The sequence below is a fragment of the Saccopteryx bilineata genome, chromosome 1 (genome assembly GCF_036850765.1).
Source record: "Saccopteryx bilineata isolate mSacBil1 chromosome 1, mSacBil1_pri_phased_curated, whole genome shotgun sequence".
NCBI lineage: Eukaryota > Metazoa > Chordata > Mammalia > Chiroptera > Emballonuridae > Saccopteryx > Saccopteryx bilineata.
Genome location: NC_089490.1, coordinates 287,938,632 through 288,010,720, shown reverse-complemented (window position 1 = coordinate 288,010,720; position 72,089 = coordinate 287,938,632).

The following is a 72,089-nucleotide window of genomic DNA, read 5'->3' as shown; positions in this document are numbered from 1 at the left end:
GTAGAGGTGAGTCAGAGGGAGAGAACAGATGACTAGGACACCTGCATATGTTCTTATATTATAACCATTAAGAACTTAATAAAATGCTTATCATTTCCCTCCTTACATTCATTTTTAAATCCTTTTAAATAAGCAAGTAACAGCATCTAAAAAAAACTAGATTAGGTCGGTCGTGTAAGAGAAAGTGGCATTCAAACCGTGGGCCCAGCAATTTACTGAGAAACTCATGCCAGCTAATTCAACCTTTCATCTGAAGATTAAATGCTACCAGTGCTTTTTCCCGCACCTGTGGCAGATGGTCAGTGGAGGAGAAATTGTCCCAGTCAGCTCATCTCCGTCTTTAAATCCCCACATACAAGTCACAGATGGCCGTGGGAGGGCCGCTCTGTACAGTGAGGGTTCTTAAAGCAGACCTCGGTCCACCTGAGACGTGCTGTGAAAGATCAGCCTGCCTTGTTTCTAAATGAGCCGAAATCAGAACCGTGCCTTGGGGTAAGAACATTGGAAAGAACACTATACACGCTAAAACCGTATATTTTTGGAGCAAAGAGTTACATGCACACCGTACATTTAAATCTCTACTCCAACACGTGTAAAAATCATGAGTAAGAAAGAAAAAGTCTAATTTCTTCAATATCCTCCACTTCATTTTGAATCTAGTAGCAAGGAATCTTATAGATAAAAAAAGGAAATAATAGCTTTAGAATACTACCCACCCTCAAATGCCTTTATGATTAATTAGAGCTGACGTAGGATGGAACTTCCCTGTAAGCATGTTTGATTCTATCTGTTAACAATTACTAGAGTCGCCTATCAACATTTAAAAGTCATGACCATCCATCTACAAATTTATTTTGCTTTCTTGCCTTAAAAAAAAAAAAAATAGTACAGAGCATTCTATATTAACCAGCAGGGTTGGCTGGCCTTGACCCCAATGGAGATGTGTGCTTGCTTGAGTTTGTCAGGATGCCAGACCTCCCTGTTGACAGACACCTGGGCCGCATCACTCATGCATGTCTCCCGCCTGTTCGCTAGTTCAGTACATTATGAACACTTTTGCTTAAACTGTAATATGCATCAGCTCGCCTGAATGGCTCTTTGAAACAGATTGTTCAACCCCATCCCCAGCATATCTGATTGAATAATGCCTTGGGGCTCAAAATGTGTATTTCTAAAAAGTATCTAGGTGATGCTGAGGATGGTAGTATTGCAAATAGGCTTGGCAAACTATATTCCTCTGGAACTGAATTGAATCCACCTGTATGCTCTTTGTTCAATATCATGGTCTATGAGGCACAGGGGAAGAGGAGCTCCCTCAAGTGCCTTTGTCTCTATTAGTGAGTTCATTAATTTGCTGGGTTGGCATAAAAAATACCAGAGAGAGAGTGACTTAAACAGAGACATTTATTGTTTCTCACACCATTAGAGACAGAAGTTGAAGAACAAGGTGCCGGTAGGGCAGGGTTTTTCTGAGGCCTCTGTCCTTTGCCTGCAATGGCTGCCCTCTTGTTGCCCTTCACATGTTCTTTCCTGTATGTGCACTTCTCTGATGTCCCTCTCTTCTTTTTTTTAAATTTTTATTTATTTTAATTTATTGTGATTACATGGATTCAAGTGTCCCACTGAATATAACACCCTCACCCCCCCACCCCATGTCCCTATTTACACTCCCTTTTCCCCCTCCCCCTTACTCCCTCTACCCATCCCTCTGGGATTTGCTGTCCTGATATCTGTATCTATGTGTTATGTATATACAATTTCATTAATCCCTTTACCTTCTCTGATTCTATCCCCTCTTCCCCTTCTCTCAACAGCTGCCCCTCTGCTCCCTATGACCCACTTCTGCTTCTATTCCATTCCTCCATTCATTTTGTTCATTAGATTCCACATATAAGTGAGATCATATGATAATTGTCTTTCTCTGCCAGTCTTATTTCACTTAGCATAATAATCTCCAGGTCTATCCATGCTGTTTCAAAAGGTAAAATTTCCTTCTTTTTCACAGCTATGTAGTATTCCATTGTGTATATGTACCTTTGCTGTTTAATCCATCTATCCACTGATGAACACTTGTGCTGTTTTCAGGTCTTGGCTATTGTAATCAATGCTGCAATAAACATAGGATGCATATTTTCTTTTGAATCAGTGATTTGGTATTCTTAGGATGTATTCTTTTTTTTTTTTTAATTTTTTTTAAAATTTTTATTTATTTATTCATTTTACAGAGGAGAGGGAGGATAGAGAGAGAGAGAGGAGAGACAGAGAGAGAGAAGAGGGGGAGGAATTGGAAGCATCAACTCCCATATGTGCCTTGACCAGGCAAGCCCAGGGTTTTGAACCGGTGACCTCAGCATTTCCAGGTCGACGCTTTATCCACTGTGCCACCACAGGTCAGGCTTAGGATGTATTCTTAAAAGTGGGATAGCTGGGTCAAAAGGCAATTCCATTTTTAATTTTTTGAGGAAACTCCCTACTGTTCTCCACAGTGACTGCACAAGTATGTATTCCCACCAACAATGCAAGAGGATTCCCTAGGATCTTCTCTTTTTATAAGACCACCAGTCAAACTGAAATTAGGTCCTACCCAAATAGCCTCATTTTAACAATCAACTATTTGAAAACCTTATTTCTAAATATGGTTGCTGTTTTAGGGTTCTCCAGAGTAACAGAATCAATTATATATAAAGTTACTTATTTATAGAAAGCTTATTATGAAGAATTGGCTCATAATATGATAGAGTCTGAGAAATACAAAAATCTGCCACCCCCAAACTTAACCAAGTAAAGTTGACAATTTAATTCCTTTTGAGTCTGAAGGCACAAGAAACTGGATCACTGATGTTCTGATATTCCTGGGCAAGAGACAATGGGTGTCCCAGGTTTAGCATGGGGCAAATTCACCCTTCCTCCTCCTGTTTGTTCTATTCAGGCCCTCAACAGATTGGATGGTGCCCATGTGTTTAGGTGATGGTGGTCTTCTTTACTCTGCCTACTATTCAATTGTTAATCTCTTCTTAAAACACCCTCACTGGCACACTCAGAACTAATGTTTTACCAGAAATAATGTTTGGGGCATCCCTTAGCCTAGTCTAATGAATACATAAAATTAACCATTGCAATCACATTTTGAGGTACCTGATGTTGGGATTTCAACATATGAATTTTGGAAAGATGCAATTCAGTGCATAACCATGAAGTAAAACAAATCTCAGGAAGTAGACACTCAAAACTATAAAAACTGACTTTTAATACAACTTTAGGTTTGCTCAGCCACATCCTCTGAAGAACTGGAAATTCTTTCTAGACATTTCTCTAACATTTGAAAAACATTATCACAAGCTAGCAGTAGTTGTTGCTGAATCCTGCTGTTAGACTCCCTCTTAGGGAATTCTTCCTCTCTTTTCTAAGTTTCTGGAACCATTTCTATTTACATGGCTTACTAGTGGGTTTTAGATGGGCCCAGGTGCTCCTAATTAGACAGTTGTCTAAAATTCCATTAAGACTAAAAAGAAGGATACATTCCAATATCCATATGTTTCTACCATTAATTTTTGGCGAATATTTTTAAAAACTTAAAATATTTTAACATGCATTTCTCTCTCTTCCTTCTTCTCTGCTTCTCTTTTTTCTCTTTCCTCCCCTCTCTCTCCTTTTCTATCTCTTTCACTTGTATAATTATTCTATTATGTTCTTATGCAAATTTTTTTTAAATTAATTTTTAGAGAGGAGAGAGAATGAGAGAGAGAGAGAGAGAAGGGGGAGGGAGGAGCAGGAAGCATCAACTCCCATATGTGCCTTGACCAGGCAAGCCCAGGATTTTGAACTGGCGACCTCAGCGTTTCCATGTCGATGCTTTATCCACTGAGCCACAACAGGTCAGGTCTTATGCAAATTCTTATAACAGTTTCAATATCAACAAAGTATTAAATAATTTATTCAGGAAAAAATTGTAATTATTTTTTCTCATTTTTAGTTTCAAAACATATGATGAATATATGTATTTTGTCAAAATACTATTTAATACCAAAGGTACACCACATGCAAATACATATGCATTTGCATTTCTACAAAGACATTTTTATAGGTTTATATTAATGTCAGAGTCAGTAGTTATATTGTCACGGTTCAGACACGACAAGTCTATTACAGGCTCTTCGAATGGGAAAAGGTATGAAATTGAAATAAATGTTAAACAGGGACTTAAAGATATATATATACAGATGGGTTCAGAAGGACGCCACAGCAAACAGTCTCTACTGTTCCTGAGCCATAAGATGCCTGCTCCCAGAAATACATCCACTTTTATTCATAGAAAAAATGTGGTCCATCAGCAATTCAGTTACGTTTCCAAGGCAACTCAAAGACAACCCCCACCATACCATCCAAAACTACTTTACACTAATAAGAAACTAGCTTCCAGCCTCCTCCTGAGAACATGGGTGAGACAAATGAGAATCAGGTGTAGCTCTTTGTTAACTAGGCAAATGAGGTGGGGTTTGGGCCCAGCACCTCTGTCCAGATTGCAAAAATACCCTGTTTATTTATTTGGTCTCCAACACTATATAATAATTATTTTAGGGATTTTTAAGGAGAATTTGTTGTAAGCTGGCAATAAATATAAAACAAAGAGTATATATAGAAGCCACTTTTAAAATACAATAAATGTAAAAAAGACTAATGCATTAAATTTTACAACTTAAAAAAATACCCATGTAAATTGTAATAAAACAGTGCATCAAAAAATAAGAAAATATAACCAGTATTTAATAAAGTCTACATATTAATTTTGAAATATGGTACCAAAAGATAAGCCAGTAAGAATTCATGAGAAAAATATAACTGATTAAAAATATGATACTATTATAATGTTTGCTAGTAGTAAATGAAAAAAAAAAGAAATGGATTCATCTATGAAATTAGTAATTAGATTAAAAAGAATATCAATGCTAGTGAGTTGAACAATGCAACTCTTAGCATGGAGTGTAAATTATTAATATTTGGCAAAAGTAGTTTGGAAAAATATATTAAAAATATTAAACAATAGACATACCCTTTAATTAAATTTATAGAAATATATTTTAAATATATTCAAAAATTTTCAGCATATATTTATAATTTTATTGCAGAATGAGATTTAGATATGATATTAAAATGAACAAATTATATAATGCTTAGAAAATGATAGAAACATATAGATAGCCATTTTCTTAAATTTGGACAAGAAATGTAAAAAACTGGAAAAGCAAACATACAGTGTTGTAAATTATATTAAACTGCATGATATGCTTAGAAAATAAGCCTGAATGGAAACACAGATGAAGGTTAACAATAGCTGTTTTTTTTATCTCTAAAATTCTTATAATTATCATAAGAAAATAAGCATGACGGAATTTATAAGTAACAGAAGCTTTCCTTCTCCTTTAGATTTTTGCTCTGTAGTCCAATAAATATGTTCTGTGGAAATACAGACTTACCAATGGTATACCTTAGTAAGACTGTAGAAGGTTCTTGTTTTCTAGTTTACTGTTTTCCTTTATCGATAACAGAAAGAACTTACTGATAAAGAATCACTTACCTTAAGTTTCTGTGAGATACTATAAAGTTGGCATTTGTGGCATCCTTTTGTTGTTTAATTTTCAATGTGTGCCACTTTTGTTTCTTTACCTGAACTTTACACTTTGAAAGCTGAGATGAATTGCTCCAAAATAAACAGAATTAAATAGGAAAAACCAGGAATTGACTCAGTTCTCACCAATTACATCATCTATTACTTGTTCCCCACATTTATTTTTATTTTGCATTTTCTGTGGTATTTGCCATAGGATTGGGTTCAAATTTCATAAGCAAACCTGTTTCGTTCATGCTTATCAAGTTGTGAGGGTGATTGGACCTCAGAAGAAATCACCATTTCAGACTCAGCTTTCATCTTGAGACTGGAAACAATTGTATTGAAGATTATTATTGTTTTCTTGTGTACATAAAAGAAAATGAAGTGATAGCTTTCTTAAGAGAAGCTTTAGAGGAATTATAAAATGTGAGACAGGGAAATACTGACTTCTAATTGAACTCTAGGCTAATATAGACATGAGACTTTGTATTTCAATCAAATATTAATTAAAGGAAGCATATGCTTAAGTGTGAAATTGAATCATTTAGATAATAAATACTCAATACTTTAAAAATACATTTAAATTGTTGCAAACTAGAGAATTTGCTGATGATTTTAATAAATCAAAATATGAAGGCTATGTAATGTCAGGGTAGGTATGGGTGACTGGAAAAAAATATTCCTCATGTAGAACAATTCTGCAAATATAAATCAGATGTTAGGAATGATGTTTTTATATATATTCTCTTTTAAAGAACTCTTCAAAGTGGTTCCTATTATTTCATCTCATGGAAAGAAACTAAATTTCAGTGAGGTTAAAAGGCTTTCAAAATTCACAGAACAACTAGGTTTTAGATTGAGGAATTCAAATACCCTTCTGACACAAAACCATAATATGAAGATTGAAACTTAGTATCTAAATCATCTGAGTTTGTGACTGAAGTAGTAAAATATAGCTATAAGATATATTAAATTCTTAAATAACAGTGGCAGTGGAGAAAAAGAGAATAGAATATTACATCTGACATCAAATGAAGTGATACTTAACCATCCAGGAAAATGTTTTTCACACCAGAAATTTTTGTTTTAGAATATGGAACCATCATCTATTTTGCTCAATCCAAACAGAAATTTAAACACACAAACAAGAAAATTCTAAGACTTTTTTTACTCCTCTAATTAATAACTACTCCCACACTCTATTAGAAAATCTTTAATATTATCTTTTCAGAATATAACTTTCTCTCATTATAAGGTTCAAAAGATTTCCTTGACAAAGTTTTGAATGATTAAATTTTGAATAGTAAAGACTTAGGTTCTATTATATTACTTTAATTAAAATCAATGATAATGCAATGTCAACTCATCCAAAGGTCCCAAATGATTTTGCCAAAAAAACACACTACAATATCCATATAGCCATTATTTTGCACACAGGAAAACATCACAATTGTTGGAATCTGTGCACCCCCAAATTTAGTCTTCAGTATTAACCTCGTCCATTGCATTTTTTTTTCTGTCAAATTTGTAATTGCAGGCTTTTCCATGGCTCTTAGACTTACATATTTTCATCACTACTTTTTGCAAGCTTAAAAAAGATTTTAACATTTTCTTTATTGTAGGAAAAATTACAGCTTTAATGAATAACATATTTTAAGAGCCAGGCATGAGATGGAATGGACCATGGCAATGGAAAGAACCATTGCACTATGTATTCAGAGAAAGCTACATATTAAATCCTCAAAATGTGGACAGACATTTTGATGACCATAGATCGGGTGGCTTATACAACAAAAATTATTTTTCCACAGTCCTGGGAGCTGGAAGTCTGAGGCCAGGTTGCCAGTATGGTGGGTTTCTCACGAAAGCCCCCTTTCTGGCTTCTTGTTTACCACCTCCTCACTATGTCCACACACGGCCTTTCTTTGTGCATGTAGAGGAAGAGAGTATTGGTGTCTTCCCATTTTTATAAAGAAACCAGTGCTATTGGATTAAGGCATCATTCTTATGACCTCATTTAACTTTATTTTCAGAAACACCCTATCTGTAAAAATATGGTCACATTGAGTTTTCAACATAAATTTTGTGGGACACAAACATTTAGTCTGTAACATTTGCCAAAATTCATCTTCTTTCTTTGTGCAGAATACATTGATTCCATCCCAACTGTCTAAAAAGTTCAATTTATTCCAACATCATCTCTACCAGCTGAAGTCTCATCTACATAACATCTAAATCAAATACAAGGGAGACACAAGTTATGGTTCACCCTGAAGCAAAATTATTCTCCTGTAAAGTCAAAGAAGTTATAAGCTTCTAAATACAATGGTGGGAGAGGAAGCAAGACATACCCATATCAATAGGGAGAAACTAGGAAGAAGAAATAAGTGACATATTTCTAACTATTCCAAAAAATAGTAAGGCGAATTTCATTAGATTTTCTGGCTGGATAATAATCCCTTTTGGTTTGATGATTTGGCCTTCTGGACAAACTGGATTGACAATGTCACCTTTGCAGTTCAGCAGGGTGTCCCTGTCCCATCAGTGCTACAAGGACCCTGACCATGCTGGTACCTGCAAGATTAACATGCTTTGTCTCTGAAGCACTAGGCATAACCATCCAGGAATGATCCTGAAAGGAAGAAACAGCCCCACCTCTTGACACAGAAAGAAATAGCCTTGGCCCTGCGGTTGGGGTAGAAATAACAGTCCTGGTGATTCCTGAATCACCCTTAGGGTTGAGATTTCAACATACAAATTTTGGAGGAAACACAAATATTTCATTCAGAACATTCTGCAAATTAAAATTCACTATAGCATATTTTCAGTAACAATTGTAAATATGTGATTATGTGATTAATATTATATAAAATATGTTAAAGGAAAAATTTAGAGAATTAGAGATCAGAATATCTAGGATTTTTGTACATCTCTCAATTTCCATCTGTCATCTGGACTAGTGCAATATTCTCCAAACTGTTCTGTGTAATACCTAAATTTATCAATGATTTCCCATGTAACTTAAAAAGATATTGTAAATACTTCACATATAATATACTCAATATGATCTAGCTAGCTCTCAGCTGCTGGTTTCTGTAGTCCCATTTTCTGCTTGCCTGCAAAGCCTTTTTTCTATTTGATGTATTCATTTAGCCACAAATTGACTCTGTAACTTTGTCCTGGAAAGTTCTTTTGCTCTCACTGGAAGCACCATGTCTTCACTCTATATGTCTGAACATATTTTTGCAATTAGTTCTTGACCACCACAATGGGCCCCCTCTCACCTACTCACCCACAAAAGAGTATTCACCAATCCATCCCCCTGTTCATTTCTCTTTGCAATTTTATGTGATTCTTTCTCTCCTAGATTAATGTGAATATATGTACATCTGTTTTACTCACTGCTTTATTTTTAGTATTTATCACAGAAAGGTTGGCACATAATATATAATTAATAAATATTTGATACATTAACTGAAAAAAAGACTAAATTGATTAAATGTTTAAAAGGTAGGTTTTATAGCATTTGGTTGTTAATTCTAAGTAGTGGTGAGAAAACATCTTTAACGAAAAAGATTTTGCTCCAAGTGAATATGGCCATTAGAAGAATTGATGAGAAAACAGGCTAAAATTTAAAAATTTTGTTGGGAAACCTTAGGGTTCGGTTTGGAGAAGAAAATGGGGAATGGTATTCTAATAAATGTATGAAAGGACACATAATTACCAGCTTTTCACAAATATTATGTATAAATTACGTACACTTATTCTATATCACTATGGAATTAAGCAGGTTAAATCTATTATGCCATCTCATAATGTCATCCCTATTATTGTTTTTTTTTTTTTGGTTTTATCTAGATAAAAGAAAATGAGACACATAGTGGTAATGGTAAAGTAACTTTCCCTGGGTCCTGAGTCTTAAAAGGGTAGAACTTTCTCAATGTTGAGACCCTCTGACAACAACTAGTTACTGATACAATAAAAATTGATAGTCAGTACTCACAAATGTAAATCCAAGATTTACATTACCAAATCAAATAAATGAGAGAAGTCTCTTTTCACACCTAAACTCGGGCAGGGGACTGAATATGAGGAAGAAACTTGGTTTTGTTTTGTTTTGCCTTGAAAATGCCACCACTTAAGAAGTCTATATGTATATTCAAAACAGATTGCAAAAATTCAATTTAAAGAATCTTTTTTTTTTACTCTTAATCATTAACTCAAACTATTATTGCCATTGGCAAAGCAAGAATAAAAACATCACTTTACCCTACACAGGTTCTGAACTAATTGTCAGCCAACAGAAGGAGGAGTAGAAGGAGGCTAAAATGGCTAACTGTACACAATTAGAACTGCACAACTGGAAGATGAGAACCTAAAAACACTTCCTAAGCCTGAAAGCCAGGATTAGGCAGATTTACCAACCAATCCTTTTTATGTACCATTTATTCCCCAAAATTAAAAGATGGAGCTCAAATAATTACACATAGTTGTGAGGGTTTTTTTTTCTCTAAAATATATCAATCAGATAAGTCACTGTCCCCTCTTAGGAACAGAAGAGGCAAGGGGTATAATCAGAGAAAACTCCCTTTCAGCTAGACACTATATCCATCACTTCTGTGATATTTCTGACATTTTGCCTATCGTTTTTGTCTACTAGGAACAGAATACCCACCTAGAAATGTGTTCATCATTGAGATTAATGATTACCATATATCACTAAATAAATATTCTAGAGGCAAGTAGTTACAGAATACTCAATTTAATAGTTCAACAAGGGAGGGATTTAAACCTAAATTGCCATGCTTCACTTGGTTTGCCTCATTGTTCTTACAGAGCTCCCACTACTCCATGTTTTTATATGACAACATCTCTTATCTAAAAGATGAAGTGATCTTCCTTTTCTGTTTCTCTACTTTTACTTTATTGTTAGGATATTCTTTCTCAGAAGCCTCACATCAGGTGTCTTTTGATGTCTCAGTGGCCAGAATTTGATCATATTTTCAACCTTAAAGTTATAACAGATAAAGAAGAGAAGAATTACCAACAACTGACTGAAAACCATCATATCCCCTGAAATTGTTGGAGGAAACCATTATTCCTGAACTCATTGTTGTCCTTTGTGTGTCTAAAAAGGGAGAAAAATAAGTTATTTTGGCAATGAAGGCAGAGATGAAATAATGTTTATCAAATTGTGTTTTCCTCCATTTTTTTCTTTATTTACCTTCTTATAATAGTCAAGTGTTTGAAATAAATGTAACATTATAAATTTATGGATATAGCAAGATTCTAAAGCCTGCCAGCATTTCATAATTAATTTAAAAATTAATATAATTCAACTTTAAGTTATACTGAATTATTCCAACACAAATGAAAACTGAAACATTATGAAAATCAATTTAACCAACTAATCAAACAGAATCTTTTAGAAAAGTAATATTGTCAAATGATTAACCTCTTTGATAGTTTTATCCTTTATAAACTTAGTTTTCCTTTCTTTTTCAGGCAATCATAAAATGAACATCTAACATATAGTACAAGCTTCTTTGAAATGTATCAAAATAAAAATATATCTATGGTTTTACATTTTCTACATAAGCAACTAAAGAACGTTTTCATATTATTATAGCAAAATGAGGCACAACTTAGTTATAAATGAACACAGCATGTTATGACTGAATATAATATTTGACTAGTGAACACTATAGTAGTTGCCTTCAACCTTCAAAAGTAAAATTTAAAAATAGTCACCTTTTAATTTAAAATGGGCTTTTGCAGAATGTATTTAATTAAATTGGTATGCTTTAAACAGAATGTTGCAAATGTTCAGAGTACCATGTGGTTATGTGGTTACCACAGTTCTGTTGTTCTTAATTACCCATCTGAAGGCCAAATGAATCAGTAGTCCAATGGGAGAAATTATCACATTTACAGAAGAACATGACTCTCAGATTGGAGTTTTCAGCAAGCCTCATTTGCTATTACAAAGTCAGTGACAGAGCTATTCAATACAAATGAGAATTGGATGATGCAAAATAAGCTAAATGTCATCAGCTTGGGGATGGAGATAATATGATAGAGAGTCACAATTTTTCAGAAGTTTATTTTAGCAAATTTCTGAATACATACAATGTAGAACTTGAGATAAAAATAAAAACAATTTCATTCTGAGAGACTTATGAAAACTGAAATTCCTGGTGCTATGGATTGTAAGATATATATCATTTCATTAAGGCACAAGGAAGACAGGGAAGTTCAGAAGTGCTGCCAACTGTAGATTGTTATTTTTATTGTCTGGCTATATTGAATATAGATATTGAAAGTATTTTCTGTCTGAAGCAGCTGTAAAAATACAGTCCACTATCCCAAATGTCTAGCTGAATACACTCTCTGTGACAATTGTCATATGAGCATGCAGTAAGAACTCAAAGAGAAATACAGGCTTTTTCTTTGAAAAAGTTTTGAATGTTTTTTATTGAATTTATTGAGGGGGCATTGGTTTACACAATTATATAGGTTTCAGGTTTACAATTCAATAATACATCATCTGTACTTGTATTTTATATTCCACACCCCAAGTTGTCTCCTTTCATAGTCAGTTATCCACCTTATTTCTTCTTCTACATCTCTTAACCCCCTTTCCTCCTGGTAATTACTAAACTACTGTTTGTGTCTCTAATTTTTGTTTTTGTTTGCTTAGTCCTTTCAATGTTTTCACCCAGCTCTGCCACTCACCCTTACACTCTGATCGCTGTCAGTCTGTTCTCTATGAGTCAGTTTCTATTTTGTTTGTTAGTTTTGTTCATCAGATTCCACGTAGAAGTGAAATCATATGGTATTTGTCTTTGTCTGACTGACTAATTTCACTTAACATAATACTCTCCAGTCCCATTCCTGCAGTCACAAAAGATAAAATTTTCTTCTTTTCCATGGTCAAGTAATATTCCACTGAGTAAATGTACCACAGCTTTTATATCCACCCATCTACTGATTGGCACTGGGATGTTTCCAAATTTTGGTTATTGTAAATATTGTAATAAATATAGAGGTGCATATAATATCTTCAATTAGTGTTTTGAGTCTCTTCTGATATATTTCCAAAAGTATTATCACTAAGCAATAAGGCAGTTCCATTTTTAATTTTTTGCAGTAACTCTGTACTGCTTTCTTCTGTGGCTGTACCAGTTTGAATTCTCACCAACAGTGCATGAGAGTTCCCTTTTCCCCACATCATTGCTAACACTTGCCATTTGTTGATTTATTGGTGATAACCATTCTAACAGTTTTAAGATGATATCTTACTGTGGTTTTTGTTTTCATTTCTCTGATGATTAGCCACTGAGCATCTTTTCATATGTCTGTTGGTTATCTCTATGTCTTCTTTAGACAAATGTCTATTCAGGTTCTTTGCTCACTTTTTAACTGAATTGTTTTTTGTTTCTTTTGGGGATTTTTTTTTTTTGGTTAGTTAGTTGGTTTTTATAGATTTTGGAAATTCATCCCTTAACAGATATATCAGTGAATATATTTTTTCTTTCATGGGTTGTCTTTATATTTTGTTGATGGTTTCTTTTGCTGTGCAAAATCTTCTTAGTTTGATAAAGAAAGGTAACATAAAAAGGGAAAAGATAGTCTATTCAATAAATGGTATTGGAAAATTGGAAGAACACTTGCAAAAACTGAAATGAGACTACCTTTCTTACACCATACACAAGAATAAACTCAAAATGGATTAAAGACTTAAATGTTAGACTTGAAACCATAAAAAATCCTAGTGGAAAAGGTAAGTAGTAACCCTCAGACATTTCTCATAGCAATATTTTTTTTGCCGCATTGCCTTGGGCAAGGGAAACAAAATAAAAAATGGGAGTATGTCAAATTTCTTTTAAAACTTACACTTTACAACTAATCAGAAGTAATGACTCTTAGCAACTGTTTGGGTAGAATTATAAAGATTAGAAATATAATTGATTCATTGAAACTTTGGATGTCTAAGACCTTCTCATGAGTCAGTATACTAAATTTCTAATTATGAACAGTGATGATTCTTTTTCAGAGACAGCACTAATTCATTTTATTAAAGCAAATAAAAAGACCAAATACAGGTATATGACTCATGTTTAAAATAGATGTTGTTGTTGTTTTTTGTCTGTAGAGCAGATGAACTTTTTAAAGTAGCCATGAGTAGCAAATGCTGTTTGATTAAACTTATGAGAAAACCACAGGTAATATCCAGATGTCAGTTATTCTCGATGGAATAGATAAGTCCCCTTATAAAGCCAAGAAAAAAAGGCCAAACTCAAATACACATTTTATGCTCCCCACGACTACCACCAAGACAAGAACAAACAAGAAAAAGAAATTCATATGTGTGTGTGTGTGTGTGAATATATATGTATATGAGCATACATATTGTTTAGTGTCAGTCTCAGCTTAAAAATAATGATACTACTGGCTAAGAGTGCCTGGACACTCACTGGACTGCTTACTAACTTTGTTGAACCCCTACTGACATTTCCTTGACCTGAGCCAATGGTGTGTATGGAACAGCCATTGTGGTCCTTATTATGATGGAAAGATGCAGTTCAGCAACATCAGAGACACATAGCAAGGATGAAGGAAAAGAGAGAGAGACAGAGAGAAAGAGAGAGATCCCTATGGTTTCCTGGATTCACTCTATATTGGCAAATTTAAAATATGAATGGGACTTAAAGACTTAAAGTTTGGAAAGGAAAAAGTAAGGACCACTTAAAGGTCAGTTTTCTAAGTTACCCAAGCCTTTCTAACAGAAGGATTCCATGGGGTAGAGAGGCTTCTTATCTATTTGTTTAGCTAGTAACTGGCAATATGTTTATTTGAGATGTATATAGAAGCAAACAATGTGAAAAGCAGACTGAGTTTTTAAAATTCAATTAAATATTTATGTAATATAGAGCCTGAACTTTTGTAAAACCTACTTAACTTATATTTTTCCTTCTCCTCATCCTTAAGTTTCCTTCTCCTTTTCTTTTTAATTACACTAAAATAAAATTGTTATATAAAATTTTATTGTGATGACTACTTTCTTAGTACAGACCTAGACAATTAAGTTTTGATTGGCAATCATTATTTCCCAAATGCTTTATGTTTCCAATAGTTGCACAACTCACTCAACCTTAATGATACACTCATAATTTCTATAAAAAATGCATTTGAGGGAGCTGGGGCTTGCAGTTTGATGTGTAAGCACAGCTCCAACTGCAGGGGTGGAGCAAAAGCCGGAAATCAGGTGGAGACCTGCGGCTAAGCAAAGGTGCTCACTCTTGCCTAGGGTGCCAAGGCTTGTGGCCTGGGGAACAGCATGAAGCCCCACTTGCAGGGGCAAGGCAAAAGCTGAGGCCAGCTGAGGCTTGTAGACCCAGGCACATGAACACAGCCCCTCCAGTGAAGCAGAGGCAGAAACAGCAGCAACACCCACAGCAGTCTGCTGCTGGCAATGTCCATACCCGAATGTCTGAGGCAGTGGAAGAGGGGGTGATGGGCCTGAACACAAAGACCACACCCATTTGACTTCAGTGGCCTCATCCTTCTTAAACACAGACAAAATGGGAAGGTAGAGAAATGCAACCTCAGGAATCAAGAGAAATCCCCAGAAAGGGACTTAACAAATTAAGAGATGCAGAGTTTAAAATATGATTGTAAGGATATTCAAAAATTTTAGAACAGCAATAGTGGTCATAAGAAACATATAAAGAGATAGCAAGTATAAAAAAGGTATTGAAATAATAAAAAAGAATCAGTTAGAAATTACAAATACAATATCAGAAATGAAGACCACAATAGAAGGCATTAAAAGCAGGATAAATGAAGCTAAGGATCGAATTAGAAAGTTAGAGGACAAGATAAATGAAAGCATGGAAACAGAACAGCAAAAAGAAAAGAGACTCAAAAAATTTGAGTACACTCTAAGAGATCTCTGTGACAACATGAAGAAAATAACATCGGCATCAAAGGGGTTCCTGAAGAAGAGAAAGAACAAGGGATAGAGACTTTGTTCAATCAAATCATAGCTGAAAACATTGCTAAATTGATGCAGAAAAAGTCACACAAGTTCAAGAAGCACAGAGAACTCCATTAAAGAGAAACCCAAAGAAATTTACACCAGGACAAATCATAATTAAACTACCAAAGCTAAAATATAAAGAGAAAATATTAAAAGCTGCTAGAGAATAAAAGGCTATCACTTACAAAGGAGCTTCCATTAGGATGACATCTGACTTCTCAACAGAAACACTTGAGGCCAGAATGAAATGGCAAGAAACATTCAAAGTAATGCAGAACAAAAACCTACAACCAAGGCTACTTTATCCAGCAAGGCTATCATTTAAAATTAAAGGAAAGTCTGACCTGTGGTGGCTCAGTGGATCAAGCATCGACCTGGAATGCTGAGGTTGCTGGTTCAAAACCCTGGGCTTGCCTGGTCAAGGCACATATGGGAGTTGATGCTTCCTGCTCCTCCCCTCTTTTCTCTCTCTCTCTTCTCTAAACTGAATAAATAAATAAAAAAAAATAAAGGAGAAATAAAAAGCTTGCCAGACCAAAAAAAAAAATAGAAATTCATTACAACCAAACCAATGCTGCAGGAAATGCTAAGGGGCCTGTTGTAAACAGATCAAAGGGGAAAAAGAATATACCAAAAGAGGAATACAGCTTTAAAGAATAAAATGGCAATACACAACTACATATCAATAATAACCTTAAATGTAAATGGATTAAATGATCCAATCAAAAGACATAGGGTAGCTGCACGCATAAGAAGACATGACCCATACATATATTGTCTACAAGAGACATACCTTAAAACAAAAGATGCACTTGACTGAAGGTAAAAGGATGGAAAAAAATATTTCATGCAAATGGAAATGAAAGAAAAGCTGGGGTAGCAATACTTATATCTCACAAAATTGATTTCAAAACAAAAACTATAGTAAAAGATAAAGAAGGTCACTACATAATGATAAAGCAACCCAATAGGAAGCTATAACCATTATAAATATCTACACACCTAATATAGGAGCACCTAAATATATAAAGCAGACTTTGATGGATATAAATGGTGAGATCAATAGCAATACTATAATATTAGGAGATTTCAGTACCCCACTAACATCACTAGATAGATCCTCAAGAAAAAAAATTAACAAAGAAACAGCAGACTTAAAGACACACCAGATAAACTCAATTTAATAGATGTCTTCAGAACTTTTCACCCAAAACAGCAGAATATACATTCTTTTCAAGTGTTCATGGTACATTCTCTAGGACAGACCACATGTTAGGGCACAAGAGTGGTCTCAACAAATTTAAGAAGATTGAAATCATATCAAGCATTTTCTCTGATCATAATGGCATAAAACTAGAAATCTACCACAACAGAAAAACTGAAAAATACTCAAACACTTGGAAACTGAATAGCATGTCATTAAATAATGAATGGGTTTACAATGAGATCAAAGAAGAAATTAAAAAAATTTCCTAGAAAGGAATGATAATGAGCATAAAATAACTCAAAATTTATGGGACACAGCAAAAGCAGTACAGAGAGGGAAGTTCATAGCATTACAGGCAAACCTTGAGAAGCTAGAAAAAGCTCAAATAAACAACTTAACACTGCACTTAAAAGAGCTAGAAAAAGAACAGCAAGTAAAGCCCAGAGGTAGTAGAAGAAAGGAAATAATAAAGATCACAGCAGAAATAAACGACATAGAGGCTAAAAAAACAACACAGGGGATCAATTAAACCAGCAGCTGGCTCTTTAAAAAAGGTAAACAAGATTGATGAACCTTTAACTAGACTCACTATGCAAAAAAGAGAGAGGACTCAAATAAATAAAATTAGAAATGAGAGTCGAGAAATAACAACTGACACAACAGAAATACAAAATATTGTAAGAAAATACTATGAAGAACTGTATGCCAAAAAATTAGACAACCTAGATGAAATGGACAAATTCCTTGAAACAAATTCCTATTATATTTTTAGAATATAATATTCTAAAAATCAATCTGGAAGAATCAGGAAATGTAAACAGACCAATTACAATAAATGAGATCAAAACAGTTATCAAAAACTCCCAACAAACAAAAGTCCAGGACCCGATGGTTTCACAAGTGAATTCTACCAAATATTCAAATAAGAACTAATTCTTATCCTTCTCTAGCTATTTCACAAAATTCAAGAGGAAGAAAAACTTCTAAGCTCCTTTTATGAGGCATGCATAAATCTGATTCCAAAACCAGGAAAAGACAACATACACACAAAAAATTATAGGTCAATATCCCTGATGAATCTAGATGCTAAAATCCTCAACAAAATATTAGCCAACCATATCTAGCAATATATGAAAAAAAATCATATACCATGATCAAGTGGGATTTATTCTGAGGAGGCAAGAACAATACAATATTCACAAATCAATCAATGTGATTCATCACATAAAAAAAGGAAGGAGAAAAACCACATGATAATTTCAATAGATGCAGAAAAAGTATTTGATAAAATCCAGCACCTTTTCATGATCAAAACTTTCAGCAAAGTGGGAATACAGGGAACATATCTCAACATGATAAAGGCCGTCTATGACAAACCCACAGCCAACATCATACTCAATGGGCAAAAATTAAAAGAAAACCCCTTAAGATCAGGAACAAGGCAGAGATGCCCCCTTTCACCACTCTTATTCAACATAGTCCTGGAAGTCCTAGCCACAGAAATCAGACAAGAAGAAGAAAGAAGAGGCATCCAAATTGGAAAAGAAGAAGTAAAACTATCATTATCTGCAGATGATATGATATTGTATACAGAAAACACTAAAGTCTCAGTCAAAAAAATACTTGACCTGATAAATGAATTCAGCAAGGTGGCAGGATATAAAATTAATACACAGAAATCAGAGGCATTTTTATACACCAACAATGAACTGTCAGAAAGAGAAATTAAGGAAACTATCCCCTTCACTATTGTAACCAAAAAAGTAATGTATCTCGGAGTAAATTTAACCAAGGAGACTAAAGACTTGTACTCGGAAAATTACAAAGCATTGATAAAGGTAATCAAGGAAGATACAAACAAGTAGAAGCATATACTATGCTCATAGTTTGGAAGAATAAACATCATTAAAATGTCTATATTACCCAAAGCAATTAATAAATTCAATGTAAAACCAATTAAAATACCAATGACATACTTCAAAGATATAGACCACATATTCCAAAAATTTATATGGAACCAAAAAAGAACACGAATAGCCTCAGCAATCCTGAAAAGGAAGAATGAAGTGGGAGGTATCACACTTCCTGATATCAAGTTATACTACAAGGCCATTGCACTCAAAACAGTTTAGTACTGACATAAGACAGGCAGATAGATCAATGGAACAGAACAGAGAACCCAGAAATAAACCCACAGCTTTATGGACAACTGATATTTGACAAAGGAGGTAAGAGCATACAACGGAGTAAAGATAGCCTCTTCAACAAATGGTTTTTCGGAAAATTGGACAGGTACTTGCAAAAAAATGAAATAGATTACCAACTTACACCATTTACAAAAATAAACTCAAAATGGATAAAACACTTAAATGTAAACCATGAAACCATAAGAATCTTAGAAGAAAACAGGCAGTAAGCTCTCCAACATCTCTTGCAGCAATATATTTGCTGATTTATCTCTAGGGGCAAAGGAAATAAAGACAGGATAAACAAATGGGACTATAACAAACTAAAAAGCTTTTGCACAGCTAAAGACAATATGATCAGAATAAAGAGACAAACCACACAATGGGAGAACATATTCGACAATATGTCTGATAAGGTGTTAATAACCAAAATTTATAAAGAACTTGTAAAACTCAAAACCAGGAAGATAAACAATCCAATCAAAAAATGGGCAAAAGAAATGAATAGACACTTCTCCAAAGAGGACATACAGATGGCCAATAGGCATATGAAAAAATGCTCAACATCACTAATCATTAGAGAAATGCAAATTAAAACCACAATGTGATATCACCTCACACCAGTCAGAATGGAGCTCATCAACAAAACAACACAGAATAGGTGCTGGTGAGGATGTGGAGAAAAGGAAACCCTCCTGCACTGCTGGTGGGAATGCAGCCTGGTGCAGCCACTGTGGAAAACAGTATGGAGATTCCTCAAAAAATTAAAAATCGAACTGTCTTTTGACCCAGCTATCCCACTTTTAGGAATATACCCCAAGAACACCATAGCACTGTTTCAAAAGGAGAAATGCACCCCATGTTTATGGTAGTATTGTTCACAATAGTGAAGATCTGGAAACAGTCCAAGTGTCCATCAGTGGATGAGTAGATTAAAAAGCAGTGGTACATATATACAATGGAGTACTATGGGGCCATGAAAAAGAAGGAAATATTACCTTTTGTGACAACATGGATGGACATGGAAACTATTATGTTAAGTGAAATAAGCTAGGCAGAGAAAGAAAAATATCATATGACCTTACTCATTTGAGGAATTCAAGGAACAATGTGAACTGAGGAACAGAATTGAGACAGAGCAGGGATCAAAGAGACCAGAGGAAAAAAGGACAGAGGGAAAGGGGATGATAGGATGGGATAAACCTGAAGGGAAGGGGGGTGGGCTTTATTGGTAGGGGCAAGGGTGATGGTGATGGGAATACGGGGTAGGGATGATGCATTTGGGCAACACTAGAATCTATGTAAACATAATAAAAAATGCATTTGAAATATATTGAAGCATTCATAATTAAGCGTATTTATTAATTTGATAAATACTCTTTTTATAGAAGTATAACACAAATGCAGCATTTATTATTTTGTAAATTATTAAGATAATTTTATAGTTCAGGAAAATAAAGGTATATTGTTATATGAGTCTGGATTTTCCATAGAAACAGAACCAATAGAGGATATATATACAAACAAACTGGAAATTCAGGCACAGTTTCTATCCCATAATCTTAAAAAATAATTCTTTTTTCTCTAAGAGACATCAGATTATGCTCTTAAGGTTTTCAACTAATTAAATGAGCTCACTATAATAATGGATGTCAGTTTTTTGTTTTTTTGTTTTTTAACTAAATGTCAACTTTCTGGTGATGTTAGTCACATGTACCAAAAACCTTCATAGCAACATGTAGGGACTAGTGCTGACCAAACAAATGATAATCACGCCTAGCTAAATTGTCATGTAAAATTAATCATAACAATAAGATAACTAAATAAAAAATCAGACGTAGTATAAGTACTAGAGTCCAATTTCAAATACACATCTGGTTTATTGTATTTGTTTTTAATCAAAACTCTACATTTTTATTTTAATAAATAATATCTTATAATATATTTCAAAGTGAGATATTTGTGTGCTTCATTTTTAAATAGTATACATTTAAAATAATATTTTAAATAGGATCTATATGTATACATTTGAACTGAGTCTCAAAACCTTAGATATAAATCCAAGATGCCTTCAGAATAGGCAAACACCACAACCCCTAAACACCTATGGGTGCTGATTATTAAGCTTGACAACTGAAAATTTTATTGGAATCAACTAAATCCCTAATGGACAAAAGATAGTGTAAATAATGTGTTCAATAATGTGTAGTTAAAGGAATGAATGGATGAATGGGCCAAATCTTACATTCATGTGTGACTCATCTATATTTCAGAAGCTTAACATAAAATCTCTCAATCTTGTATAGCCTGAGGAGATAAATGAATAAAGAACTTAAAATAATTTTAAAAATGTAAAAAGTTATATAAGGGCTTGTTCTCATATAGTTATTACCCGCTCTTGTTAGTCTAGTTATAAGTATTGCTCTGTAAATTAAACATTCTGAGCATTAGGTTTATATATCATTTTTAAAAAATAAAAAAGAAATAATTTATTGTTTTCAGTTTAAAATTTATTTTTTTTAGCCAAAATCAAACCAGTAATATAACTCATACCATTATTTTTTATTTAAAGTACTACTTCAACCTCAATAAAAATAAATAAAAGTGATTAGCTCAAGGCTAATATTGGGTATTCACAGTTATGTATGTGACCCATGACATATATATATATTCAATATCAGCTGGATATATATATTATATATATAATTATAATATATATAATTGTCAGTGAACCAGCTTCTACTGTGATCACCCAAGACTTACTAAAAATGTGTTGTATTTTCTATTCATAACAAACAAAAACATCACACATTATCACTTTTTTCCCAATGAAATTACTTACAGGAACCTATGTTCGGTTGAAAAAAATATAAAGAAAAAAATAAAAAGATGTTTTTAAATGCAAGCTTTACACTATTTAATGCTGTGACATTGTTTCTAAGTTGATACGTTATAAAGTGGTGCTAAAGAAACTTTCTTTTTAACTTTCTTATCATAGATATATTTATTATTTTATTTCTGCATCTTTGCTATGAAATCTAAATGCAGCTTAATGCAGTAGACTCTGGATTTAGCTAAATCTGTCTCTCAATCTTGTCTCTACAATTACTAGCCATGTGACATTGGGTAAATGTCATAGATTCTGTGCTGTAGTCTTTTTATCAGTAAAATGGTATATTATTTCCTATTTCATGGATATTTTAATATATGTAAGCATGGGGTGTTTGTGTGGAATCAAGGAAATAGCTTAAGCACAGAGAATATAGTAAGCTCTGCTATTACACGCTAGCCAATACTGTTGTCATTAAAATAGGATTTAAAAAAATAAAATACCATTTTATTGTATAAATTTAATTATTTTATGTATTGCTGAGTAATATTTGTGTTGAATTTTCTGTTATATTAAACCAGATTCTATATATCCCATATTCAAAGAGAGGAAAGAAATTTAACATACAATATTCCTTATAAACATTGACTCAATCAATATGCCTGAGTTCTTGTAAAAAGAAAAAACAGGCATTCATAGAGGGAAAACAATGTGAAGACACACAGAATACCATTTACAAGTCAGGAATGCCTAAGACCACTAGACTTTTGGTAAGAAGCATGGAACAGAGCCTCCTCACAACACTCAGAAATAACCAACTACAATATATTAGGCCTTGATTTCAGGTTCCCTTTTCCAGAACTGTGAAGCAATGCATTTCTGTTAGTTAAGCTACCTAGTTTTCGGCACTTTCTTTCAGTAGCCCCAGGAAACTAATATCACAAGTTGATTGATCAAGGGAATTTTGTAAGGTATGATGGTCATTTCAACATATGTTGTTGGGAAAACTAGATGTTTCTATGGAAAAAAAAATTAATAGCATGCTTACCTCACATAATCAATAAAATTAATAAAATGGATAATGGATTTAAACATTAAAAGTAAAGCTATACAGGTAATAAGAATTTAATAGTTTCTAAGAATTGAAACTTACTGATTTTCCTGTGTCTGTGCTATACAACTCTGGGTCCAGGCAATGAAGACAAGGAGGTAGAAGAGGTGGAGCGGAGGAATCAGGGAGGGAAAGGGGGAAAAGGAGGGGATAAGAATGAGGAGGAAGTCCTTGGAGGTTAAAACTATGAACCAAATAAACCAACTAACTTTTCAGAATTAGCAACTTGCTCACCAAGGCTTTTTCTAAAACCTCATCTCATTGTGCCTAACTAGTCCGAAATATTCAGGTCATAAACTGCCTACTCTCATCTAGTTCCTTCATTTTCAATGACATCCTAAAAAGCCATAACAGTATTCTCCCCTAAATTTTTTTATGTTTAAACAATGCTAAAATCTGTAAAAGAGGCTTATTACTTCAATACAATGTAATAAATTAGCTTTGCTTCAAAGTTTGGTTTTTTTATACTATTTGAAGAATTGACATTTCTCATAGTTGTTTTATCAAAGGCTTTCAACCAAAGTGACACAAATCACTAAATTTAATGTGCCAATCTCAGTGTAATCTTAACGTATGGAAAAATAAAATAGTTCCAAAGAATTTTGTGGATATTGGGTAAGTTTAAAAATTATCTGGAAAAAAATTATCTGGATATTAAATAACATTATGGACTTTCTGTTTATTTTTATAGAGGTTATATATAATACATAATTTATGAGGGAGTTTGTTTCATATTACAAAGAAAATTGTTTAAATTCTCAAGTCTAGCTGGAGGATCTATGCATGCTCACTGTATTAGCTTTAAACCTTCGTTTGAAAATTTCTTTAAAAAATATAAAGGAATATTTCCACCCAAGGCTTCATAGGCACACATACTAGACTTATTGCTTTCTGGTTGTTAATGTTGTCTCCATGATAATTCTTTTGAAATTCTTGACGTTTATAAGAAATTATACATTTCAATATTTCCAGTTAAAAATTTAAAGTTTTAATTGCAATATCCACCAAAGAGAGTTTCCCATTCACTGATATTCTCATACCTATAAATCAGAAGGTAGACTTTTAAATAAAATTACATTTGATTTTATTGAATAGTCTACACTTTTTACCTGAATAGGTCTTTTGGGAAAAATTGCACATATACACACCTGTGTATATTCACCTATATGTAAATATATGCATATTAAAGATTACTTCCTTCTAATATTTTGAAAGAGTGAGAAAGGAACAAATTACAAACATGACTATTTTAGCCTTTACTGACAAATATTTGGTATTTTAGAAGCTTTAAAAAAGCAGAGTTCTCTGCTGAAATACTCTATGAAAATCACAATTACTGCATCTGTGCTTCCATATACTTATTAAAATTTGAAAAGGAGAGAGGGAAAAAATAGGTTTCCTTCTAAACCTACAAAAAGGATTAAAGATCCTTCATTGGCATCTGGACTTTAAGGTAAGTGAATATAAGGCCTATCCAGGACTGACAGCTCTGGCTTATATTTAATTCAAAATTACTGTTCATATCATCTCAACTTGCACAGAAAGCAGCAATGCAGTGTTGCAAATGCTGAATGTGAACAAGGTTGTCATATAAAAGCTAGTGCCATATGTCAGACTTAAAATAGAAATATAATTTTCTTTTGGGTCATGGATGATAAAAATGTCCAGTAATACTGACTTTTGTTGGTATTTGAAATGCCAAATAAATTTAATAAAATAATCATATTTTAAATGCACCATATTTATAGCATGCATTTAACATAAATAGATAATTATATATTGATAGAACTGTACAGGAACATACATACATATACTTAAAAAAGTGTGTGTGCATGTTGTGCATGTATAAAAATATGTACATAAACAAATTTTTGTGTAGGTATATATATAAATTACATATGACAAAGTACAATTTATATATACATATATATATATATATACACTCACATATATCTACATATAAGTATGAACAAGACAGCCCCTAACAACAAGGAGATTTGTGAATCAAATGTTAATAATGCCTATTTTACACTTTAAAAATTTGAGGACCTCAATACTTATTAAACATTTAAGAGGGCTGCTTTTTTTGTAAGAATTATATACTTCAAATGAAGACATTTTCAGATTAAGAATACATCTGTCTTCAAAGACTTATGCACCTGTAATTCTAAGAGAGCTACAGCTGACAGTAAAAAATTTAAGTTCCTGTATACATGATCAAGACAAAATCAAGGACGTTCATGAAATTTTTACCTCAGATCGGAGGTAAAAAACTACATTCAGATATTTATCAGTTAACTATTGTTTCATAAGACATTTCAGAAAACTTAACATCTAAAAACAACAGACAAGGCCCTGGCCAGTTGGCTCAGTGGTAGAGCTTTGACCTGGCGTGTAGAAGTCTCGGGTTCGATTCCTGGCCAGGGCACACAGGAGAAGCGCCCATCTGCTTCTCCACCCCTCCCCCTCTCCTTCCTCTCTGTCTCTCTCTTCCCCTCCCACAGCCGAGGCTCCACTGGAGCAAAGATGGCTCCGGCGCTGGGGATGGCTCCTCAGGCTCTGCCCCAGGCACTAGAGTGGCTCTGGTCGCAACAGAGCGACGCCCCGGAGGGGCAGAGCATCGCCCCCTGATGGGCAGAGCGTCGCCCCCTGGTGGGCGTGCTGGGTGGATCCCGGTCGGGCGCATGCGGGAGTCTGTCTGACTGTCTCTCCCCATTTCCGGCTTCAGAAAAATACAAAAAAAAAAATAAAATAAAAATAAATTAATTAAAAACAACAGACATTTATTTTCTCACAGTTTCTGAGGGTCAGGGGTCCAAATCGTTTACTTGGTTCATTGCTTCAGAATCGCTCATTAGGTTGCAATTAATGTTTTGCTTTTCGGCTATGGTTTGCTCTCATTTGAGTCTCATCTACTTCCAAGTTCATAGGTTTGTTGGTTCAATTAAGTTTTTTGCGGGTTGTTGGCTTGAGAACTGCAGCCACTTGTGGGCTGTCAGCTGGTGGCCATACTCAGTCTGCAACCTGCTGGAATGAGGTAGCCCCAGTGCCAGGTCAGTGGGTCTCTCCAGCATGGCTGCTTGTTTGAACAAGGCATCCAACCCAAGGAGGCAATAGAATAATCCGTTAAACAAGTTGTCAGTTTTATCTTCACATGTATAAACGTGGAAGTGGTATCTCATCACACCATATTCTTTTGGTTAGAAATAACTAAAAGCTCTCATACATGTTCACATGAAGGAGATTACACAAGAAAATGGATACAGCGATGCAGAGGTCACTGGGGGTCATTTTAGAGCCTACTCACCCCAAGTGGTAAAGGAAGTAGTTGGTGCAGAGAATCTTCTGTGTTGTCACTTTTTGGACTCTGAAAATTATGAACAGGATGTAGAAAATAAATATAAATCTCAAATGAGATCAGCTGAACTGCACATAATGAGTTAATTTCAGGGAAGAAGACATTTCCAGTATTAGCTAAGGTTTATGTATTGCATGGTACATTGAACAAAGTGCCCACTAAAATAACACCTTATAATCAATGATTCCATAAACAAACCAAAGTTTATTTCAGTATTAGTGTATTTTAAAACTAGTTGTAATAATAAAATTTATGGCTCTGGCCAGATAGCTCAGCTGGTTAGATTATCATCCCAAAGCACAGAGTCGAGTTCCATCCCCAGTCAGGGCAAATGCATTTATGTCAGATGCTTTTTTAAGATTTAGAAAAAAATATTAATAATATAATTGCTTATGAATACTATTTCTCTTTCCTTAAAATATGAATTTTTTGAATTGTTTAAATATATTAGGAGATAATGGCCAAAAAGTATAATGACTTAATGAGATAAATATTAAATTAATTATGTATACAAAATTTTATATCAAAACATAAAATTATTTTATTAACTTTAAGCAAAACGTCTACCTGCCATAATGAACCTAACAGCTGTCAATCTATGAACCATTGCCCAATCCCAGCAGTTTCTATTTCAATAAATAATACTTAAAAGTTCACTTGATTTCCAAGGTCAGAAAGTTAGAGGTCTTCCTGACTTGTCCCTCTTCCATGCTTTTAATATCTAATCACTCATTTTTTAACTTGTCAACTACTCTCTATTTCTATCGGATGCTGATGCTTATATACCTATACCTGCAGCCCTAAGCTCTCTTGTGTACTTGAAACTTTAATATTCAACTATATGTTCTCTAGTCTCTATTTAGGTCTACAAAAATTACCCTTGAAATGCTTAAATCAAAGTTGTAGTCCCACTCCACAAACCTATCTAAAGTCCTCAAAAATTTTCTACTTCTTAGTAAATAGCCTTCTCATCTAATCAGTTGTTTAAACTAAAAATCTAAAAGTAACGCATTCATGGTTTTATTTTTGGTTTCTTCATATCTAATATGCAGTCATTCATTACATTTTCTAGACACTACATTATATTCTAGATACAAAGGCAAATCACCATCTCAACTAACAAAATATTATAGTTCAGATTGAGTTTTTAAAATAATAGATTTGACTATGTCACTGCTTTGACTAACATTTACCATCAGTGATGACCCATTAGTAGCTTACTATTAAGAGCAAAATAAAATGCAAATTTCTTACCTGAAAAAGAGCTAAATAATCTGACTCCTCACCATTTTTTGGATACGGCTCCAAATTCTATTCATTTTATTTTTTGGCCTCAGCCTCCTCGGTCACATTAATGTGGTAATATACATTAAATATGTCTATGTCTTAATTTTCACACCTATGAATGTTGTCTTATATGAAAAACATAACTTTGAAGCCATGATTAAGCTAAGGATCTTGAGATGGGAAGGTTATTCTGTATTGTCTGAATGAGCCACAAATACAATAAAACTGTCCTTATTAAAAGGAGGCAGAGGAAGATTAGATTAGAGAAAAGTAAAGGCAATATTATTAGGAAAGAAATTAGAGTGCTGTGACTATGAATCAAGGGTTTCTGGCAGCAGCAGAAACTGGAAGAGACAAGGACAAGGGCAAGAAAAAGGTTCTTGCTCACAGCCTGCCGAGAGAGCATGGCCCGTATCGGTACCTTCATTTTAGCCAAAGACTTCAGACTTCCAGACTCCAGAACTGTGAAGGAATACTTAAAACATTAAGTGTGCAGTGATTTGCCACAGCATACATTAGAAGCTAATACCTTACCTTCCTCTAAGTCTATGTTTTAGTTTGTATTTATTGTTATTTCAATTAGAATATACTTCTCTCAGGTATTTACATAGATGGATCTTACTCATCATTAGGATCACAGCTAAAAATTTCCTTAAAAAAATGTTTCCCTAACCACCCAAGCTAAATAATCTCTGACTCAATCCTGGGAATGACTAGTTTTTCCTTTTGCTAATAATAGCACACCCAGGGCATACCTTTTTGTCTACATATTCAAAGCTTGTTTTCTGTCACAAGGACATAAGATTTATGTGGTCTACAATTTTTGTGTGTGTGTGTGACAGAGACAGAAATAGACAGAGAGAGGGACGGATAGGGACAGACAGACAAGAAGGGAGAGAGATAAGAAGCATCAATTCTTTGTTGCCGCACCTTTGTTGTTCATTGATTGCTTTCTCATATGTGCCTTGACCAGGAGGGGGCTACAACAGACTGAGTGACCCCTTACTCAAGCCAGTGACCTTGGCTCAAGCTGTTGAGCCTTGTTCAAACCAGATGAGCCTGCGCTCAAGCTAACAACCTTAGGGTTTTGAACCTGGGTCCTCCACATCCTTGTCTGATGCTCTATCCACTGTGCCACTGCCTGGTCAGGCTGTCTACAATTTTTAACTTTATTTTCTTCTTTTTTTTTTTTTTTCTTGGGTTATTCTGAAGTGAGAAGCGGGGCAGCAAAGAGACAGACTACAACATGCGCCTGACTGGAATTGATCCAGCATGCCCATTAGGGGCAATGTTCTGCCCATCTGGGCTGTTTCTCCTTTCTTGGTTGCATCCAGAACCATTCTACTACCTGAGACAGAGGCCACAGAGCCATCCTCAGCACCCAGGCCAAGTTTGCTCCAATGGAGCCTTGGCTGCAGGAGGAGAAAAGAAAAAGGAGAGGGGAAAGGTAGAGAAGCAGATGGGCGTTTCTCCTGTGTGCTCTGGTGGGGAATTGAACCTGGAACTTCCACATGCTGGGCTGATGCTCTACCGCTGAGCCAACTGGCCAGGGCTTAACTTTAATTTTTTTAAGGTGAGTAGTTTTACTTCTTAAAATATTGTCTTTAGTATAGGTTATTGAATAATGAGTAGAAATAGATTCATTAAGACCATGTCTATTTCCTGTTATTTATTTTTTACACTCAAAAATGGTTTTACTTGGCCTGACCTGTGGTGGCACAGTGGATAAAGTGTTGACCTGGAAATGCTGAGGTCGCCGGTTCGAAACCCTGGGCTTGCCTGGTCAAGGCACATATGGGAGTTGATGCTTCCAGCTCCTCCCCCCTGTCTGTCTTTCCTCTCTCTCTTTGTTTCTCTCTCTCTCCTCTCTAAAAATGAAAAAAAAAAAAAGAATGGCTTTACTTAATCATACCTCTTACAGAAACATCATTAAGAATGTGATTGCATAGTTCCCACCCCACTTGACTCTTTCAATTATTGCTACTATCTAAAGATTGTTTTAAGAAAAGAACAAATAAGCAATTATTTGCACTGCCTTATGCAGCATTAATAATTTTAAAAATTTCTTCTATAAAAATAATATAATTATGTATTTATTTAATTGTGATCTTTCATTATTTATTCTTGTAGGAAGCTGACATAAATGACCGTTGATATTATTGTTCAGGTAATGAAAATTCTCCTAAACCTTCATCTCTTTCTTGTTTCAAAGTAATTTGTTGAGTAGTGCATTTTGCTATTGTTTTTTCCTATTATCTCCCTTGCCCTATTTCAAACACATTTCATTATTTTTAATCTCTGTTCTCAGAAATATTTGCCATATTTAAAGCAAGCACCTATTGATTTCATTAACAGTTTCTCCTTTTTGAAAATCCCCCAAAATAATAAAAGATATGTATTAGGTTTCATTAAGGGTGAAAAGATGAGGGTAGCAACTAAGGACCTTTAAGAATAACATGAAATGAGATATTTTTCTTCCCTGACTTGAAAGGGGTAGAGATCTTCATTTCTTCCTACTAGATAACACCCAGGTAGATGACTAGACATAAGATGTTTTCTAGCATCATTAAAGATAACTTTCCCCATGAATTGCCTGAAATCAAACGTTTCCTGATGAAGGCTTTCCAGATAGAACAATGCATTTCCCTCTTGGTGGTGACCAATGTGGACTGATCACCATGACCAAAGAAGCCTCAAATAGCTTTGGAAATGTATGTGAGAACCTGGTATTTTTGTACAACCCCCAAAGCAAAAAGTCTCTATAAATGGGACTAAGTTTTCCATCAGATTATTACAATGTACAGTGTAGTTTTGAAATTAAAAAAATTGCACTTAAAAACATTTTAAAATATTTTACTTTATCTTTGTCTAGGTTTGTGACTGTAAGTATTATTTTGTTATTTCTCCAAAGACCCTTTCACTTAATGGCTTGATCGTGTGATTTTCTCTGATGAAAAATATTTTTTTGACACTAAATTATCTATAAATATTATAAATAGTTGACTATACAGTGCTTTGATTAACTAACTGGTCCAGAAAAGGACAATTTATAGGGTTGGAGATTAGTAAACCCAAAAATGAATGAATCATTTATAGAATCTGAATCTGTATTAGCCTTAAGTCATAAAGCTCGAATTGTATGCATTATATGAAGTTGTAGTGAAACATCTGACATTTGAAAGTTATATAATAGATTCTTTAAAAACTGGAGACCCTTTTACATATATTTGCACAAGATTTAAAGAACTGCATTATTTTCTATAGTGGTTGAAAATTTGGAGGATAGTGAAGTTGTTGTATATTGAGCTGCTGCTTATTAGTTGTGACTGTTTCTTGCTTCATCACATTTTTTTAGAAAAAGGTAATAAATGCTAAGTCTTTTGTCAAAATTCACCTTCCATTTTCCATTACTAATACCTGATTTCAGCATAAGTGTCATACACTACACAATGTGCATTTTTCAACAAAGCTGAACATAAACTTTTTTAAACAGAGAGAAAATGTGCCTAACTTCATCACTCCTTCTTAAAGCTACTCGTCTTGTGTGTTTGTGATATGAGTACAATGGATTCTGTAAAATAGAGTTCATGTATGCATAACATACATAGAACTTGTAAGAAAACAATGAGAAACTTCTAAAAACACCATACCAAACATGCCACTCAAAAACCTAACTTTTATTTAGAAATTTTCCCACCTGGGAACAATGGCATCAACTCCCTCAATAAACCATCTTTTCTGACCCAAAACTGCTTGTTTCTTCATTGTGAATTCAGTAATGGCCTATAATGATTTCTTCCTTAACAACCATTGTGTAACTTAACATCTTTATGAGATATTTATGTTTAAGGAGGAAATTGAAGTTCAATACTAAGACATTTGAGAAAAAGAACATCAATAAGGTCATAAAGACGAGACGGATGATAAGACAGAAGTAGTGGTCCTGACTCTTTGTAGGTTGAGCTTGTGCAGTATAACATAACAGCTTATTGAGAAGGGCTTTTCAAAGGTTGTTCTTCTATTCTACTGAAAGTATTGAGAAACTACTTTTTATAGTTGAATGGTCTTAACTTTCATATTTTTCCCTGTATGACAGTTTCTTTAATTTGTCCACGCTGAAATAGTGCACTGTAATGTTTTTGCTGTTTCTCAGCCATTCTGTGACTGAAATTATCTACTTTAAAAAATGCTGGAGGCTCGTGTTAGTGGGAGAGCTGTAGGTGACCCTGCCCCCTTGCCAATGTACAGGTGCAGTGTCGCTAGGAGAAGATTTCACACCATCTTTATGTGGACATTTTAATTTCCTATATGGCAGTAGAGAAGAGCAGGAAATCCCAGTGGGAACCAAGATTATTCAACCCAGCAGATATATGACTACAGGCTGTTTATAAATAAAAAAAGAAGTTTGATCATTAGAATGTGAAAACTACCAAAAAATATCACATATGTTTATGGCTTATTAGATTAATCCTGCAGTATGTAGCCAATCTCATCTTGTAGCTAAAACCTGCAATCTACCCTCTGACATCCTCCTGAGAGCCTCATTCATGCACAACATTCACCCTTGTCCTTTCCACCTCAAAGTTGCCCTCTTTTCTCTCTATGGCCTTGGAAGAAGTCTTCTTCATTAAGCTTGGACTCCAATCTCCCACTAGAGTACCTTTCACTTTTCATGCATACACCTATTTACCTTGCTAACTCGAATGTAGGAGTCTTAGGAATAAATGATTTCAAAATGGAATGATGAAGAGACATAACTAACAGTCAACATTTTTATTTTTGAGATTCAAAATAATTTGAGTTTTTAAATGACTAACAAGTGGCCACTGCTAGCAATGAGAAGTAAATGATTAGAATGGTTAGAAATAATACCACATTGACATATGTAAATATTAGGTATTCTTTCTTTGTTTACATTTAATTCATTGTACATGTGTTAACATTTTTGTTTTATGCTTAATGATTTTTTTATTGATGACTGTTCCCTTGGTTAATTATATGTGTTATGTATGCCAATAAGAGAATTATAACTCTAGGTATGATACCAAGCAAGGGGTACCTTTATAATCCAAGAACAATTAGCCATTCAACATTTTTACTAAGAAGCAAAAAAAAAAAAATGATATTGTATTTGTTTATGACAACTAAATATTTTAGGTTATCTTAGTTACATTTTGAAGCAAAGACGTATTAGCCACTAAAAATGTATTCTTTTTTTCTCTATCAGGAAGACTATCTATTAGCTTTCACTAAACAGTGTCTTTCTGCAGTTTGTTTTGTTTGAATCATAGACTGGGAGTTAATACATATTAAAACACTTCTCAAAGGAACCCTCATCCACTGTTGGTGGAAATGTAAAGTAGTACACCATTATGGAAGAAAGTATGGTGGTTCCTCAAAAAACTGAAAATAGAACTACCTTATGACCCAGCAATTCCTCTACTGGGTATATATCCCCAAAACTCAGAAACATTGATACGTAAAGACACATGCAGCCCCATGTTTATTGCAGCATTGTTCACAGTGGCCAGGACATGGAAACAACCAAAAAGCCCATCAATAGATGACTGGATAAAGAAGATGTGGCACATATACACTATGGAATACTACTCAGCCATAAGAAATGATGACATCGGAACATTTACAGCAAAATGGTGGGATCTTGATAACATGATACGAAGCGAAATAAGTAAATCAGAAAAAAACAGGAACTGTATTATTCCATACGTAGGTGGGACATAATAGTGAAACTAAGAGACATTGATAAGAGTGTGGTGGTTACGGGGGGAAGGGGGAATGGGGGAGGGAAAGGGGGAGGGGGAGGGGCACAGAGAGAACAAGATAGAGGGTGACGGAGGACAATCTGATTTTGGGTGGTGGGTATGCAACATAATTGAACGACAAGATAACCTGGACTTGTTATCTTTGAATATATGTATCCTGATTTATTGATGTCACCCCATTAAAAAAATAAAATTATAAAAAACAAACAAACAAACAAACAAAAAAAAAACACTTCTCACTGAGTAACAGGGTGAAAGGAGAGACCTATGTGTAAAATCTTCAATTCAATAAAGAATATAGATAAAATGAATGTTATCTTACCTTTTGCATGCAATAAAATATTAAGACCATTTTTGTAAAAAAAAATGCTTCCTAAGTTTTTTTAATATTGAAATATAAAACACTCAAAATACTAATATTACTGCAGAATTTATTTTATTGAGTTTACCCATGAAACCTGTATGGTTTTATTAAACAAAGTCACCCCAATAAGTATAATTAAAAATACTAATATTACAATATATTTATAGTGGTAAGCAGGATAACAAATCTGCCTTGCAGACTCAAAATGAAAAGGAAAATTAAATTTAATACAGTGATTAAGATACATATTTTATGCATGCTGTTAATAATTTCTCCACGGCATCATTGACCATTAAAATGGTATGAGTTAATTTGACAGTTCTTCTTAAAACAGTTGTTATTAAATCTTTTATAGGTCTAATAGAGACTCATAAAATTAGACATTTATAAAAATGCTTAAATTCAATAACTTGTAGGAATTAGTGTAAAATTTCACTGACGCAAAATGGAAAAACACATATCAAGATTTTTAACTTAAAATACTAATTGATTCTGCATCAAGAATGATGGTAAACTATTGAAAATATGACAGCATATTAGTTACTATATAAAGTAAACTTTAGGTAAGTCAAATACTTAAGTATTAAAAGATTTAAAAAGTAAAAGAAATTATTCAGGCTCTGGCCGGTTGACTCAGTGATAGAGTGTACTCCCAGCATGTGGAAATCCCAGGTTCGACTCCTGGTCAGGGCACACAGGAGAAGCGACCATCTGCTTTTCTACCCCTCTCCGTCCCCCGCCTTCCCTTCCCACAGCCATGGCTCAAATGGTTCAAGCAAACTTGGCCCTTGGCACTGAGGATGGTTCAACAGCCTCGCCTTAGGTGCTAAAGTATCTCAGTTGCTGAGCAACAGAGCAGTGGCCCATATGAAAAGAGTATCTCTTGGTAGGGGGCTTGCTGAGTTCATCCCAGTCAGGGCACATGTGGAGTCTGTCTCTGTCTTCTCAACTCTCAATAAAAAAAAAAGTTCAGTAAAACATATACATTAATAATATATATTGAATTAGTTGAAAACTCTGAAATTATTTTTATAGTCATTTTTTAACTTAACTATACGTACAATTTTAGATTTATAGAAATATTGAAAAGATAGTATAGGGAGTTATATATTCTGTATGCAGTTTTTCTTAACTATTATGTTTTTTTATAATTATAGTTGCAAGTAGTGAACCAATATAAATGCTTTATTGTACTAACAATTGTACTAAGGTACAATTTTTTTTCAGATTTTAAAATTTCTTACCTAATTAATTTCTGTTATTTTCCAGGGTCTCATTAATCATATCATAGTACACTAAGTTATTTTACCTCCTTAGTCTCTTCTTTGCATGATGGTGTCACAGACTCTTGTTTGTTTGTTTTTTGTGATAGAGACAGAGAGAGGGACAAATAGGGAAAGACAGACAGGAAAGGAGAGAGATGAGAAGCATCAATTCTTTGTTGAGTCACTTTAGCTGTTCATTGATTGCTTTCTCATATGTGCCTTGACCGTGGACTACAGCAAACTGATTTGACCCCTTACTCAAGCCAATGACTTTGGACTCCAGTTGGTTAAACTTGCTCAAACCAGATGAGCCCACATTTAAGCTGACAATTTCGGGGTTTCAAACCTGCATCCTCCGCATCCCACCCTGACATTCTATCCACTGCACCACCGCCTGAACAGACCAAAGACTTTGTTTTTGATAACCTTGTCAGTTTTATAGAGTACTGCTCAGATGTTCAGAGAATGTTAGTCTATTTGAATTTATCTGATATTGTCCTCATGATCGGCCTAGTGTCATCTGTATTGAGGAGAGAAAACACAGAGTGAAAGTGATATCACCATCACATTATGTCAATGGTATATGCAGTTAACCCTTGAATAATCTGGAGGCTAGGGTGCTGACCACTACGTAGTTGAAAATCTGTGTATAACTTTTGACTCCTCAGTCAGACTTTTGCACCTGTGGATTCAATCATTCAATGATTGAAATAGTATTTTTGATCCACCATTGAATCAAAATTCTATCAAAAATTCTATCTGAAATATGAAGATAGAATATGATGACCTAATTGTTTTTACTGAAAATCATTTGCATATATCTAGAACCATGTAGTTCAAGCCTGAGTTGGCAAGGGTCATCTGCACTACAACATGACTTGTCTCTGAGGAAATTACCTTGATCACCTGGCTAATGTAGTGTTTGTCTGGTTTCTCCAATCTGAAAGTATGCTCCCCCCACTCCTTTTCATACTCCACCCTTTTAAATGCAATCACTATGCACAGCCCACACTAAAGGAGTAGAAAATTATGTTCCATCTTGCTAACAGGGAAGTCATGGTAACTGAAATGTTACTCTCTGCTTCTGAGTTGCACTGTTTTAGATTCCTCATATTAGTGGTATCATGTCTTATCTGTCTTTCTGTGTATGGTTTATTTCATGTAGTATGTTCTCCCAGTTTATATGCTTATGCCCTATATTGCGGGGATTAAGAGTGTCATGGTGTCTATGTATCTCCAAAATTTTCAAGTTGTGTATATTAAATATGTAGAGTTTGGACATACCAATCATACTTAGATTAGTTAGATCAAAGAGTAGCAGAAAAAAATTAAATTCCATGCCCATTGATTTGGAAGGACATCCATAAAGTATTGAGTAACAGTGAGAAAATGAAAGTTTTTATATGATCTTAATTTTATAAAGCAAAATATGACATATATATATATATATATACACAAGTCTTTCAGAAAACTTGAATAAACTATACATAAGATGTTCTTATTAAATTTTGTATTGAAGTAATGAGCAGTGAGGTGAGGGATTGTTTTGTCAATGTTAGAAAATCAGGGTGAAAAAAAACAAGTCAAAGAAGACAAAAACTAAACATAAAGTAACTAGAAATGATCACAGTATGCATGTATGTTAAATAGTATGAATGTTACACATATTAAAAACTAAATAAAAGTTTAAAATAAAGTATACTAAAAAATTTTATTTCAACATGTATTATCTAGATAGTTAACTGATACATGATTTCTCAGTCAGTTCAGGCTGCTTTAACAGAAGACCATAAATTGAGTGGCTTAAACACCAAACTCTTTCTCAGAGGTCTAGATTTCGGCAGTCCAAGAGCTGGTTGCCGCATGGCTGAGATCTTGGAAAGGGCGCTCTTCCAGTTCACATCCTCATGTGACCTTCTTTGGTGTGTGCATGTGTGGACCGTGCAAGTGAGCAAACATACACGCACACACACATACACACACACACACACCCTGTATTTCCTTCTCTTTTTACATAACATTAATACTATAATAAAAACCACATCTTCATGACTTATTTAACCTTAATTACATCTCAAAGTATTTATTTCTAAGTCACAGTAGTAAGAGTTAAGGTTTTGACATGCAATTTTGGGTTCAACATACAAACATTCAGTTCATACCACATGAGCTGACCTTTGAACTGGACAAAAAATTAAAGATATGTGGATGTAAATGTATGTGTGTATAGAACAATAGTCTATTTTATTTGTGTCAATATAAAGTAACATTAATTCTTTGTATTATTTATTTTACATAGTAAAACATATTGTTTTAATAAAAATTATAAGATAACATGCAAATTTAAAATGTATAATAAGTGAACAAATATCAATTTCATCTGAGTTATGAAATGAAATCATTTTTAATTTAAATAGAAAATAGAAAGTAATTAGCTATTAATTTTTATATCTTTTTTCATGATATAAGTTGGTTTAGAGCAATTACCTTAATAGATGACTTTATTTTAACAAGTCACTTCTGACTTAACTGAAAGACATACCATAATACTATTATGAAAGGTATAATACCATGAAACTTGTCTAGATAATTCATTTCAAGGTGACCTCATTTTTTTTTCCCCAAAGCTGGAAACGGGAGGCAGTCAAACGGACTCCCACATGCGCCCAACCAGGATCCACCCGGCATGCCCACCAGGGGGCGATGCTCTGCCCCTCTGGGGCGTCGCTCTGTTGCAACCAGAGCCATTCTAGTGCTTGAGGCAGAGGCCACAGAGCCATCCTCAGCACCCGGGCCATCTTTGCTCCAATGGAGCTTTGGCTGCAGGAGGGGAAGAGAGAGACAGAGAGGAAGGAGAGGGGGAGGGGTGGAGAAGCAGATGGGCACTTCTCCTGTGTGCCCTGGCCAGGAATCAAACCCGGGACTCCTGCATGCCAGGCCAATGCTCTACCACTGAGCCAACCGGCCAGGGCAAGGTGACCTCATTTTAATCACAGTTATAGATTTGCCTTTTTAAGTAAGATTGTATCGATATACTATAAAATATTCTACAAACCCACACTATAATATATTTTGTTGCTTATATTTCGTATTTAATAGTTACTAATCAGAATTGAATTAAGTTTTTTTCCTTATAAAAAGGTGTTATTAACATTTTAGCTTCAGGGATTAATTTCGTTCTAATCAGTTACTCAAAATTAGTCCATTTCATTCTTTAATAAAAATGGCTTATGTCAGGCAAATGCCATATGTTATCTAGAAAATCAAATATATTGCAACAGATAGTCTCAGAAAACTAAAACACCATTGGTCAAATATATGAAGTCAATTTTGATGGCCCTGGGAGTGAAAGGCTAGTAAGAATATTGCTGCTGATAACTGAAATAACCAAAAAATGATCTGACATTTTGATCTGACTGCGAGTATACAGACATGGAGAAACTTCCATTTCTCATTTGGTATGTTGAAACATTTTCAGCAAAAGTATTTAAAAACTTTAGTGCTATGCATATTTTTGAAGTAACTTTTCCAACATTTTAAAGTAATAGACAGACATTGGATAAGGAAAGGTTTAAAACACTATTGTTTTGGTTATAATGGTTATATTGTTGACTGTCTTCAATATCCAGGCAGGTAAAATAAATAGGGGTTACAGTAAAGGTGAAGGATGGGGTTCAGGTGAGCTATTGCAGCCTCTGAGTTGCAGTCAGGACACAAGCCTATAACCATCATCAGCTCCAAGCCTGATTTGAAGCTAGAAGTTTACACATGATCTCCATTCTTAACCCAAGCAACTAAATTTTGTCCACCTCCAACTCCTGCCAAGGCCATTACCAGGCAATTCCTTATGAGATGTTTACTAAAAAATTAAGTGATTATTAAACAAGATTTAATTTCTATCTTGGTAAATGTGTTTACCTAGGAATTTCATGTAAGTTTTCAAATATTGTATCTTAAGTTATTAATAATATTCATTATTTTTCATAATATTTATAACATTTATACTTTCTTTTTCTGTGCCTAATATTTCAATCTGTTTTTTTATTTAAACCAAATTATCATCTTGTACATCTACAGCTTAGTTTTTCTTTCTTTCTTTATTTACTTATTTATTGTTTAGTGAGAGGAAGGAGGGAGAGAAAAATAAACATTGATTTGTTCACTTATTTATGCATTTACTGGTCGATTCCTGTATGAGCCCTGCCTGGGGATCTAACCTGCAGGCTTGGCATATCAGGACAACACTCTAACTAACTCACCTAACCAGCCAAAGCTAATTTTCTCCTTATTCTCCAATTTTTTTTAAAGCTAGCACCCTCCCAGTTTAACTGGTTTTTGTTTCTTTTTCTTTTTGTTCTCTGGATCATCTCTCCTCTACCTTATTCCGTATTGATTGCAGACTGTGTTAAAATGTGTCTTTCTTTACTTCAGTTTTCTTGCTCAAAAAAATCATTTCTACTCTTCATTTTATTTTTTTTTAATGGAGAAATAGTTTAGTCTGCTAAATATGAACTTCTACAATATAGCCTCATAGGTTCACTCATTCAACAATAATTAATATGTTCTTACTATATGTGAGGCAGGAAGTAGTTTTGTCAGTAAAACATAACAATTTCATTCCTTCCTCTTTATGTCCTTTCATTCTAGCAAGAGAGAAAAATATTAAAAAATCTCACACACACATAAAATTTCAGAGGCGATAGGCATTACAAAGTAGAAGAACCAGTTCTATGAGAAAGTAAAATAGGGCACTTAATTTTATTAGGAGCATTGATAATCATTTCTTAAATGAGCCATCCTTCTGCTAATAACTGTAGAATAAATAGGTAATACTTGATGTAACAAGGAGGGTCAGTTTGGCCTTCCAGAAGATATAATATGTGCAAAACCCTTGTGGTCAAAGGGTCAAATAGTGTTGGAAAACTAGCAAATACTGAAGAGGACCAAACAATGTGTCAAATGAGTTAAGAAGCAGCCATACCATGAAGAGCTTCCATGGTCATATAAAGGAAATTGGTCTTCACTGATGTACAACTGAAACTCAACAATCACACTAATGTCATGTACAAAATACTTTATCCGCAGTAAAGACAGAGGTGCAGAAGAGGCCAGAGGGCCTACAATAAAGTACCTGGGTAGAGATTTTAGATAACATATCATTGTAGTTTGTAGTAAAAGTGTGATGATACAAAGATTGTTGGATTAAAGCAAATTATATTTTAGAGAAGAAAATAAGAATACACGATGGGTACTGGATTTGAGTAGAATTCTGAGTCCTTTTAATTCCATTTGCGTAATATATTGTGTCAATTCATTATGTTATGCATATCGATATTATCTTAATATAGAATTTACTATAATCTTTTAATATAAACCTTAATACAATTTTTTATTATATTTTAATCTTATCTTTGCAAGTTGCTCATATCAAAACTAATTCTAAAATTTTTTATCTACTCTACTCATAGATCCCTGTTTAATAGAATTTAATACTTTCAAAAATTGTGTAAGTTCTTGAATATTATGTGCAGGTTTTTTCCATCATTCATAATTTCCAAAACCTGACTTTTCCAAATGGACACTAATTGCCATGCTTTGTGTAGACATCTTGCCTTTGTATATCCTGGAGAGTTCTTTTTTTATCCTGTCAAACCAGTAGGCTAACATGACCACATTCACTTAAAAGAGCTCTCTTTAAATAACCCTTACTTGAATTTTCTAGGGTTCCTTAGAAACACTCTTTCTTTCCTTTTCCCTAATTCTGTATTTTTTAAATTGTTAGGTCTGAAATAACTAAGCCTTACTTTTTTCTTTTTTAATTACGAGTCTACCTCTCTAATCAAACAATAAGTAAAATAGTAATGCCCTTGTCATACATTATCAGTCTGCTATTATTTCTAGAAAGTGTCCTTGTTTAAATAGTGAGTGACCATTAAATTGTTTATCTTTTCTGGAATCTGAAGTACCAGCTATCTGTTTGCAAAAACAAAAAGAAAGGATTTTACTCTTTTTTTAAGTTCTGAATCAACACTATATCATTTGCCTAATGATTATATTGTCAAGTATAATTTTTCTTTTATATAAATAAACAAAAATGTGTGTGTGTGTGTGTGTGTGTATATATATATATATATATATATATATATATATATACACACACACACTCAATGAGTTTAATTTTCCCTTTAGACTCTGATTACAATTTGGTAAGACTACATCCTCCAATACCGTATATTAGTGGATAATCTAAAAAAATTTTTCTAGAAATTTCAAGAAAAAAATATTTTAAATTGCAAAAGCATAGTTGAAGCTACTGAATATCTGATATATTGATCTCACAAATATAGAAAATCGAGGCTTAATTGTCATTCATGTATGATAACTGCTTCTAGTAGTTCTTATAACAATAAAATATATTTTCATAAGAGGCAGTAAAATTCCATCTGCCCACTTGTAATAATGGTTGTATTGTTTGTTTATTAGATGTACCTTCATTAGAAATTCAGTACTGGTTTCATTTGTATATTTATTTTCTGTCAAAAAAATATTAATTAAATAATTTGGATACCATAGATGGAATATTATAACTATTCTTCTGTGTTGATTTTATGGCTTGAATAATATATAAGTGAAACATAAAATTTGCATGTTTTCAATTTTGCTCTAATCAAAGAATGTGCCTTTGATTACTAGTGGAGTTATGGTTATGTGTTGTCGTGATGAAAAGGGTGAAATTTGATCAAACTCTAGCCTTTACTCTTAAGAATTGAAATAAGAGAAAACATCTTAAAGAAAACTTTCCAACGATTTCCTAGCACCAAGACATCCACTCTGGATCTTGCTAAGATACTCAAATCATTGCTCTAAAATTGGCATGTTTGTTTACAGTGTTTGATAACCTTTGGAATTGATTCAAAAGTCTAACTATTTGCTATATAAGATGATAGGCTCCAAGTCAAATCATTTTTATGGGGCAGGCAGAAAAGGGACACAAAACACTTCTGATTCTTCTTGTTTTATTAGTTTTTATTTTACTTTTAACCTATCATATAATTGGATGGTATAACTAACTTTTTTTTAGTGACAACCACTTATAAAGTGTTTATTTTATCTTGAAATTATGTATTCTCAAGAAACATTGAATTTATTTGTGAATTGTTCTGCAATGTGTACTGAATGATTTGAACACTAAGCCATATTTCAGAACTTGTCTTAGTAATGACCATGATTCATACTCTTTGGAAATATAGGCCAATGAAATAACACTTACCCCCAGGCTGTGATTGAATCATTGTTAAGTACTCTTATGGCCATAGCCCGGAATGGGCAAAAATGGACATTCAGGTGTAGAGTTAATTTTGATGTATTTTAAAAAATATTTTTGCTATAACCTTTCAAATTTAGCTTGTTGTGTATATGTTTATATCTACAATACAAAGAAGTTTAGTTGTGATAAATAAGTTGGCGTGCTATATATAAAAGAATGGCCCTTGCGCTTGGCTTAGTGATTGAGCATTGGCCTGGAGTGTAGATGTTCTCGGTTTGATTCCCAGTCAGGGCATACAAGAAAAGTGACCATCTTCTTCTCCACCCTGGTTTCTCCCCTTTCTCTCTCTCTCTCTCCATCTTCTCCTCTGCAGCCATCACTCCAATTGGTTCCAGTGCACCTGCGTGGCTCTGAGGAAGGTTCTGTGGAACCTCTGCTTCAGGTGCTAAAAATAGCTCAATTGTGAAAATGGCCCCAGATGGGCAAAGCATTGGCCCTAGATGGGGGTTGCCAGGTGGATCCCGGTGAGGGCGCTTACAGGAGTCTGTCTCTCTATCTCCCCTCCTCCCACTTGGAAAAGAAGAAGAAGAAAAAATTCTGAGATGTTTGAAATTATAGAATCAGGAGAATGAATGAGACAAAACTGTTGGTTCGTTAATGGCTGCAAGCCAGCTAACAAAAGACTGTTTGCATTCCTTCCACTTTGGCACTTGGGTGAATTTTCAGGTGGGTATTACCACAGATTATTTTAGGCATAGTCTAACATCAGGGTCTCCCTTTACTGTTTTTTAAGTAATTTTTTTCTTTTTTCTTTTTTGTATTTTTCTGAAGTTGGAAACAGGGAGGCAGTCAGACAGACTCCCGCATGCGCCTGACCTGGATCCACCCAGCATGCCCACCAGGGGGCAATGCTTTGTCCATCTGGGGCATCGCTCTGTTGCAACCAGAGCCATTCTAGCACCTGAGGCAGAGGCCATAGAGCCATCCCCAGCGCTCGGGCCAACTTTGCTCCAATGGAGCCTTGGCTGTGGGAGGGGAAGAGAGAGACAGAGAGGAAGGAGAGGAGGAGGAGTGGAGAAGCAGATAGGCGCTTCTCCTGTGTGCCCTGGCTGGGAATCAAACCAGGGACTCCTGCACGCCAGGCTCTACCACTGAGACAACCGCCTTTACTGTTTAAGTGAGCTTTCTGGGCTGCTGCTCACAGTGATCTGCAGAAGTGGACATTTCTTAAACACGGACTGTGCATCTATCCCAGAGCTACACTTTCGCCCACCCCTTTGCCTATAGCTAACCTTAAATTAATTCAGACTACCTTTCTTACCCTTACCCTTGCTTGATGTATAAGCATGCTTGCAGACCTGGGACAATGGACAGGCTCTTTTTCCAACTAGCATGCTGCTGGTCGTTTAGAGTCCATACCCGGGAACAGTCTCCTTTTGGCTAACATTTTTGGCTCAATAAAACCTTACTTTAAGAAGGTCATCATGGGAGCTCATTTTTAAAAAATATAAATTAAATACTAAACATACAGTCAAAAACTCTTTAACTTTTAAATGGTCATTTTGTCCAGCCTCCATTTCTATACAAACACAAAATATAAAGTTGTAGTAGAAAATGCTTTCTAGTAAACACATTTTATTTGTTTTAGCCCTGTTTGTTAAATGTATTTGTAAGGCTATTATTAACATTTGCGTAGTTTGAGAAAGCCACTTTACAATAAAGAAGTTTAATTTAAATTAAACTTACTGTTTAAAATTATTATTTTAATTATTTCTTGCAAGGATCACAGATAATTTTATTTAGTTATTTTAGAAAAAGAAGAAAGAAAAGGGAGAAATAGAGAGAGAGAGAGAAACATTGATTTGTTATTGTACTTATTCATGCACTCATTTTTTGTTTCTTGTATGTGCCCTAACCGGGAATTGAACTTACAATCTTAGAATATGGGGTGATACTTTAACCAAATATTCTACCCAGCCAAAGCCACAACTATCTTTCAATATATTATATCTTTCAGTATATGTTGGTATATTATAAATAGAGATTTGATTTTCATTTTTTAAAATGTGATATTCTTAAAGAAATATTTTTCTGAAAACAAACAAAATATGTTTTTAAATGCCAAGGAAATGCTTTGTGATACCATGTGGATCTACAGTTGTAAATAACTACACAACAAATATTAACGTTGACTGCATATGATTACTTACATTTAGAAAGTTTAGGGGGAGGAAGAAAGGTTAAGGGGCCATAAATGGTGATGGAAGAAGACTTGACTTGGGATGGTGAACACAGTACAATGTACACATGATATGTTATGGTGTTTTATAGAATTGTATACCTGAAACATACAATTTTATTAACCAATGTAATCCTAGTAAATCCAATTTAAAAAAGTTTACTCGTGATTCTATTGACATCATAAAAATGGTTGTGACTAAAGATTGTGTGCAGGTTTATTTTACCAAGATTAAACTTTTTGCAATACAAATATAATAGTGTTAAAGAATTCCTGGGTTATAATACAAATATGGAGTTCATTCCTTTTTTAAAATTTTTATTATTCTTATTTTTTTATTAATTTTAATGGGGTGATATTAATAAATCAGGGTACATATGTTCAAAGAAAATATCTCCAAGTTATTTTGTCATTCAATTATGTTGCATACCTGTCACCCAAAGTCAAATTGTCCTCCGTTACCTTCTATCTGGTTTTCTTTGTGCTCTTCCCCTCCCCCTTTCCCTCTCTCTTCCTCTCCTCCCTCCTCCTGGAACCACCACACACTTGTCCATGTCTCTTAGTCTCATTTTTAAGTCCCATCTAGCCTGACCTGTGGTGGCGCAGTGAATAAAGATCGACCTGGAAATGCTGAGGTCGCAGGTTCGAAACCCTGGGCTTGCCTGGTCAAGGCACATATGGGAGTTGATGCTTCCAGCTCCTCCCCACCTTCTCTCTCTGTCTCTCTCTCCTCTCTCTCTCCCTCTCTGTCTCTCTCACTTTCTCTCTCCTCTCTAAAATAAATAAATAAAATAAAAAAATAAGTCCCATCTAAGTATGGAATCATGCAGTTCTTAGTTTTTCCTGATTTTTATTTCACTCCGTATGATGTTATCAAGATCCATTCATTTTTTTGTAAATGATCCGATGTCATCATTTCTTATGGCTGAATAGTATTCCATAGTGTATATGTGCCACATCTTCTTTATCCAGTCATCTATTTATGGGCTTTTTGGTTGTTTCTATGTCTTGGTCACTGTGAACAATACTGCAATGAACATGGGGCTGCATATGTCTTTATGTACCAGTGTTTTTGAGTTATATGGGTATATTCCCAGTAGAGGGATTGCTGGGTCATATGGTAGTTCTATTTTCAATTTTTTGAGAAACCACCATACTTTCTTCCATGGTGGTTGTACTACTTTGCATTCCCACCAACAGTGAATGCGGGTTCCTTTTTCTGCACAGCCTCTCCAACACTTGCTATCACCTGTCTTGTTGATAATAGCTAATCTAACAGGTGTGAGGTGGTATCTCATTGTAGTTTTGATTTGCATTTCTCTAATAACTAATGAAGATGAGCATCTTTTCATATATCTGTTGTCCATTTGTATTTCTTCCTGGAAGAAGTGTCTGTTCAAGTATTCTTCCCATTTTTTTTATTGGATTGTTTGTTTGATTGTTGTTGAGTTTTATGAATTATTTGTATATTCTGGATTTTAGGCCCTTATCTGAGCTGTAGTTTGAAAATATCCTCTCCCATTTAGTTGGCTGTCTGTTCATTTTGTTTTCAGTTTCTCTTGCTGTGCAAAATTTTTAGTCCAATGTGGTCCCATTCATTTATCTTTGCCTTCACTTCCCTTGCTTTTGGAATCAAATTCTTAAAATGCTCTTTAAAACCAAGGTTCATGAGTTTAGTACCTATATTTTCTTCTATGTACTTTATTGTTTCAGGTCTTATATTTAGGTCTTTGATCCATTTTGAATTCATTTAACACAAGGGGACAAGCTGTAGTCCAGTTTCATTCTTTTGCATGTGGCCTTCCAGTTTTCCCAGCACCATTGTTGAAGAGGTTTTCTTTTCTCCATTGTGTGTTGTTGGCCCCATTATCAAAAATTTTTGACTATATATATGTGGTTTTATTTCTGGACTTTATATTCTGTTCCATTGGTCTGAGTGTCTATTTTTCTGCCAATATCATGCTGTTTTGATTGTCATGGCTCTATAATATAATTTGAAGTCAGGTATTGTAATGCCCCCAGCTTCGTTCTTTTTCCTTAGGATTGCTTTGGCTATTTGGGATTTTTTATAGTTCCATGTAAATCTGATGATTTTTGTTCCATTTCTTTAAAAAATGTCATTGGAATTTTGATGGGAATTGCATTTAATTTGTATATTGCTTTGGGTAATAGGGTCATTTTGATTATATTTATTCTTTCTATCCAAGAACAAGGAATGTTTTCCATTTCAGTGTATCTTTTTCAATTTCCCTTAAAAATGCTTTGTAGTTTTCATTATATAGGTCCTTTACATTCTTTGTTATGTTTATTACTAGGTATTTTTTGTTGTTGCAACCGTGAAAGGGATATTTTTTTAGTTCATTTTCTAATGTTTTGTTGTTGGCATATAGAAAGGCTATGGACTTTTGTATATTAATCTTGTATCCTGTGACCTTACTGTATTGGTTTATTGTTTCTAGTAATCTTTTTGTGGAGTCTTTGGGGTTTTCGATGTATAGGATTATATCATCTGCAAAAGTAAAACCTTTACTTCTTTTCCGATATGAATGCCTTTTATTTCTTTAACTTGTCTGATTGTTCTGGTAGAACTTCTAGTACCACGTTAAATGAGAGTGGAGAGAGTGGACAACCTTGTCTCATTCCTGATTTAAGGGGGAAAGTCCTCAATTTTATGCCATTTAATATGATGTTAGTTGATGTTTTATCATAAATGCCCTTTATCATTTGAGATATTTTTCTTCTATATTCATTTTGTTGAGCGTTTTAAACATAAAGTTGTGTTGTATTTTATAGAATGCCTTTTCTGCATCTATTGATAAGATCATGTGGTTTTTATTCTTTGTTTTGTTGATATTGTGTATTATGTTAACCGTTTTAGGTATGTTGAACCATCCTTGAGATTCTGGGATGAATCCCACTTGATCATAATGTATTATTTTTTTAATATGTTGTTGTATTCAATTTGCTAGTATTTTGTTTAGTATTTTAGCATCTGTATTCATTAGAGATATTGGTCTGTAGTTTTCTTTTTTTGTGCCGTCCTTGCCAGGTTTTGCTATGAGGGTTATGTTTGCCTCATAAAATGTGTTTGGAAGTATTGCTTCTTCTTCAATTTTTTGGAAGACTATGAGTAGAATAGGAACCAAGTCTTCTTTGAATGTTTGATAGAATTCACTAGTATAACCGTCTGGGCCTGGACTTTTATTTTTGGGGAGGTTTTTAATTATTTTTTCTATTTCCTCCCTGCTTAGGCTTTCTGCTTCTTCATGACTCAGTCTAGGACGATTCTATTGTTCTAGAAATTTATTCATTTCTTCTAGATTGTTGAATTTGGTGTCATAGCTTTTCATAGTATTCTACAATAATTCCTTGTATTACTATGATATCTGTGGTGATTTCTCTTCTTTCATTTTGGATTTTGTTTATATGAGTCCTTTCTCTTTTTTCCTTGGTGAGTGTTGCCAAGGTTTTTTCAATTTTGTTGATCTTTTCAAAGAACCAGCTCCTTGTTTTATTAATTTTTTCTATAGTTTTCTGTTTTCTATTTTATTTATATCTGCTCTGATTTTTATTATTTTCTTTCTTCGGTTTGTTTTATGTTGTCTTTTTTCTTCTTTTTCTAGTTCCTGAAGATGTGAAATTAAGTGGTTTACTTGGGCTTTCTTTTGTTTGTTCATATAGGCCTGAAGTGATATGAACTCCCCTCTTATTACTACTTTTGCTGCATTCCAGAGATTCTGATGTGTTGTTATTTTCATTTGTCTGTATATATCTTTTGATCCCTGCACTTATTTCTTCTCTGACCCACTCATTTTTTTAAAACTATGTTATTTAGTTTCCACATTTTTTGTGGGGGTTTTTACCTCTTTTTTGCAGTTGAATTCTAGTTTCAAGGCTTTATGATCAGAAAATTAGCTTGGTACAATTTCAATTTTTCTGAATTTGCTGATGTTATTTTTGTGGCCCAACATATGGTCAGTTCTTGAGAATGTTTCATGTACTCTAGAGAAAAATAAATATACTCTGTCACTTTGGGATGAAATGTCCTGTAGATGTCTATCATATCCAATTTCTCTAGTGTTTCGTTTAAGGCCAATATTTCTTTATTGATTTTCTGTTTGGATGAACTATCTAGAGCTGTCAGCAGTGTATTGACGTCTCCATGTATAATTGTATTTTTGTCAGTTTTTGTTTTTAGGCCAGTCAGTAGCTGTGTAGTCCATCTTAAACTGAAAAAATTTAAAAATATTTTATATCTCCAGTTAAAAAGATATAGCTTAATAAGTGAAAAATAAAATTATTTAAAATAACCAAATAATTTTGTAAATTATTGTATTGAACTTACTGGGATGACATTGATTAATCATATTTTATAGGTTTTAGGTGTATAATTCTATAATACATATGTATATTGCATTGTGTGTTCCACCACCCTAAAAAATACCAGAATATTTAATAGTCAGGTTGTGGAATAACCTTTATAAAATTATATTTGAAAATATTCATTACTATATCATTAATTATATATTTTTCTTTCAATTTTTGAAATTCATGAAGAAGTACAGAACATATCTTGCTGTCAAATTTGCTATATTGTATACTGGCAAAAAGCAACAACTTTGGAATCCAGGTACCTAAGTTGAAATTTAATTTTTATCGCTTATGAACTTTTGAACTTGGGAGATAGTCCTGACTGCGCTTCAGTTTTACCATCTTTAAAATAGTACAGTAATAGTATACACCTCAAAAGATTATTGTGAGGCTTAAATAAAAGAACAAATATTATAGTATGTGCATAGAAATTGTTATATGTTTTAGCTATTTGTAATTTAATGAAGACTTTCACTTTCCTTTCTTTTTCCTTTTTGTTTAACTTTTATTAAGTGAGAGGCAGAGAGGCTGAGAGACTCCCACATGGGCCCCAACCAGGATCTACTTGGCCACCCCCTTATGGGATGATGCTCTGCCCATCTGGGCCGCTGCTCTGTTGCTCAGCATCTAAACATTTTAGTGCCTGAGGTGAGGTCATGGAACCATCCTCAGTGCCTGGGACCAACTTTGCTCTAACTATTCGAGCCATGACTGTGGAAAGGTGGGAGGGGGGGAGGAATAAATAAAGAGAGAGAGAGAGAGAAGGGGAAGGGAAGGAGAAGCAGATGGTCAATTCTCTGTGTGCCCTGACTGGGAATGGAACCTGGGACACCCACACACTGGCTTGCTCTACCACTGAGCCAACTAGCCAGTGCCAGGTAACTTTGATAGTTGTTAATTTTTAGATCTATTAGTACTTTGAGCAAACACACACCACACATATTTGTTTAAAGATAATCACAAGAACAGTGGTCACTGAGACAATAATGTCTCTATTTGATCCTATTTAAATCTATAAAGCGAAAGAAGAAAATGAAGACCAAGGGATTATTTGATTCGATCCATTATATAATGTGGTACAAAAAGGAACTTTTTTTAAACAAAATAATAAAGTAATAAAAAATGAGCATATGTAGTGTGTGTGTGGGGGTGTGTGTGTTTGAAATAATATCTGCACTTTAAGGTAATAATATGGTAGGCCAGTGTTATGAAAACATAACAAATCAAAAAAACACACAAATTGATCTAAGCATTGGGATGTAAACTCCATGTGTTAACAGTCACATGCCTCATAATTTCAGAAATATTTTCAATCAAAATTTTAAATATTTCTGAAATTTAATCAAATTAATAACCAACATGTGATAAATTGGTATTGTAAATATCCAGGTAACATCATATCTAAAATTATTTATTTGTTAATAGCATAAATTTTTCTAGTCTTATTCAAGTTACAGTATATTTACTTTGGACTCAAATTTGAATGTTTATGTATAATAGCACAATACATAATATTTTGTGTATTATTTTCTCTTTTATCTTTCTACTCAACTTTTTTCTCTCTTCTAATATTTTTTCTAATATTATTATAGAGCAAAAATTGAGCAATTGAATCTATAATAGTAATGAATCCATTTATTACTAACAACTCCACTATCATCTGTTTTTGCTTTTTCATCATTATGCAAGTAAAGACATATTGATGTCTTTTTTTAAACTTTTTTATTGTTTATTTTATTTATTCATTTTAGAAAGGAGAGAGAGAAACAGAGAGAGAGAAGGGGGAGGAGCAGGAAGCATCAACTCCCATATGTGCCTTGACCAGGCAACCCCAGGGTTTCGAACCAGCGACTTCAGCATTTCCAGGTCGACACTTTATCCACTGTGCCACCATAGGTCAGGCAAGACATATTGATGTCTTAAAGTGTCAAGTGAATATAAATTAATTCATGTACCTGAGAACAAAGAAAGCTTTTATAAAATCAAGTCATTGTGATAGTTTAGAAATTATACTCAAAGTAACACATTTTAAAACACTATAGCTATATCTAGATGAATACAAAACAACTAAAACTGTCTCAGTGAATGATATTGTAAAATAAATATGTTACTTGGATTTCAAAAAAATTATTTTACATGAATATTTTTTTAACAGTACACATTCATGGTTTATATATATATTATATATTATATATACATACATACATGTGTAGTTATTCTGACATAGTAAACTGAGAATGTGTAATAATTTACTTTTATCATTTCAAGATTGTATTCAAATGTACAAAATATAAGTTAATAATTATAATAACAGATTGTTGATTTTAGTGTATACTATATAATTTAACACAGTACATGTGAGAATGTTGTGTTATACCTGTGGTATAATAATTGTGCAATGCTTTCTAAATTATTTTTTTAGTAAGTAAATATAACCTGTATTGCCATTGTCTTTGTCCAACTTCCAAGAAATAAAGAGACCTACAAGTGAACAACTTTACCTAACAACTGAAATGTAATCAATAAAGTAATTAAATTAAAAGGTAAAAAAATATAGAAAACTAAAATGAGAGGCAAAATGCTATAACAGTGGTAATGCCATCAATACTTGTATCCCAAAATAAACTTCATGGTTATTAAAATATATTTTCTTATAATTTTATTAATTTGAGGAAAATATTAATTTACTATTTTGACAGATATGGATTGATTTCATTTTCAAATAATCGAAGACTGCTTCAAAATAACACAATAACATGGCCAGTTTACTTAATAATATGATCTGTTGCATGTTTTAATATCTTTCTTAAAACACTGCAATATATATTAAAAATTTGAGAGAGTCAAGGTTATGACTAATCACTATGAAAAAATAGAAGTACAGTTTGCTGAAACTAATTACCCCTAGGACTTGTTCTGTGCAAAAATTGAGATTTGATTGCTCTCATTTTTCTTTTTTCTTTTTTTTATTGCTATGACCTCTGTGATATCTAACCAGTTGTCTAAAATTTAGAAAGAGAGAATGGATTAAAGTATAATTAGAAGATGATGTATATATTCTTTGCTTTTAAAATATGTCTGAATCACATATTGAACAAGTCAAATATCAAAATCATTTATATACATATTTAAACAATGTAATTGTATGTATCTATCACCTTAACGATCTAACTAGGGTTTATGGGGAGGAAAGAAGCCTCTATTTTCACCTAGAAAACAAACCCTTACTTTTTCCCAGTTTTTGGCTACATATCTATTTTATTTACCTCTTTATTCTTCTACAAATTTGACACTTTTAATTTCTCTTCAGCCCATGTTCCTTCTCCCTGTCTTTCCATTCCCAGGAATATGTTATATCCAACTTTTTAAATTATTATTATTAACACTCAAACTCTGCTCATCTTTCCAGCCACAAGAGGGTCTTTTTCTTTTAGAAAACTATGGCTGAAAATTTGAATTTCATTTACTACATTTGTGCATTACCTGTTCCTTTTGCATGTGGACATCATAACATGGCTTTGAAATTTTTGTGAATTCTCAGGCTTCAGAAAAATTTAAACTGTCTAAAACAAAATAACACACCCAATTTTAAGAAATTAATTTCAGTTTTAAAGAAGTAATTCAAATTAACTTCAAATTGCTTATTCCCTCAGGCTAAAATTGGTCCCCAAAGTAAATTTCTTAATGGGTTCCTGAAACATTTTATTTTTCTCAAATAGAATCATCAAATTCACTCTGAAATGGAATTTGAAGCATACATTAGCTTAAGGAGAAAAAAACGTGTATATATACATTTTATTAGCTCTCTTTTTCCTTGCAAAATACCTGAGAATGATTTGTTTAATGTTTGTTGTTGATGTTGTTGTTAAGTGATGATATATATGGGCATAAACTCCTCTTGACATGCGGCGCTGTCCAATTTGAAAATACAGATTATATAAAATCATGGAGATACAATTCCAATATAAATATGAACTCTAAATATATTTACCAATTGGTTTCTGATTTATGATGTTTAATTAAACAGATTAAACATTAATTACATTGTAGCATTCATTTTATATTTTGTCTTCTGTGGCATAGTACTATTTGTTTTGTGTGTGGCATAATACTATTAAAATTAAAAGAGGATTATTTTATAGACCATAGCCATACATAACTTTCCTAAAAACAAAATTAAATTTTGTGTATTGAAACCAAAAAGATAGAACACTCTTTTCATGTCTATCTATTGTGAAAAATTAATTTTATTACAGTCAATGTATATTCACTATAAACCTATTCTCCCTTTAGTTTGTGCAAAAACAGGGTTAAAAAAGAGGGGATGCTCAGCAATAGACTTGTGGTGCCCTCTTAAGTTTATAGTCCTTTCATTATTCTGCAGGCTTGATATTTAGCTATATTTTGTATTTGCATTAGAAAATAGTAGGTATTAATCATATTATCAAAGTTTAATCATTAATTATGCTGTTACTTTAAAGAAAATATAGAATTAAGTTCCTGTTAGCTTCTGGCTACAGAATTTTTCTCAATGGATAAATAAATAACTATGTTTTGTTGTTCATGGCATACTGCTCGATATATATACTTTATATCTAAACTTGGAATTCACTACCAACAGCATTATAATCTCAAAAAATGAACAAAGCTTACTTAACACACCTATTTTCTCTTCAAGGCACATCACATATTTCTTAAACTAAGAACACTGGACAGCAACTTAACACTGCAATTTAGAGCCATTATAAGCAAGAAAATCAACAACAGGAAGCATACAAATGCTAAAAAACATGGCACTAAATAGAATGCACAAAAAAGGTACTTCCGGCATTGCAGAAGCTGAAGCCAAAAAGATGAGTGTCGCCTTGTCCAAGCACATTTGAAACTACCCCTGTCAGGTGGCTAACAAATTGTTGCTGCTTTGCTAATGTCCATGAATGATCATGAAATCTAGGCAAGTATTGATTTGGGGTTTACAAATGAATTTTAATGAGTGTGCTAACTCGTAAATAAAGAATCTGAGAAAAAAGTTTGTACATATATATGTATATGTGTGTGTGTGTGTACACACACACACACACACACACACACACACATAGATATAGATTTGGGTATTCCCCTCCCTGACTCTCCTCCCTAAGAGTTTCTCTTTGAATTCTAGTAGCTGTGATTGCCCTTAACTCTATTTCTTGCTTCCTCAAATCAATGAGGCTGTGTGAGGTTTTTTACTAAAAGTTCAGTCTCCCTGTTAGATGTAACTGTACCCTATCTCTGGCTAAAAACAATGGAAAATAGAAACTCATCCTTCACCCGTGTTCTTCTCTGGACCCAAGTGTTAACTACCCTCAATATCTGCATTTTTATATATTTATTTTTTCCTGAAAATTTATCTATATTTTAATTTAAATCAATGAAATGTATCAGTAAAAAAGAAGACTAATATTTTACATACCATGCCAGAAAACATATCTCACTAGAATATCGTATAGTAGTACTTTGTTAGAAGATATTTAGGCTGACTTAGATAAAAGAAAAGATCAAGGAGAAATATTTTTTTATATGTAACAAAGGGAAAGAAGAGGCTGAAAAGTCTTTTTCCTACACCAATAGCTTGCATTAAAATTTATTTCTTTGTGGAAAGAGAAGTCCAAATATAAAAATTTGAATTATAAACTGGTTAAAATAAGTAAATCTAGGGAAAAATATTCTGTAATTAAAAGCACTGAAAATTATTTATAGATTATTATATCTGCAAATACTGATCATTCTTATTTTATGTATAATGTGCTATGGAGGCAAAGTTACTTTGTAACACAAAATTCCCCTGAGTCTTGAACAATTTCTAAAGCATCCTGTCAGGATAAAAAATATTTATAGAAATAAAGTGAATTGGTTTTAAAATTATAAAACATTTAAAGTTAATAGGGAACCATGGAATATTATTAAATAGAACTATTTGATGACAACATTTTTAAGTACATAGAACTTAACAGACATTTGAGAAAACAAAGAAATAAAAACTTAATTGAAAATGAACCATTTTGTCACCACTGCATATATTGGTCAGAATAGGAAGTTTTATCAGACATGTGATGAAAATTTTACTTTTTACATGCAATTATTAACTTTAGTATTTTTACATTTCCAAAAAGTTAAATCTCTTTCTAGTATCATACGCTGGCATTAAACCTAGGTTGTCAGTGATAGTAACGCAAGTGTTAGGTTTCAGAGAAAATGGCATAGAGTCATGAGAAAGGATGTCCCAGGGGTGGAAGACAGAGGCAAATTTGTTTATTCATAGATTGGTAAGAATTTTCTCTGTGCTAATCTGTAGTTATTTTAATTGAATTGAATTGAATAGTTTTTAAAAATGAATGATTAAAGATAGCAACATTTAACACAAATATCCTGGAAACATTTCTTAGATTCTTATTCTTCCTGAATTACAAAATGTTATAAAATATCATTGTGATGATATTGAAACAATGTTCTTTCTCTGAGCTTGTGGGTTGATATTTCAGATCAAAGGCTGTAGCTGACATTCTGAAAGCATGCAATTGATTTCAAACCCTTTATCTCCTCAAGGCAATATTAAACAGCAACACCAGACACATTTCCTGAGATAGATTGCTTTTATTTTACATGGAATAATTTAAATGGTAGGTTGAAATAAATATTCAAACATGAGATAACTTGGAAAGTCATTAAGATTAACGGTTTGCAATAACATATCCTCATGTGTTGAAACAAACATTGTATTGTATTTATCTGACACTAATCTGGCTAATTTATGAAGAATAAGAGCACTGATTTGATTTTGACCCGAATAGTGATGCAATTATAAACTTTGCAAGAATGAATTAGAGCCTATTCCAAACTTTTTTTTTTTTATCATTTCACATTTCCACTATCAGAAGATCATTATTTAAAAGGGGAATAGATGGTTTTGCAGTAGACTCTTGCTCAGAGATGCATTCCATTTCTTCATTAAAATAAAATGTAAAGGACAGGAAAAGGAAAGTGGAGGAGATTCAATCAATCTGTTGCAGCTATCTATGTAATGCTCACTGTGGTTTAAGACTTAACAAAGTTTGTTTTAGCAACAAACCTGTCAATATTTTCATGGAGCCATTGCACAACATTTGTTATTTATCTACTGCAGCATGTAACTTCTATTTGCAAAATGCCAGGAAGATTTTACTTACAGGGAAAACATCATGACTTAAAGATTTAATTAAAAAATACCAAGTGAACAAAAATGAGCACCTGTGAATATTAAACTAAATGAAAATTGCAAACCCTTAATAGGAAAAATTAAAGTATGCTTTGATTTGTTGAACATAATAATGCGTATTGAAATGAGTCAACTGGCTTTTTTTTCTTATGAAGATCTTTCTGATACATGGCATTTGAAGCTTACTTCATTGTTCATGATCATTAATGCTTAATTTCAAAGATCATTTACTATGTACTTCATAAGGAAGGCTGGGTTCAGACTTTTAGTTCCCCTTACTGGATTGATTAAGCGAACTTAAAAAAAAGACATTGCTTAATCAAAATTCAAACAACAGCATGCTTCTAAATCATTTGACGTGGATTCTCAGTAGTTTACAATTTGTTCATTTTTAAAGTAAAAAAGTAAAATATTAAAAAATATAGTTAACTTTTTTACAACTGTTTTTAACTACAATTGACAATTTTATAGCACCATTTATATTTAGTCCAAAACATGATTTGCTTTTGTTTCATTTTAATGCAATTCAACATCATATTCATATATATATGTATATAGATATAGCTATAGATATAGATATATATGAATAGATGGCTGACAATGAGCCATTCTGTCTTCCATTTTCCAAAGATCTACCAGTGAACCAAGCAAAGATACTTGCTTTCATGAAGCTTATATTCTAGAGGTGATGGAGTAACAGATAAAATAAACGTGTAAATGATGTTTTACATTAAAAAGTTACGAGTTTATAAAATGGAAGACAAAGAGAAGCAAGAAAAGGGCTTGTGATTTTAAGTGGGCCTGAAAGTGGGTCACACTTTCTTTTAGGTTGATGTGAGTAAGCCTTCTTTTTGGTGATATTTGAGCAAAAAGTTAAAGAAGTGAGGGAGTTCACTGTGAAGATATTTGGGGGGAAATTGTTCAGGCAGTATCAGAACAAAATCTGTTTCAACCATGCACGGAACATTTGGAGAAAGCTACAGCATCAGTGTGGATGGAGAAGGGAGAAAGTGAACAAAAAGGATAGTAATTCACAATGTCTGACAACTAAGGGGAGGCAGGTGGGTAAACATGGGGATTTTAAGTCATTTTAAAGAGTTTTGATTATACTCAGATTAAAATGGGGAATAAAGTCAAAGGGTTTACCCAATGAGTAAAAGACTGAACTTTGACAAGGGTCAAATCAGGTCAGCTAGTTACAAGACTATTGTAATTCATAGAGTGAGAGATGGAAAATATAGCAAATCCAAATGAATATATCTATTTAAGGAAATATCCTGAAATATCTTTAAGGAGAAGACCATTTATTTTACATACTGATCACATCCAAGACTCAGATGATTTTAAAAAGTTACAGCATTAAGTTGCAAGTTTCTCTTCTGTGGAGAATCACTTTTGACAAGACATTTTAAATGTACTAACTACATTCCAGTGTGAATTATTTGGCATGCAGAGCATACAAAATGCATTAAAATACACTACAGCGGTACACAGTAAAATTAAAGAGGAGAATTTAGAACAACAAGAGAGCATTTTGTGGATGGAGAAAATGGGGAGAAATACAGCCCATCTCCAGAACATTCCTCAGAGTCTGGAACCATATTTCCTAGAATTAAATTCTAGTTCCGCAGTTCTTCATTCTGTGACCTTGAGCAATTTTTTTAACCTGTCTCACTTTTCTTCTCTGTAAAATGAGCATAATAATAGTACTATAAGAGTAAGTTTGTAGTGAGAATTAAATCAGAAAGTGCCTAATATACAGTAAGTGCCTAACAAATGGGAACCAGCATCCCTGTTAATTACATACATAGGTTACTTTTTAATAAATGCAATTTACTATTTGTAAAATTAGCTAAGTTCTGTTCTGCCTTCTTAAAAGATTTGTTATCATTATGATAATTAAAAAACATCATGTAAAATATGAACTGATTATTCTGCCTTGAATTTTTAGATATTTTCATGTATGTCTTTTCCATGAGAATTTGGACTTTTTGAGACAAAAATCCATGTTTTATTCATGTCTGTATCTTCTAGGATGTCTGGAAAAAGCACCTCACACTCATTGGAGGTTGAGTAAATATCTATTGAATTAGCATATTAATGAATAAATAAAATATGTGAGAATCGAAAAAATAAATAAAAAGAAAATTTATCAGGACTTAATTCATAAACTATGTTGCCAATTTAGCAATGCAAGTTTTTAGTGTTGCAAACCTAGTATTACAAGAAGGTTTGCACACATTTCTTTTTTGGCCCTCCAAAATATGTTTCTCGGAGTTAAACCAATAGCTCCAGCAAATTGCCAATGACTAAGTGTGGCTCACAGATGATTCCAGAGTTGATTTATATTCTTAAATTATATTTAAAAATAACAACACCTTTACCAACAATACTTTTTCATGACATTCTTGTGCATGTCACATTTAATAAAGTACTATCTCCCAGATCTTTTTAAAAAATTATATGATTTATTTAATTAACTATTTTCTTCTATTGCATCTTGTCATGGTTCTAGTCTGAACTAGTATAATTTTGAACTGATATTCAGCATCTTAACTAGTCTATAATTATGTATCTAACAAGTTTGACAAGTCTGACATTTTTATATAAATTTATACATGCACAGTTTAGGAAAATTGCATGCGTGAAAATGACCCTTTGTTCCAGAAGTCAGGATATACTTACTATTAAAAATTAGATCATCATTTAAACTCTGGTTAACATTTTTTTCATGTGTACAATTACACTGTAACAAATAACTTAAAAGTTATTTTATAAAATATAGTAATTTCTACAAAAATATAGAGGTTGTATCATAAATTAATTATTGATAATTAATAATTGATACTTAATGAATCATGAGGTTATTGCTCAGACAGACAAATTTTGAGAAAGAGAAACAGAATGAAAAAAACATCATATGGAATTCAGAGCCTCCTCTGCTCGACCTCTATGTAATAATATGGGTTTTCCTTAAGTAACTCCTACACTTCCACCAGCTGTCAGCATGTTACTAGGAACACACATTTTTATTCTGCTATACATACACAAAAAGGCAGCACAATTGTATTTAGCTATACTCATTTTAATATTAGGTAAATATAGTAATATGCAAATAGACAAAACATGTAATCAAGGAGGTGATACATTTGTTAAATTTTGTGAATCATAATGGGTTTTTTTTAGTAAGAAAGCCTAAGAGAAACATAATTAATATATTAGAAAAAAATTAGAATTTAATCATGAAGTGTAATCACCATTTATATCCTTAATGGCTACTTCTTTTTTTTTTTAATGCAACTGTCCTTTTTTTTAAGATTTTATTTATTCATTATAGAGAGGGGGGGAGAGAGAGAGAGAGAGAGAGAGAGAGAGAGAGAGAGAGAGAAGGGGGGAGGATCAGAAAGCATCAACTTCTATATGTGCCTTCACCAGGCAAGCCCAGGGTTTTGAACCGGCATCCTCAGAGTCTCCAGGTTGACACTTTATCCACTGCGCCACCACAAGTCAGGCAATGACTACTTCTTGAAAAGAGTTGTGCAAGGTCATGCCATCAACTTCTAGGGCCTTACTATATGTTGGGATGAGAATCTATGAAAGGATATTCATGTCACTAATTGGAATACAAGACAACAGTAGACAGGAGCGGCAAGTACTATTATGCCCTAGAGTGTGATAGATATTTTCTCAATCTTCATCCATAGGATGTGCATTTCACTCTACTACATGGCTCTTTTAATCCTAGTGAAATAGATGATGTGCCAGATATTGTGAAGAGGGTAGAACCTACGGATTTTACAGTGTGTGTTCAGACTCATTGCCTGATTCCCATTGCTTACAAGCTAGTCTCCTGCAGCCTCGCCAGCTGCTTTATAATGATGTTAAAAGCAAAGCAGTTACAAATTTCCTACAACTCTGTCCCCTTTGTATGTCTAGCCAGGAGTTATTGAGAGGACAGAGAGAAGCATAACCTTGATGAATAGCAACTCTTCCTTCTGTAATACCTGTAACTGAACCCTGGTTCATAAAATTGAAACAAATTACTTGGAAATAATTTTTTTTCAAGAAACATAAATAGCTTGAAGCTATTGCACCTGAAAAGTTAATTATCCTGAGTACACTCAGTATAATTTTTTTAAAAAATATTTTATATTAAAAGCCAAACTGTCACTAGTGTCAAACAAATGATGGTCCTTTTTGTGACAAGTTTAACTTCTAATTTGCTTTTTTAGTGATCATACTAATAAAGATAAATTTGAAATATATGGTCTTTTATTACCTGAAATGAGATATATTTAAAACTAAAGAATAAATAAAGTCTGTGAATATTTTATAATTCTTCACACTTTGTCTTTTTTCCAATGACAGGAATAGGGCCCAAGACCACTCTGTGAATTAGGCTAGGAATATCAAGTAGGCTCAGAAACTCCCTTTTTCCCACCTCCAGCAAAACACTATTTTATATCCCATTTTAACAAGCCGCAGTGCACTGGCTGTCAATGGTCACAGTCTAAGAGTTGACAAATTAATTTACATGAAAGCACAGAAACTGATAATATCAGTACTGTTTCTCAGAGAATGTTTGCATTTCAGCTTGGCTGCCATGTTAGCTCAAAGGAACAAACATTATCAGTGAAGCTGAGTCATTTTGAAAAGGTATTGAGGAGCCCCATTATCTGAAAACCTTTTTCAGGGTATAAAACATGACACCACACTACTTCACATCCGAATACAAACAGTGCTGCCCAGAGACACAGGGTCGGGCAAGCCAGGTTTACAGTTGTTCATGTGGAAAACAATATAATAATTAATAAATAATAATAAAAGAATAAACTTTGTGTTCCCTATACTCAAAACTATAAGCCTACCCTGTATACACGCAAAGAAGGCAGTCTTGAGGTTTATTTTTCTACATATATTTGCTATTCAAATTCAGTCAGATAGTGGTTTTTTTGTTGTTGTTGTTTGTTTTCTTGCTCAATGGACATTTGTCACAGGAAAGCAGAAAGAAGCTGCTTAAAGCTAAAAAGACTTTTTCAATATTTTATAAAATTCAAAATTCAATAAAGAAGTAGATATTCTAGATTAGAATTAAAAGGGATGATAACTTTGGGAAAGACAAGTCAACAATTGGTTGGAATTCCGAAGTCTGAATACAAGTTGGAAGAGCTTGAGGATTATGAGATCCATGAAATGACCTCAATCAGTTTACTGGGAGTGAGGGTGAGCATGGGTTAGGCTGGTGAGGGTGAGCATGGGTTAGGCTGGTGGAAAAAAACTGAATTGACCAATGTGGAGGCTGGATCTACACTCAGGAGTAGACATAGCCATTTGAGTTCCTGACTATGGCCCATAAAGGAAACAAAGGTGTTAGAAGTTCTTCCCTCTGAAACACTGGTACCACATAAACATGTAACACATAGCACTGTACTGGTGTGGAAGTGGAGATCCCAGTTACAACTGAATTTAAATTGTTCTAGTAACTGCATTTCTGCATTCACACTCCTGTCTCTCACCCCATATTTTTCCAGTTGTCTCTCTTGAGGACTTTACATCACACCACTTTGTCCTTCTCTGCTCCTTCCCTCTAACCCTATGTTCTCTCTTCCCTTTCTTCCAAATTGTGAATACATGACCCATAATAATCACTCTTTTAATTCCTTAAACCCTTTGCTCTTCTTTCCTTTATATTATTTACTTGCAGATCCTCACCCCTGATTATTCTGACACTTCTCCTAACTGAAGGTGATTGAAGAAAGAAAAAACAACTGAGCAATCTTACTATACAGTTTTATAACCTCTTTCATTATTGCATTCTGGGACTCCACTTTGGTCATGTTCATTACTGTGTATCGCCCATTTCTACTTATCCTCCCTTGAGGGTTCAGCTAATCTTCCTGCTCTCTAGGAGTGGAGTGCTCACAGTGGGGTGCACAAAGGATCAATGCTTAGAATTAAATGCTTCTTGCAATGTTTCCGCCACAAACATTCCCATCTAAGTATTAATCAATTGCATTCATCTAGTTATTCTGGTCAAATCCGTGAAGTCACAACCCACATTTAATCTGTCCACAAATCTTTCCAGTTTTGTCTTAAAAATATATCCAGGATTTATCTACTCATTAGCATGTATTCAACCACCAATATGAACCTCACCTTTTAACTAGATCTCTGTGGTGGCATCCCAGCCAATCTTTCTGCCTCCTAATCCCTTCCCAAGATCACCTTCTATGTATGACAGTACTGAACCATTGGCCCCAATGCTTTCCCACCTTTCTCAGAGTAAAAGTCAACACCTAATTGACCTGCAGTGCCAAAATGACAACCCCTTTAATCACATAACCTCCTACCACTTCCATCTTTGTGCACACCACTTCAGCTGTACACTGGCATCTCATCAAGTATACTATACAACCAAGAATGCATGGCTTCCTCAAGGTTTCTGCCTAAGTATAACTGACATAGGGGCTTCCCCAGATTACCCTATATAAATCAAGAGTTACTCATGCTCATATTTTGTATCTACTTCCTACTTTGCTTTTTATATAGTATACATTCTATTGTGATACAGAGCCTATATTACCAAAATAAACTTGAATTATTTATTAATTCTGTCTGTGTCTTTGAGAATGAAAGGACTCTACAAAGGACTGATGTATCCCTTTCATTATTTTATTAGCATATTGGTTTCTGTGATCTTTTCTCTTTGTATTGCGAGTGGTCTCTAATTCTTGGAGATTTTCCGCCATGGAATATTAGAGGACCATAAATCCTTGCCAGTGTCTTTTGGTGTCTTTGCAGTATTCACAATAGTATTGATTTTATGACCATAGTGTACTTTCTCACATCATAATAATCAACAACCTCCATTCTTAGGTGTATTCAGTATTTGGATCAGGAATTGATAAGAGGCTCAACTTGGAAGTCATCCACCAAACCCATTTTGGCACTGCCAACAACGGGCAAAGTGTACCTCTGTCATACCTCACCTCAGATGCCTTCAAACATGGGGAGTGGGTAGGTGTGGAGGAGATCTCAGGCTAAAGACAATAAGGCTCAGGCATTGTGGGGTACAGAATCTTAGCCATGAGGGGACAGATGGCCAAATCACAAGAGAGTTGAGTCTCAAAACTCTAAACACATACTCCATTATCCCATCACTTGCAAAATGCAAATTCAAAGAAAACATTACTAACAATTTCCAGATGGCAACTGCAGAGCATTAAACTAGTGACTAATCCATAAATACAAGCTTGCTTGGAGATAATGGGAAACCCCAAGAATAACTGAGAATAAATTAATTACACACATTTGTTTGATAAGGCTGAGGACAAAGAAATAGTTGATTTTTAGATTGCAGTAATTACCAGAGCAGTAGTGGTAGAAAAGCAAATGGGAGGGGATAAATGGTGATGGGAGTAGACTTGATTGAGGTGAGAACACACAGTACAATATACAAATGATGTATTAAAGATTTGTACAATGAAAACCTATATAATTTTATTAACCAATTACATCTCAATAAAATCAGTAAAAAAGTATTTATTGATTTTATTGAATATTTTAGTTATAAACCAAGATTCATATAAAATATGATACATAGGTACATATAAGCAGACACAGTCAATTATTGTTTTACAATAAACTTTGTTATTAAAAACATTTGCAATATAGTCTAAATGACATTAGCATACTCTTAAGTCAGGGACCAGGAACCTATTGCTTATGAGCCAGATGTGGCTCTTTTGATGGCTGCATCTGGCTTGCAGACAAATCTTTAATAAAAAAAATAATGTGAAAAATATAAAACACTCTCATGTATTACAATCCATTCATTTCCTACTGCTCATGTTCATGGTTGTGGGTGGCTGGAGCCAATCACAGCTGTCCTCCACCTAATTTTTATTGGATAATGCATAACGTCCATGGCTTGTTGTATGGCTTTCATGGAATTACATTTTAAAATATGTGGAGTTTATGGCTCTCTCAACCATAAAGTTTCCAGACTCCTGCTCTACGTCATGAATATTAAAAATGTCAGAATTTTGTTCAAAGTATATATTATGTATTACTTCACTGTCAAAATGCATAGAATAGTTGTACTTAACTAATTAAGCTGTAAACAAAATTAAGTAAAGGTACAAGCAAGGGTCAGTCACAGAGAAGCTCAAATATTGATAATTTAATATCATTGTCATTATATTTCTAATTTATATTTGTTATAGGTAAAATTGAAAATAAATTCTTATATCAAATATTTTTTAAAATGTTTTATTTGTACAGATTTTCTAAAGATAAACTATTAGATTAATGAATTGTTTTGTTCATTTGTATCAGGTAGTTTAGATTGTGCTATATCTTTGAAGTTCTTTTTAACATAAGCATTGATTTCAGGACCTTCAAACTTAGCTTCATTCTAATGATTTCATGATAGCAATTCCTCTTTGCTACTGTTCCAATACATGGCCAAGTTAACTATGATTACCTTCTGGAATTGCAGACTGTTGATTTATTAGTATATAATGTCTGCTAATGGCATATGGCTTATTTAAATATCTCTGGAAGTTTCCCAATTGGACACTCCTTTCATTTCTTGTTTGAACCAAAGGTAAACATTGGAAACCACTTACATAACAAGACAGTTTTGTTACTCTACATCAGGGGTCCCCAAACTATGGCCCGCGGGCCGCATGCGGCCCCCTGAGGCCATTTATCCGGCCCCCACCGCACTTCCGGAAGGGGCACCTCTTTCATTGGTGGTCAGTGAGAGGAGCATAGTTCCCATTGAAATACTGGTCAGTTTGTTGATTTAAATTTACTTGTTCTTTATTTAAAATATTGTATTTGTTCCCATTCTGTTTTTTTTTACTTTAAAATAAGATATGTGCAGTGTGCATAGGGATTTGTTCATAGTTTTCTTTATAGTACGGTCCTCCAACGGTCTGAGGGACAGTGAACTGGCCCCCTGTGTAAAAAGTTTGGGGACCCCTGCTCTACATAAATGGGCAATAAACATGGCTTAATATATTAAAGACTCAAATTAAGGCAGATGTCCAACTTCATTCAAAGTTAGTATCATGTGGACAGACCAGCAATAAGCTACCTTTGGTGTTTAGTTTAACAGTTTAAGGCAGAAAGGATTATTTCACGTAAAGAGCAGCATATCTATAAAGAGATTTTCCCCCAAAACTTTGACTTGTAGTAAAGTGATACTGAGGTGTTTTTTGGTTTGATATAAAGATACAATTGGTTTTAATACAAATTAACTTTAAGGTTTTCACTTGAACTTTTATCTACATTTCATCTAGTAAATATGTATGTCAGATTCCTTGATTGGGAAAAATGATGTGTTTTCTCCTCATTGATCATTAAAATATGTTATTAGTGTAAAAGAAACATGTATCAAAACAAGAACCATGCCATAAAAATCACATAGTAAAAGAGAGGATGCAATTGTATCTTGAGATATATTACTATTTTTTGTTGTTATTCAGTTTCCTCCAAAGAATACAACATTAATTATCAAAAAATACATGTTGCCTAGTAAGTAAACTAAATGAAGCAAAATGGCATGAAAAATGATAAAGAAAAATCAAGGTAATGTAAAATAGTACAAAAATATTGTTACAGAAAATTTTGATTGCAGTCATTTGTAGAATTCCAAAAATAATTTAAAAAACAGATACTAGCATTTCTATAATATATAATTATTGAATAATCAATGACAGACTATGGATAGCAGTGAATATTGTATTTAAAATTACATTATGTTAAAGTTATTTCTGTTGAAAATTACAATAATAGCATTTTCAAACAAATGATGGAAATTTTTATGTATAAAATATTTTCTTCAAGAAAGGTTAAAAAATTATGTGTTATTTTGGGCTTTTCTTATCTAGCTTCTGAAGTCCCTTAATAAGAGAATAAATTATTTTTACCTGAGAATGTTGAAGTATATTGAACTCTATAGATCTGTAATACAAAACTTGTAAACCGATTACTTTCTTTTTATAATTTTATTTAGAAAGTTAAATTTAATGGAGTTTCATTGATCAATAAGGGTATATAGGTTTCAGGTAAACATTTCAATAGCATTTGAACCATTAAGTATGTTGTGTACAAATTACCTAAAGTCAAATCATTTTCTGTCACCATATACTTGTCTTTCTTTAGTCCCCTTTCCCCTAATCTTTTCCCTGGTAATTACTTCACTTTTATTTATGTTCATGAGTCTTAGTTTTATATCCCACCTATGTGTGAAATCACATAATTCAGAGCTTTTCAATCTTTACTTATTTTACTTAGTATAATATTCTCAAGGTCTATCCATGTTGTCATAAATGGCAATATGTCATCATTTCTTATGCCTGAGTAGTATTCCATTGTGTGTGTGTGTGTGTGTGTGTGTGTGTGTGTATGCTGTAACTTCTTTATCCAAACCTCTTTATCGAACACTTTGTTTGCATGTCTTGACTACTATGAATAATATAACTTGAACATGGGCGTGTATGCATCTTTATGTACCAATGTTTTCAAGTTTTTGGGGTAGATACCCAGAAGAGGGATTGCTGTGTCAATGGCAGTTCTATTCTTAATTTTTTGAGGAACTACCACACTTTCTTCGATAATGGCTGTACAGTCTTCATTCCCCACAGTAGTGAAATGAGTTCTTTCTTGTCCACAGCCTCTGCAACACTTGTTCTTCTTTTTTTTTTTTAGAGAGAGAGAGACAGAGAGAGACAAAGAGAGGGATAGACTGACATGAAATGAGAGAGAAAAAAACATCAATTCTTTGTTGTGGCACCTTAGTTGTTCATTGATTGCTTTCTCATATGTGCCGTGACTGGGGGGTTACAGCAGAGCAAGTGACCCCTCACTCAAGCCAGCAACCTTGGGGACATATCTATGATCCTACACTCAAGCCAGCAACCCTGCGCTCAAGCTGGTGAACCTTCACTCAAGTCAGATGAACCGATTGATGGTCAAGCTAGTGAACTCGGAGTTTCGAACCTGGGTCCTCTGCGTGCCAGTCTGATGCTCTATTTACTGTGCCACCTCCTATTTTGGTCAGGCTCCAAAACTTGTTCTTACCTCTTTTGTTGATAACAACCAATCTAACAGGCATGGGGTGTTATCTCATTGTAGCATTGCTTTGTATTTCTCTAATAGCCAGCAAAGATGATCATCTTTTCATATATCTGTATGTCTTCTTGGGAGAAGTCTGTGTTCAAGTCTTTTCCTCAGTCTTTAATTGGATCGTTTGCTTGTTTGTCGCTAAGCTTTGTGAGTTCTATATATATTCTGAATATTAACCCTTTATGGGAGCTGTTGTTTGTAAATATCATCTCCCATTTGATTGGCTGACTTATTGTTTTGTTGCCAGTTTCTTTAGCTGTGCTCTTTAGTTTGTTATAGTCCCTTTTGTTTATTTTTGCCTTTACTTCCCTTTTTTGGGGGTCAAATTCATAAAATGTTCTCTACAGCCATGGTCCATAAGTTTAGTACTGACTTTCTCTGAAAGACAGTTAATTATAATTGAAATACATTGTTTACATTTATGAACTCATATTTTCTTTTATGATTTTATTAATGTTTCTGTTTCTCAAAGAATAACTTTCAATGAGGTTATTCATTATTTTTAAATGACCTTATTTTTATTTTACTCATATTTTATAATTTCAAAATTATAACTATATCTTAAAAGTTAAAAATTTGAACATAATCTATAAAAGAATCTTGGTGATATTGCTACATTGACACATTGTAAAGAAAATACATCAAGTTTTCATAAGTAAAAGTCATAACAAATATATTCTGAATTATTTTATGTAATTATGTATATCGGTTTTATAAAATCAAACATTTATTTGAAAATCAAACAATACTATTTAGATTATACTTCAAATTTTGAGACAAAATATATTTTTCACTTCTGTAAAGGTTTTTTGAGTGAAGTTCCTTTATCACTCTCTCACATTTTTTTCTTTAATTCTTTGTGTGTGTGTGTGTGTGAGAAAGAGAGAGGAGAGAGAGAGAGAGAGAGAGAGAGAAGAGACTGGGAAAGACAGACAGGAAGGGAGAGAGATGAAAAGCATCAAGTCAGTTGCAGCTCCTTAGTTGTTCATTGTTTGTTTTGTCATATGTGCCTTGACAAGGGGGCTTCACCTGAGCCAGGGATCCCTTGCTCAAGCTTGTAACCTTGGGCTTCAAGCCAGTGACCATGAGGTCAAGTTTATAATCCCACACTCAAACTGGCAACCTTGGGGTTTTGAACATGGGTCCTTAGCGTCCCCAGATGATGCTCATTCACTATACCACTTCCTGGTCAGTCCTTCAATTCTTAATCACATTACTTTCTCTCTATTTTGTTCAGTCACAATGAATTATTAATTATTCTGTTATGTTGATCCTAGTACTTCAGATTATTTGCTACTATTTTAAGATTAATACAGCATTGCAACATTAACACTGTTTTTAATATTTTATTAAAGGTAGAAAAAAACTATAAAAAACTAAACTGAGGATATAAAGTTGAAGTTTAAAAAAGTAAATAAGAGAATACTTATATATTATTTCTCTAAATAATATTTAGCACATAGCTATAGCTAAGAGACCTTTTCTTTATTAATAAAGGTAGAAGTGACATAAACATTAGTTTTTTTGTATATTTAAATGATTAATTGGAGAAAAATGTTGATCAATAATCATGGAAGTAATTAGAGATTATATAATGTTTAATGTTTCGCAGTAGAAAAGAAATTATAATATCCAAATATCGGCTCATCTTTTTGTTAATAATATATATCTACACATCAAAATTTGTTAATTGAATCTGTAGTTAATACAATCTTTGCATTAGTTAGTTAACTGATATATGTGAATGAATGAAAAAAGGACCATATTCTAAACCTGACAAGTTCAGGGGAGACTTACCTTTCAGTCTTACAAATTCAGGGACCTAAAGTATAAGCACATAGGATGGTATGAAATTAGAACTTCCTAACTAAAAGCTTTTCATGCTAGGTAGTCATGTCCTTGAATGGTATTTTTTCCTAATAAAGGTCAATGTTTACTTTAATTGAGTCTATTATCCTTTCTGCATCTACAATAACTTACCTGATAACATACTTTTAAAATGTAAGAATAGGCCATGGCCGGTTGGCTCAGCAGTAGAGCATCGGCCTGGCGTGCGGGGGACCCGGGTTCAATTCCCGGCCAGGGCACATAGGAGAAGCGCCCATTTGCTTCTCCACTCCCCCCCTCCTTCCTCTCTGTCTCTCTCTTCCCCTCCCGCAGCCGAGGCTCCATTGGAGCAAAGATGGCCCGGGGCGCTGGGGATGGCTCCTTGGCCTCTGCCCCAGGCACTGGAGTGGCTCTGGTCGCAACAGAGCGACGCCCCGACGCCACAGAGGGGCAGAGCATTGCCCCCTGGTGGGCAGAGCATCGCCCATGGTGGGCCTGCCGGGTGGATCCCGGTCGGGCGCATGCGGGAGTCTGTCTGACTGTCTCTCCCCGTTTCCAGCTTCAGAAAAGAAAAAATAAATAAATAAAAAATAAAATAACATGTAAGAATAACATGACTTTGAAATGCAAGGAAAATCATTTCCAGAACCTTCAGGGTGCAGGCATCACACTAAAGAAGAGCTCACAAATTCCCTCACTGCTATTATCATGTTAATTATTAACTGTTAACTATCCTATACCTGCTCATACCTGCTCATGTAAAAGAAGTATGTGTCTTATTCTTTATACTTATATCCAACCCTAAAGCTTTCCCCTTTTGCTTTCTCCCACCTCCTTAATGTATCACCAAAGGATTTCATGCAATACCCTTACCTCTTCCCCTTTGTTTCTGCTGCATAAAATAAGTGGTGAAACAGCTATTTTCTGGAGCATTTTCTCAATCATTTGAGATTTTGTTTCCAAGCCATTGATGTCAGTTTGGCTCAAATAATCTCATAAAAATTCTTACATTGACATGACAAAAGTAAATATAGTTTTTAATCTAATATAAAATTAAATGAAAATGAAATCTAGATATAAAAATGAATAACATCAAAGTTTCAGTGCTTATCTTTCATAAGAGACACAAACAAATTTTCTCTAGTCTAATTTCCCTATGAATGGGCCTTGTAATTTGATGTGTTCTTGTCTGTGAGGTTCTTAAGGGTCACAATGGAGAATTAAAAGCAAAAAGAGAAATTTTATGGAAGAAGGGAGACATAATTTACAAATGAAATCCCCTCATTTTGCTTAAAAGAAGCTGAAATTTAGATATTGTTCTGTACAAAAGAAGATAATTCTAGAAGCAGTGAAACAACTAAGATTTCTTTATTGCTATATACCACGGCAAAAACAGTATAGTGGTTAGGAGAAACTATAATTTCAGATTGTGAGAAAGGAAATAGTAATTCTACCATTTAATAGCAAAGGAGCATAGTGAAAATCATGTGGTTTAAAGCTATGTAAGTATTCTAGACATTTTTCTTTAGTTATAAAATAAAATACAATGTATTTCATGGAGTTGTTGGGTGGGAAAATTATAAAATAATTTTAAATTTCTGGTATATATTAAATACAACATGTTTTAACAATATATTTGAGAATTTATAGAAACATTACTTTGACAAAACAACCTATAAAAATGTTATGCTTTTTCTTGCTGTCTAAATATATTTAATAAAATCACAATTTTTGAAGTATATATAAAGACTTTCAGATTGTATTTGTGTTTCATACATTTCATACAATGTATTGGTGTTTTATAACGTGATAACATGTATCTTTTTTTTTTTTTACAGAGACAAAGAGAGAGTCAGAGATAGGGACAGTCAAGAAGGGAGAAAGATGAGAAGCATCAATCATCAGTTTTTCCTTGCGACACCTTAGTTGTTCATTAATTGCTTTCTCTGATATGTGCCTTGACTGTGGGCCTTAGCAGACTGAGTAACCCCTTGCTCAAGCCAGTGACCTTGGTTCTAAGCTTGTGAGCTTCTTGCTCAAACCAGATGAACCCGCGCTCAAGCTGGCAACTTTGGGGTCTCGAACCTGAGTCCTCTGCATCCCAGTCCGAAGCTCTATCCACTGTGCCACCGCCAGATCAGACGATAACATATGTATCTTTACATACATATTTACTCTTGTCACACACGGCCCAACATTCTTGAAAATTCCTCATAGAATGTACAATGCACCAAACTTGAGTGACCCAGCTTTTTGTTTCAATATTGCTGCAGGATTTACTAAGCAGAAAACAATGACTTTTGACCTTCAATTTGAATCCGGCAAAATAAATTTTTATTCTGTAATATTTATGTGCTACAGGCAAAATTTTTTTGAATAAAATTTCTCAATCACACACACAAACAAATATATTTAAGAGGTCTAGTTAATTTTTTTTTTTGTATTTTTCTGAAGTGAGAAGCAAGGAGGCAGAGAGACGGACTCCTGCATGCACCCAAGTGGGATTCACCTGGCATACCCACAAGAATGTGATGCTCTGTCCATCTGGGGCATTGCTCTGTTGCAACCAGAGCCATTCTAGCACCCGAGGCGGAGGCCATGGAACCATCCTTAGCACCCGGGTCAACTTTGCTCCAATGGAGCCTTGGCTGGTGGAAGGGAAGAGAGAGATAGAGAGAAAGGAGATAGGGAAGGGTGGAGAAATAGATGGGTGCCTCTCCTGTGTGTCCTGGCCAGAAATCGAACCCAGAAGTTCCACATTCCTGGTTGATACTCTACTGCTAAGCCAACCAGCCAGGGCTAAGGGGTCTAGTTAATTTTTTAAAATACAAATAAATAAGTTATTTCTATTTACAAAATTTATATTTTAGAATCAAATTAAGAACTTTTAAGAATTTGCTGATGCCTTAACAGGCAGTGGCCCCATGGATAGAGCGTCGGACTGAGATGCCGAAGACCCAGTTTTGAAACCCCA